Source organism: Drosophila subpulchrella, unplaced genomic scaffold (assembly GCF_014743375.2).
Source record: "Drosophila subpulchrella strain 33 F10 #4 breed RU33 unplaced genomic scaffold, RU_Dsub_v1.1 Primary Assembly Seq84, whole genome shotgun sequence".
NCBI classification, from domain to species: Eukaryota; Metazoa; Arthropoda; class Insecta; order Diptera; family Drosophilidae; genus Drosophila; species Drosophila subpulchrella.
This window is the reverse complement of record NW_023665719.1, coordinates 165,934-238,022: the sequence shown is the minus strand read 5'-3', so window position 1 is coordinate 238,022 and position 72,089 is coordinate 165,934.

The following is a 72,089-nucleotide window of genomic DNA, read 5'->3' as shown; positions in this document are numbered from 1 at the left end:
CTGTCCGTCTGTCCGTATGAACTCTGAGATCTCAGAAACTATAAAAGCTACAATACTGGGACTAGGCATGCAGATTCCTGATTCCCATGCAGAGTGCCACGCCCACTCTAACGCCCACAAACCGCTTAAAGCTGTGGCTCCTACAGTTTTGATGCTAAAATACAAATTTTAAATGAAATGCATTGTTCTCATCAATACCTATCGATTGACCCAAAAAAAGTTTTGCCACGCCCACTTTAACGCCCACAAACTGCCCACAAACTTCAAAAAATCGTTAATATGAACGTGGATATCTCGGAAACTATCAAAGATAGAGAATTGGGATTTCAGATTTAGATTCCGTAGCCTTGTACGCAGCGCATGCTTGTTACGCGAATATGCCACGCCCACTCTAACGCCCACAAACCGCCCGAACCTGTGGAGCCCACAATTTTAATGCTAGAATAAAAATTTCTTACTGAAATGTATTGTTCTCATCAATACCTATCGATTGAAACTTTACCACGCCCACTTTTACGCCCACAAATCGCCCACAAACTTCAAAAAATCGTAAATAAGAACGTGGATATCTCCGAAACCATCATTTTCATGCTGGATACAAATTTTTAACTCAACTGTATTGGTCTCGTCAATACCTATCGATTGACACAAAAAATAAATTTGCCACGCCCACTCTAACGCCCAAAAACCTTAAATCTGTCTACCGCCGATAGGTGGCGCATTTCAATCTCGCTTTGCTGCTTGCATATCTCCATTTCCCTTTGGTCCCTTAAGCTGAGTAACGGGTAACTGATAGTCAAGGTACTCGACTATAGCGTTCTTCCTTGTTATACCCGTTACTCGTGGAGTAAAAGGGTATACTAGATTCGTCGGAAAGTATGTAACAGGCAGAAGGAAGCGTTTCCGACCCCATAAAGTATATATATTCTTGATCAGGATCACTAGCCGAGTCGATCTAGCCATGTCCGTCTGTCCGTCTTTCCGTCTGTCCGTCTGTCTGTCTGTCTGTCCGTCCGGCTGAACGCTGTGATCTCGGAAACTATGAGAGCTAGGCAATTGAGATTTGGCGTGCAGATTCCTGAGCTTCTTACGCAGCGCAAGTTTGTTTCAGTAGAGTACCACGCCCATTCTAATGCCCACAAACCGCCCAAAACTGTGGCTCCTACAGTTTTGATGCTAGAATAAAAATTGTAACTGAAATGTATTGTTCTCATCAATACCTATCGATTGATAAAAAAAAGTTTGCCACGCCCACTTTTACGCCCACAAACCGCCCACAAACTTAAAAAAATCGTAAATATGAACGTGGATATCTCGGAAACCATCGAGGATAGAGAATTGGGATCTCAGACTTAGATTCCGTAGCCTTGTGCGCAGCTCAAGTTTGTTACGCAAATATGTCACGCCCACTCTAACGCCCACAAACCACCCAGGCCTGTGGCGCCCACAATTTTCATGCTGGATTCAAAATTCTAACTGAACTGTATTGGTCTCGTCAATACCTATCGATGGACCCAAAAAAAAATTTGACACGCCCACTCTAACGCCCATAACCCTTAAATCTGTCTACCGCCGATAAGTGGCGCATTTCAATCTCGCTTTGATGCTTGCATATCTCCATTTTTCTTTGGTCCCTTAAGCTGAGTAACGGGTAACTAATAGTCGAGGTACTCGACTATAGCTTTCTTCCTTGTTATACCCGTTAATCGTAGAGTAAAAGGGTATACTAGATTCGTCGGAAAGTATGTAACAGGCAGAAGGAAGCGTTTCCGACCCCATAAAGAATGTATATTCTTGATCAGGATCACTAGCCGAGTCGATCTAGCCATGTCCGTCTCTCCGTCTTTCCGTCTGTCCGTCTGTCTGTCCGTCCGGATGAACGCTGTGATCTCGGAAACTTTGAGAGCTAGGCTATTGAGATTTGGCGTGCAGATACGCTGCGCAAGTTTGTTTCAGTAGAGTGCCAAACCGCCCAAAACTGTGGTTCCTACAGTTTTGATGCTAGAATAAAAATTGTAACTGAAATGTATTGTTCTCATCAATACCTATCGATTGATAAAAAAAAGTTTGCCACGCCTTCTTTTACGCCCACAAACCGCCCACAAACTTCAAAAAATCGTAAATATGAACGTGGATATCTCGGAAACCATCAAGGATAGAGAATTGGGATCTCAGATTTAGATTCCGTAGCCTTGTGCGCAGCTCAAGTTTGTTACGCAAATATGCCACGCCCACTCTAACGCCCACAAACCGCCCAAGCCTGTGGCGCCCACAATTTTCATGCTAAGTACAAAATTTTAACTGAACTGTATTGGTCTCGTCAATACCTATCGATTGACCCAAAAAATTTGCCACGCCCACTTTAACGCCCATAACGCTTAAATTTAGCTGAGTAACGGGTATCTGATAGTCGAGGTACTCGACTATAGCGTTCTTCCTTGTTTTCTTTTAATTTTTTAAATATAATTATCGCTTAACATGACGTTGCCACTTGAGGCTTTACGGAAATTTATTGTTTTTTTTAGGGTTTACATAAGTTTGATTTCATTGATTTTCTTTTCACATTATTTCTTAGATTCGGTTTCTCAAAGCACGTTGGTTATATTACGGGGTCTCTCTTGCAGGTTAGGTTAGGTTAGGTTAGGGCGGCTGTCGGACACACTTAGACCACAATGGGTCCGTTGTGATACCGCATAATCTCGTTTCTTCCTTCTCTAGGGTCCCGTTTCTAGTAGTTTCAGCTTGTGTTAAGCTGATCAGCATGTCTTCCACCCGGAAGATTTAATAAAGGCACTGATGCTTTTGAGATTAATCTACGATATTTCGGTAAGATCGTCGATGAAGGGGCTTCCTAAGTGTTTCAGTCTGAGTCTGCATAGGGCTGGGCAGAAGCAGAGAAGGTGTTCTACCGTTTCCACTTCTTCCTCATCCCTACAGCTTCTGCAGAAATCATTTAGCGGGGCTTTTAACCTGCCGGCATGCGCGCCAACAAGCCAGTGGCCTGTAAGAGCTCGGATCAGCATGCCACACTCTGTGCGGCTGAGCTTGAGTAACTCCGAGGTTTTTTTGTTGTTTATCACAGGCCATGTCTGGTGAGAGATGCGACACTGTGGTGCGTTTTGCCAATGGGTGTTGGCTAGTGTGTTGAAGTGGTTTTTTATGTTTAGCTTGCAAGTAGCCATGGGCATACCGACATTTTCCTCTCCTGGTAGGAGAGGCTTGGTGGTGGTTAAACAGGTAAGTGCTTCTTTTATAGCGTGGACCTCCGCCTGAAAGCCGCTACAGTGGTCCGGGAGCCTGAATGACTTCCTGATATCTAATTGTTCGGAGTATACACCTCCGCCGACGTGTCCTTCTAATTTGGAGCCATCTGTATAGAAACAGATTGCGTCCGTCGTGCCCGGTCGGCCCTGTTCCCATTCCTCTCTATCAGGAATCAGGGCCTCAAAGGGTGTGTGACTATATTCAATAGATTTGCATAGATCCGTGATTTTCGGAATCGATTTATCATGCTGGAGTATTTTAGAATGGCCATATAATTGGGCTTTCCATTGCCCTGTGTCCCTCAGTCGAATAGCTGCCGATTTGGCCCTTTCCATGCCTGCTAAGTCCAGGCTAGGGAGGTTCAAGATCGCATTCAGCGCTTCATTCGGGGTGGTTCGAAGGGCTCCACTAATACACAAAGCCGCCATTCGCTGTACTTTGTTTAGAGGAGTCAGTATGCATTGTTTGTGTAGGGCGGTATACCACAGAGCCACTCCGTACAGTAGGATTGGCTTGACTACCGCTGTGTATATCCAGTTAACTATTCTTGGGGACATGCCCCATCTTAGCCCGATTGCTTTTTTACAGGAGTAAAGTGCAATGGTCGCTTTTTTGGTTCTCTCTTGGTTGTTTAAGCCCCATTTGAGGCGTTTATCTAGTACTAACCCCAAGTACCTGGCGTGATCGCTAAAGGATAGATTACAATTGTTTAAAATGGGTGGGTTAAGTTGTGGAATTTTGTACCTATTCGTAAATAGAACAAGTTCTGTTTTCGAGGGATTTACCCCGAGTCCGTTCGTTATCGTCCATTCCGATAGCATTTTAAGTTTAGCGGTCATAAGATCGCAAAGTGTTTGTGGATATTTTCCATTAAAGACGATGGCGACGTCGTCTGCGTATGCCACGACCTTACAACCTCCTCCCTCCAGAATCCGCAGTAGTTTATTTACTGCGATATTCCACAAGAGGGGTGATAGTACACCTCCTTGCGGGGTGCCTCTGTTCACTAGTCTAGTCTGGGTTGAGGTCCCTAGTGTGGCTGTGACCATTCTGCTTATCAGCAATTTATGGATTAGCCTCACCATTGGCTGCTCAACCCCTAGTTCTGTGAGAGATTTTGTTATAGCGGTGGGAAGCACGTTATTGAAGGCTCCCTCTATATCCAGGAAGGCGATCAGTGTGTATTCCTTTATGTTGAGTGATTTCTCGATGCTGTTTACCACCAAGTGTAGCGCTTATTCGGTTGACTTACCTTTGGTGTAAGCGTGTTGTGCTTCTGATATTTGTGTCGGGTTTACGGTGGCCCTTATGTGTAGGCTTATCATTCTTTCAAAGCTCTTAAGCAGGAATGATGTTAGGCTTATTGGCCTAAAATCCTTTGCTGTGGTGTGAGTGGCCTTCCCTGCCTTGGGAATGAAAACCACCTTTGTTTCTTGCCATGCTGTTGGTAGTTCTCCTACCGCCAGGATGGATTGGAAGATTTTTTTCAACCAGTTAATGGCTATTTGTCCTGCTTGCTGGATGTGAGCCGGTGTTATTCCGTCCGGTCCCGGTGATTTGTATGGCTTGAAACTATGAATGGACCATTTCATGTTGCGGTCTGATAGGAGTGGATCTATTTCGATTCCCTTTCCTGCTCCTCTTCCAGGTGGATGACCTGCTTGTTGGCTCCCCGGGAAGTGAGCGTCTAGGAGCAGGTCCAAGGACTCTTTACTGGAGTCTGACCATGATCCATCTGCTTTTTGAAGATAGCCCAAAGGCGCGGCTGTCTTAGAGAGTATTTTCCTGAGCCTTGCGGCATCAGTTGTTTTTTCTATGTCAGAGCAGAAGGTCTGCCATGCCGTTCGTTTTGCTCTTCTAATGGCCTTTTTGTAGGAGGCTAGTTCAAACTTGTAGTTCAGCCAGTTGGTGTCCTCATTTCCCGCCTTTGCTCTGTTAAACGGGCATCTGCAGTTGGTTCTGAGGATAGATAGTTGTTGGGGTCCACCAGGGGGGTTTTTCCTTCCTCTTGGTTTCTCTGTGGGGCATGCCACTTTGAAGGCAGTGTTGCATGCCTCTGTGAATTTGTATACTGTTTCGACCAGCTCATGTGGGTTTGTGATGCTTTCTGACGGTTCCATGGGGAGGATATTTGTCAGAACTTCTTTGTACCTGCGCCAGTCCGCTCGTCTGGGGTTGGCGAAGCTGACCGGCAAGGGCGAATCAAGGGACAATACGGTTTCTATGAATGTATGGTCCGAAATGGAGTGCTCGTTAGAGACTGCCCAGTTTTTGACTGCGCCTACGAGTGAATCTGATACCAAAGTTAGATCTATGATCGTTTGGCAAGCTTTAGTTATGAAAGTAGGGGCATTGCCCCTATTGCATAAGAATAGGTTCGAATTTAGAATAAAATCAAAAAGAGACTCACCTCTGTCGTTGTTGTTTGGGCAACCCCACTGGGTGTGATGGGCGTTGGCGTCACAGCCTATTACCAATCCGTTCTTGAGCTTTTCGCATTCCTCTGCTAGTCCTCTGACCAGCGCATCTGGTGGGTTTTCCTTCTCAAAGGCCAAATAGGCCGATAGAACCCTTATAGAGCCACTCTGCAGCTCCAGGCTTACTGCGGTGTTGTCTCCGTTGCTGTAATTGCGAAGTAGAAATATACTAAGATGCCTTTTGGCTAATATGCAGGTTCGAATTTTACCGTCTTTGGGGTCAAGCATAAGCTTGTATTCCTTTGTTCCTAGTCCAGCAACCTTGCCTCCTACAACCCAAGGTTCCTGTACGAGGACTAGGTCGGCTCCGCCTTCTGTCAGGCGAAGCAGAAGTGCAGCAGACGCTGCTTTACTGTGGTGAAGGTTTATTTGTAGAAGTCTTAATGACATCTACAGCTTCAACCTCCACCACAGTGACGTCGGCCTCCTCTGTGTCGCTGAGGTCCACGTCCTCGATTGCCGGTCCGAGCGCACGCATCTCTCTGCTTAGCGACGAATCAGTAGAGTAGCCGTCCTCCGGCCCACCAGGTGCCTCCAACTCCTCAGCAAGCACCTGCTCGGCTGGGTTGCCGGCAGAGCTGCTAGCGGCGTTGGAGTCGCCCTTATACACTTTGATGTGTATCGCACTGAACCCGAAGTTCAGCACTCCACGAGCAGTCTCGATCGGAGCTACTGACTCCTTGTTCAGGACCAAAACCGCCTGGTTGACATCCCCTTCAAGCTCCTCCACCTTGACGACTTTCCAGTCCTTCGTGGGGAGGTGCGGGTTGCATTCTTGCAACATGAAGAGGATGTCCTCCGGCGTCTTGATCGCTGCTGGAAGCCAGATCCTGGCTCGGGGTCTACTGGGGACATCGCACCAGTCAAGCGCAACGATGTTCGCCCCTTCGTAAACCTCGCCGAGCTTGCTTGTCGCCTCTTTGTACATATCAGCCGACCGCTGACTGTCGCATGCTACCACCTTGACGCTGCCCTGGTACCAGCCCGCGTCCATGCAGCAGGGCGAGCTGCCTGGCTTCTCCCGTACCATGCGCAGGCAAATGAGGGAAAGGTGGGACTCCACTGCCTTCCACTTGTTTCTGGGGATCCTGCCCTCCGGATTTCCCCTGTCAATCAGGCCAAGTAATACACGATTCTTCGTGATTTCGGCGAAAGAGACCGATGGCTGGATCTTAGATCTCTTCGCCGATGGCCCGGGTAGTTCGAGGGATCGCTGCCTTTTCGCCTGAGTCGCCTCTTGAGTGGGCTTTTCCTGCCCGTAGTTTGGGAGCACCTTCCTTGCCCACTCTACCTTCTTTAGCCATTCAGGCGAAGGCGTGGCAACGGTGCTCCTGGTGTGTGAGCGCAGAGTCTGGGCGGTAGTCCGCCTTTCTGCGTATGTATATTTAGCACCAGCGGGTGGCCCGAGCGCCTTGGCAGTGCCTACCGTTGCTTTCGGCGCAGATGCGCACGTAGCGGAGGCGTTTGCGGTTGGCTTTCTGCCACCCATCATCCCCAGTTTGGGATGCGGCCCTTTCTGGGCCGTGCTGGTATGGAAGGTGGGACCAGTGTTCGTCTTATCCATGGGTTTTTTAAGAGTACCCGTCTCTATGTTTTTTGTTTTTTTGTCTTCTGTTTTTTGATCCATAATTTGGTCCCACGAGTTGCGGAGAAGGGGAAAAGTCCGCCCGGGCAGAGATCCGCGATGCCCGGGTAAGGCGATAGTTAGAACAGGGGGTCGCCATGTCCCTGAGCACACCGTTTGAGACTGGGCTATTTTTGATCCGGGCCCCCAGCCAGGCTGACTCTTGGCACGGTCCGTATTACACCGTAGTCCGGCCTGGAGTGAGATGTTGTTCGGGAGCGGAGTTGGATAGGTGTTGTGTTGGGAGTGGGTTTGTGTAAAGCAACTATTTAGATGCGGCTGAACAACTCGCATCGTCGGTATTGCTTCGTTGCAAAATACCCGTTGGCTGTCCGGGACTGTTTATTTACTGGGGTTTCCGTCCACGGTACCGTGTTTGACTTATCCCACCAGCTTATTCACAGTTGACCTCAAGAGAGGTCGTCCGCTATCCGCAACCTGCGACCCGCTCGGTTGCCCCAGCTAGGCGACTTTGGAACCATCTCACAAGTTCCTCAGCCGAGCAGGTTAAAATAGGAAGAACGTAACCGGAATCAGATGGATACCGGCGCGGCTTTTGACGGAAATATATATCATATGACGACCGACAGGTGTCAACCTAGAACTTTCCAAAACCACCCTGGCTCAACTGTTCAAAATATCGAATAGTCGACTCAGGTGGCAACACTCGGTCAAGCTTTGGTTTAAGTGGGCCCTATATAGTAGGCTTTTAGGCTGAACCTATGTTCGCCAGTCGCTACAGGCGCCGTTACTAAAGTTACCTTAAATTTCAAGGAATTATTAGAAAAGATTTACCGAATGCACCTACAACTGATAATGATACCACTTTTGTTTTTAATAATTGTATGGCTTACTTTTTGGATGAAATTAAGTACGAAATAAATGGATGTGAGTTTGATAGAACACGATTTGTTGGTATGGCTACTAGTGGTGTAAACCTACCAATGTTAACCCCAAATTGGCGTATGGCAGACAACACAGCTGGAATGTGAAATTGTCGGCTAGCCGCGAAAAACCAATAATTGGATTTACACTAAATGGAAAACTTATAACAAGTTCACTTGAATTGTGAGTCATATCAGTAGTAGATTAATACGGGAGCTGGCTCACTAGGTAATAAATCATGTCAAAAAAGGAGGTGGGGGTGACCCTAATTAGTCACGCATGGTTGCACACAGGTGTTCTAATGACCTAATTAGCATAATTAAGTCAAAAAGGGGGGTGTTGCTGACCCTAGTTAGATGAGCATGGTTGCACACAGGTCACTTAATGAGGTTAGAAAGTGGTGTGTAGGAGTGTGAGAGAGTGGTGTTTTGATATGTCTTGTTTTGTCTTGTCTTTTTCTCACGCTAAAGGTGCGTGTGTGATAGGGGTGTTTTGTCATGCGTGGGATTTTGTGGAGTGCAATGGTTGCACACAGGTCACTATGTTGCTTCTAACTTGGGTTAGAACGCGTTATGCGTGGGCGTTTTGTTGAGTCAATTAGGGTTGTAGATGACACCTGGCTTGCGTGTGTGATAGGAGGTGTCTTGTCATGCGTGGGATTTTGTGGAGTGCAATGGTTGCACACAGGTCACTATGTTGCTTCTAACTTTGGTTAGAACGCGTTATGCGTGGGCGATTTGTTGAGTCAATTAGGGTTGTAGGTGAGACCTGGCTACGGTCTTGTGGTCAAAAGGTGTTGGTTTGAGGGATATTAGAGCGTGAGTTCGGTAACCTCCCCCTCTTTAGTGAGCATTAGATGGGAAAGTGAGCGTGGGAGTGTAACAAAAACGTTGTTTTGTTATGCGTGGGCGTTTTGTTGATTCAATTAGGGTTGTAGGTGACACCTGTTAGTGTAACCTGCCTACGGTCTTGTGGTCAAAATGGTAACGGTGGTGGTGGTGGTTCCTAACAGAACAAAACCAAATGAGATCGTTTATTTAGTCAAATACGTTTTTCTTTAATCATATTTGAAAATTTTTTCTCATGCGCTTACATGAGAGAGAAAACGGTTACCTTCTATGTTTTGAAAAAATGTATGTGTTAAGGAGAAATGTGGAAAGTAGTTCAGTTTTAGAAAACTATTCGTTTTACAAGGGGTGTTTTGTCATGCGTGAGATTTTGTGGAGTGCAATGGTTGCACACAGGTCACTATGTTGCTTCTAACTTGGGTTAGAACGCGTTATGCGTGGGCGTTTTGTTGAATCAATTAGGGTTGTAGGTGACACCTGGCTACGGTCTTGTGGTCAAAAGGTGTTGGTTTGAGAGATATTAGACCGCATACTTTTGTTGTTGTGTGAAACAAGCGTGAGTTCGGTAACCTCTCCCCTCTTTAGCGAGCATTAGATGGGAAAGTAAGCGTAGGAGTGTAAGAGGGATGGTGGTGGTGGCGGTGTTTGTGGTGGTGGTTCCTAACAGAAAATACACAAAAACAAATGAGATCGTTTGTTTGGTCAAATACGTTTTTCTTTAATCATATTTAAAAATTTATTCTCATGCGCTTATAGAAAGAGAAAACGGTTACCTTCTAAGTTTTCAAAAAATGTATGTGTTAAGGAGAAATGTGGAAAGTAGTTCAGTTTTAGAAAACTATTTGAGTTGAGCGAACCATCTAGAATCGTCGTGTGAACCCTCCGGTAATTCAAAGCTAAAGTAAAGTTGTGTTAACTTACGTTTCATCCGAATTCGATTTGTGCGAGATTATCAAATTGATAATAATTAAAATACTTTACCAAGTGTAAAGTAAAGTTGTGTGAACTGTGAACTACCCAGATTTGTGTTGTTTAAACTTATCAAATTGATAAAACATAAAATACTTTACAGTAAAAGTAAAGTATAACAAAGTGAAAAGTACAAGTAACAATACAATACTTCCAAAAAAAAGAAAAAAATCAAAACAAAAAAAAATGAATAAGTATTGTGGAAAGTGCAACATTACCCTATCGGGTAACATTTCGTGGGCTCATCATCTGCGAACGGAGCAACACAAGAAGAATGTTGTTGAACCAGTGGATTCAAGGATAAAAAAAATCAGTTCTGGATTTCAAGGAAGGATTGTTCACTACTTATATGAAAACACCAACAATGATGTAATTTATCCAACACAATTTATGGAGGAAGCAGGAGAAGCTTTTCTACCTCACTTGTATCCATTGTTGGAGAGTTATGCATCGGTGAAAATAAATTTTGAACTTTTTGGAGAGTACGGACTTTTGAAGGAAGAAATGGAATGTATTGAAATAAAGTCATTTCAAAGTAAGATGACAATAATTAGTGCATATTCGAACATTGAAAATGAATATAAGGAGCACATGGAAAAAATTTTGGCGAGGATGGAAGAATTCCAAGAAAGGGATAGTGGATGGACTTTGCTTCATCTCACTCGATTGGAGATGAATATTAATCAATATTCACCCTTAAGAGGATCATCTTACATAAAACTACCCTCGTGTTTAGAAGGAAAAAAAGCAATTATAAATGTGAAAAACACAAATGATGAATATTGTTTTAAATGGAGCTTAATCGCAGCATTAAGTAATCTAAATAAGAATGCAAACAGATGCACAACCTATAAAGTCAATATAAATGATGAAGTAATTCAAGTCAATGGGATCACACTAAATTTCACTGGATTGCAATTTCCACTAAAGCCTGCGGATATATCGAAATTTATGGAAATAAATAAAGACATAAATATTACACTTTTTGGATTCGACGATGGAGTTATATTCGGGCCCATATTTTACTCTCCTGAAGTGAGGAGAAATCATATAAATATGTTGATACTGGAGGAAGGATGCAAAGCACACTATACTTGGATAAAAAATCTCTCAAAGTAAGTTGTTTTATCATTTTATCATTATTATATCTTTTACCTGTTTTTGTTTTTAAATTTCATAATATTTATTAGCTTTCATACTTAAAAAAAAATTTTTTTTTCTTGTGTTTATCTTTTTTTAGTTTGGTTTCCTCTCAAGTTTCGAGAGACAAATCTAAAAAATGGTTCTGCCAAATTTGCTTAAATTATTCATTAAGTGAAGATGCTGCCAACCGGCATTCAGAAGTCTGTGGGAAGAAAGTCTCACGTTTACCCAACATGAAGGATGCCACTTTACGGTATACAAATGTTCAAAAGGAAGTGATGGTCCCATTCACAGTTTACGCTGACTTTGAATGCATCCTTCAACCAATCAATAAAAACGAAACATTAAATTTAAATATTATAAATATACATAGACCTGTTTCATATGCATACTATATAAAGTGTGCACATGATAACAGTTTAGATAAGTTTGTTTTAGAAACTGTACTTAACTCGGGAATGAATTTCCTGTTATCACTAATAGAAAATTTAACTTTTATATATGAAAACTATATTTCAAAATCTGTTTCTTTAATAATGTCAGATGTTGAAGAAGATGATTTCCAAAAATCTAATAATTGTCATATATGCAACACTCCTCTTTTATTAGACAGAGTTAGGGATCACTGTCACTTCACAGGAAAATTTAGGGGGGCAGCACATAATGAGTGTAATTTAAAATATACAGTTCCAAAATTTATTCTTGTTTTCTTCCACAATTTCACCAGGTATGATTGCCATCTATTTATTAAAGATTTGGCAGTCATACCTGGTGAAATAAAGGTAATTCCGTTAAATAAGGAACAATATATATCAATTTCAAAAATTATAACTTTAAGTAATGGTGATAACTTTGAAATCCGTTTTCTAGACTCGTTTCGATTTATGCCTTCTGCTTTAGATACATTAGCTTCAAATCTAGATAGTGAACAAATGTGTATAACAAGATCATTTTTCCCTACTGAAAATCATTTCAACTTAATGCGACGAAAGGGTGTATTTCCATATGAATATTTAGATTCAGTTGAGAAATTAAAAGAAAGTAAATTACCTCCTAGAGAAGCTTTCTATAGTTCCTTAACCGAAAATGAATGTTCAGTTGAAAATTATACTCACGCACAAAATGTATGGAATGAGTTTTCTTGTAATAATCTTAAAGATTATTTAGAATTATATTTGAAAACAGATGTTTTATTAATGTCTGATGTCTTTGAAAACTTTCGAAGACTTTGTACTAAAATTTATTCACTTGATCCAGCACATTTTTTCACTACACCAGGATTATCATGGGAAGCTATGTTAAAATGTACTAAAATTGAATTAGATTTATTAACTGACATAGATCAGTATAAATTTATTCAAAGTGGTATTCGTGGTGGCTTAGTTCAATGTACATGTAGATATGCTAAAGCAAATAATAAATATGTTGAGAATTTTGATAGTACTCAAAAATCATCATATTTGATTTATTTGGATGCAAATAATTTATATGGTTGGGCTATGTCACAATCTTTACCATATGGAGGTTTTGAATGGATTTCAAGGGGGGAACTTGATAGTATAAACATTGCTGAGATTGCAGATGATAGTGAATATGGATACATTTTTGAGGTAGATTTAAAATATCCTTTAAAATTGCACGATAAACATAATGACCTTCCATTTTGTTTTAATAATCAGTTACCAACAAAGTCAGACAAAATAAAAAAATTAATTGCTGATTTAAGGGATAAAGAAAAATATATAATTCATTATAAAAATCTTCAACAGTGTATAGAAAATGGGTTAATTCTAACAAAAATTCATAGAGGTCTTCGCTTCTTTCAGAAGCCTTGGTTAAAAACATATATTGATTTGAATACATTCCATAGAACTAATGCAAAAAATACATTTGAAAAAGATTTTTTTAAACTTTTAAAAAACGATGGAAAATGTCGATAAGCGCGTTAATATTAAATTAATTACTGAATGGGAAAGTGCTTCATCATCCGATTCTGCTGGTCCAAAAAGGCATTGTGGTAGATCTCTTATTTCAAAGTCAAACTTCCATAGTGTCAAACAGTTTTCAGAAAACTTCTTTGCCTTTCAAATGAAAAGATTAAATGTGTTGTACAACAAACCTTTATATTTAGGTTTTGCTGTATTAGATTTATCGAAATGGAAAATGTATGATTTTCATTATAATTATATCAAACCTAAATACAATGAAAATGTTCAATTAAATTATATGGATACAGATTCTTTTATATATACCATTAACACTGAAGATTTTTATAAAGATATTCAGAATGATGTTGAGATGAAGTTTGATACATCAGATTATTCTGATGAATTACTTAATCTCTATAATTTTCCTAAAGCTAATAAAAAAAGGTTGGGTTTTTTTAAAGATGAACTCAATGGAAGACCTATGACTGAATTTGTTGGTTTGAGATCAAAAATGTATGCCTTTAAAACATCTAATAGTAATGACAGCTCTGAAAAAACAGTGAAAAAATCAAAGGGTGTTAAAAGAAGTGCAATAGATCAATTAACTTTTAATAGTTTTAAAAAATGTTTGTTTTCGGAAGAGGAAGTGGTAGGCTCTATGTCAATGATTAGATCTAAAAATCATCTTTTATCAACAATTAAATGTAAAAAAGTAGTTCTCAGTCATAAAGACACAAAGGTTCTTATACAAGACAATAAAATTAATACACTACAATATGGCCATTATAAAATAGATGAAAAAAGATTAGAAAATAAACTTAATGAAATGGATTCAAATATTTATGTTTATGAACAAAGAATAAAAGAAATAGAGAATTGTCCTAATAGAAATAATTATCAAGAGAATGAAATAGAAAAATATCACAAAAATATATATGAATGTGAATTTGAAATGTTTTGTACAGAATTAGAATTAAGTTTACTAAATGATAAAAAAAATGAATAAATGTACTCTATAATTGTAAATAAGACAGAACAAACAACGCTTTTTTATTTAAAGGGTAAAATGTAAGGTAATGTATAAACCAAATATTACAATTCACAATATTATTATTATTATAAAATTTTTTATTGAACAGAACAAACATCGCTTTTACTTACAGGGTAATGTTAAAAAATTTATGAGAATTAACAGAACATGAAAATTTGAATTTAACAGAAGAATTACAATATTTTCTTTGAATTACATTCAATTTGCTTACTTTCTTCTATATTTAGTGGTACAGTTTGTTTATAGTTATCTATACCACCCTGTAATCTATATACTTTATTCTCATCATTACTTAAAGGAATTGATTTAATGTATTTATCATTATCTTCATCTAAATTAAACGGTATAGTTTGAATATAGTTATCTATACCACCCTCAACAAGAATAGTTTCATCCTCACTAGATGATCTTGGAATACATGGTTCCGGATTTTCATCATCATAAAGGATTGTATCATGGTCATCATCATCATCATCATCATCATCACCATACAAATTATGAGAAAATTTACCATCCTCTTTTTTATTAATGTTTTGGAGTTCTGAAAATATATATATATATATTAGTATATAAATAAAATTATATATATATATATATATATATTAAACTCACCTTTTTTTAATTTACTCGAATTATTATTTTCATCTTCTATTTTTATATTCTGTAAGAACAAACATATTTCCCTACTCAATCAGATTATGATATAATATCACTATTAGTTATTTTGAAATCGTTAATATCGTTAATTGGTATTTTATCTGTGCTTATCTGACTTTCTTTTTTATTTAAATATTCAACCATCATTTGAGCTGCTAAATTTCTCTTTCTTAAATATATTCCATTAATTCTTTCTGCTTCATCTATTTCAATTTCATGGATTTGTGGACCATCACTAAGATAACCTGTTTCTTCTTCTTCTATCTCTTCTCTTTTACTCTCTTGTTTGGAGAGAAGATCAGCATCCTTTGATATTTTTTCATAGACAATCCTATCTTTTCGTCTATCTGCATTAATTACTGTTTGGTATAAAACTTCTGCAAATTCAAAACAATTTATTCTTAAAGTTGCTAAGGGGGTATTAGTATTGCGTTTAGATTTTTGGTGGCGGTGGCGATTAGATAAATATTTTAAATTCATACGCTTAGATTTACTTAGACTTCGCCTAGAATGTGTTCTTCTATATATATTATTGTAATGACATTTAACTCCTACTGAAGCAGTTTTGTATTGGATGGTAAAGAATCTGTTTAGACCCCTTCTTCCCAAATCCATATGCCCTCCTATTCTCCTTTCATTTTCAACTAATTTTTGCTTAAAATTCTCAATTATACCTCTCTTTGTGAATTCGATTTGAGAGTTGTGTATGTTTTCAGTGCTTTTTAATTTATGAGTAGTGTTCCTTTTTATTGAAACCCGACTTACACTTTCAAATTCTGTATCACTATCACTGATCCCCAACACTAATTCTTGTGACGTATTACTAAATGTTGGTGCTCGACTTACGTTTTCAAATTCTCTCTCACTATCAATTATACCCATATCAATTTTTTCTGATTTTTCTTCTCCTATGGTTTTATTTTCTATGTGATCAACACTTTCATTTTCGCTATTAAAATCAAATAGATTGGTTGGGGTTGTAGTTGTTGATGTAGCTGCTTTTGTTGTATCTTTTTCCAGAAGTTCTTTTTTTAATGTAGTGGCTGCTGATGTAGTTGTTGTTTCTTCCTTCTCCTCCTCCTCCTCCAGAATTCCCCTTCTCATTGTAGGTGTAGTTGCACTTGTTGTAGTTGAGGTAGATGTAGTTGTAGTAGATGTTGATGTAGATATTTCTTCTTCTTCAACTGTACTTGCACTTGTTCTTGTTGTTAAGTCTTTTTCATTAATGCTACCATTAATAGCATTAAATATTTTTGTATCGAGTTCACTTTTTAAGTTTGGTATCTCACTTTCATCACTTGTCTTGTTTATGAGATCCATAAAAATATGACTGTCCTCTGGGATCACAAATTTTAAGTCAATTTTAATGATTTTTTTTAGTTTTGGAACATTGATAAATAACCCAATCGAATTATTGGAAGTCGATGGGTTTTCAATTAAAGTCATTTCATTGGGGAGTGGTACCATTTTCACCATCGGATTAAAGAGGGAAAGTATCACAAAAAATATTATAAAAACCGTCATTTTAATTTTGATTTTGTTTTTTTTGACAATCGAACAAACGAACGAATGAATGAATAAGCAAACGATTCGAAATTGAGTTGCGTGAACGAATAGATGGAAACTGAACACTTTTTGAAATTCTTCCGCCTTTATACCCTCCAGATTTGTATATATAAATATGTAACGTTCTGTTCAAATTCTTATCTGTACATGCTTTTCTTCACACTTTATAAATAGGAATTGCGTGATTGTGAAGAAACATAATTTATTTCACGCATTGACGTCAATGTCTACATTTTTATTGTTCTTTATAGAATTTCGTTTTTATGAATCCAACTATCTTCTGATTTTGAAAGGCCTACCCAACGCACAAGCACATAATCAAGTTCCACCCAAAATTCTTATCTGTATATACTCTTTTAGTCTAGCCAACGCACAAGCTCATAATCAAGTTCCATTCCGTTTATAAATAGGAATTGCGTGCTTGTGAAGAAGAAACACAATTTATTTTCACGCATTGACGTCAATGCCTACATTTTAATTGTTCTATGCTTCCACTTGTTCTTTATCGAATTTCGTTTTTATGAATCCAACTATCTTCTGATTTTGAAAAGCCTAGCCAATGCACAAGCACATAATCACCTTTTTGTTTCACAATCTTTTCAACAAGATAAGTATTAGGGAATTTTGTTTTTTTAATTTCTTGTTTATAGAAACCACCTTGTACTGGATCACCCTTCAAGTCCTCAAGTAAATATGTGGTGGGGGATGTATTTTGTACTTTCCGAATTCGAAAAATTTCCGTTGTCCAGTTTGGGGTATAGCCTTTTTCAAAGACATGCTTATATTTACTTATTCGTACATGATCCCCCTCTTTAAAGTCCCCATTTGTAAATATTTTTAGATGATTGTATGATCTCATCAAAATCTGTTTTTCATTTTTAGCATTGACGTCAATAGGCTTCATTTTAATCGTTCTATGCTTCCTGTTATTATAATTATTAATCAACTCTTTGTATATTTGAAGCCAAGTATATTTTCCATTAAAACTAAACTCACGCCACATAAGTTCTTTTATTGTTCTATTAAAACGTTCCACAATAGATGCTTTAAGAGTACTAAATGTTGAGTAATGATTAATTTCATATCTTTTCATCAATTCTCTAAATTGTTTATTATAGAATTCATTTCCATTATCTGTTTGTAAATTCTTTGGTACTCCACGACCAGATTTCATTATTTTTTCCATTGCTTTTGTAACTTCTTCTGCATTTTTTGATTTTATTGCTTCACCCCATCCATATTTAGAAAATGTATCTATTACTGTTAACAAATACCTATACCCCTTATTTGATGATGCATATGCCCCCATTTCAACCAAATCAGCCTGCCATAAATCATTTATACCCTTTACTATAACTCTACGTCTTGGGAAATTCTTGAATGATGGGCGATGTAACTCATTTACAATATCTCGTTTACTCATAGCTTTATTTTATCTGGTATAAATGGTTTCTTCTCTAAAGATTCAGTTTCACCTTTTAAAACTGAGGTTGGTGCAATTATATAATTGAAAATGTTACTTTCTATTTCATTTATATCCTCCACTACCTTATTAAAAGTTTTCATGAGAAATTCCAATTTTTTAGAAATTTCACTCACTTTTCCCTCAATATTATTGATTCGAGGTCTTAATCTAAAGATTTGTTGTTTCTGCGGTTGCTTAGAAATTTCATTAGATGTATTCTGTACTACTTTACTTATTTCATCATCAATATAAATCTTTGTTGCAATATCATTTTCATGAATGGGGGGTAGGGAATTTTTAAATCGTTTCCTCTGAACATTTAAATGTCCATCATAATCATTAAGTATACTTTGAAATTTTTCTAGACCTTTTGTTATATCTCTTGAGTACTCTTTCTCATTTAGAAAACAACCAAACTTATCAACTGACATTTTAATTATAAAATAAATAATGAAAGAGTGGTATATTTATGTATGATCCACATTAATTGTTAAAACTTCTTCTTCTTCGTTTACACGATGCGCAAATGGACTTTTCCGAAGTATTATTCCATCTATTTGTGTCTGATCAGAACGAATGATTGGTGGAGGTTTTTTTTAAATGTTGGCTTATGAATTTTTAAGACTTTCCAATTTATCTAGAAGCTCTTTTATTGAATTATGTATATACTCCATTTGAGTTATCATTTTTATTACTTTACTTTCCAGCTCTGATACTCTTTTATTTCGTAGTTGAAATGATTTAGTTATAGTTTCCATTTGATGTGATTTCGCTTCATTAATTTTATCATCAACATAAAATTTAATAGCCAAATCATTTCCATTTATTGGTTTTGAAGAGTTTTTAATTCTTTTTTTCTGAACATTTATGTGACCATCAGTGTCTAGATATATACCTGTAAGACTCTCAACTTCCCTTTTGAAAAGCGAGGAAAAATCTCTATCATTTGAAAAGTGACCAAACTTGTCAATAGACATTTTACTATTAAACAAAATGAGAAAATGTTTTCTATTTTATTAATATATTATTTTTGCTTCCCGCAATTCTTCTATTATTGAAAGAATTTCATTAGTATGGTTATTATTACCAGCAGCTCTCGATGCCATTAAGAGTTGCAATCTTTCAACAAGTTCATTAACATTATCCCAATATACATAGTTTGGTGGTATTTTTTGTAGTCTCATATACCCAGAACCAGTAAATTCTTCATTTACTGAAGATGATATTAATGGTTTAATAATTGAAGAATATTTTTTAGAACGATTCCCCTTAACTTGACCATCTGGTTGATAGTTTCTTTTGTGAGCACTTGTTTCAATTAAAATGTTTTTATATGATTCTAAATCATTCTTAGTATAATCCTTAGGACTATTATGAAAAATTAAAGAGTATAGACCTGGTGATAGAGTCCATAAATTTACACTTCCTAATTTCATTAAATTTTTTTTAATTTTAAGTGTTGTATTACCCAACATTAAAATATTATTTTCTTCTCTTGGCCCATAACTATTGTCTAAAATCTTTTCTTGCTTTAACTGATTAATGTTGAGATTGTACTTCACCCCGGTTTCTTCATACACACTTTCATTTAAATCATCTGTGTGAGGCTGTTGTGAAACATCGGATTCATCTATAAGAGACTGTTGTGAAACATCAGATTCATCTATAAGAGACTGTCGTGAAAAAGCATCAACATAAGCATCACTCTCACTATCACTTTCGATTACTCTCTCGTGTACCCTTTTTTCTTTTTTACTTTTAGGTACTTTTATTTTCTCTTTCTTGAACTTAGTCTTAATATCATGTGTATCATTAATATATTCTTTTTTATTCAAATTTTTATTTTCAGTGAGTAATTCATGTAAAGGTTCTGTAATAGGTTTAAAAGTTTCCTCCAAATTTGATACGTTCTCATTTTTTATTTGTTTCAAATCATCAAATTTTCTTTTTAATGAATTTCTACTTTTCGTCAACTGTTCTAAAAGTTTACGCTTCATTGTTGTCGTTTTCTCTGATACTCATGTGATACTGGGAAAAATGTTGTATAATTTAAATATTTATAACAAAGGGTTTGAGTTTGAGTTTTATAAAACTTTATTTTTATTTTTATTTATCAAAATAGATACATTAATAATATTAAAAATGAAAACATTTTAAGCTTTATTTAATTCTAAATAGAGATTGTTATCATTCTTTTTAATAATACAAAAAAGATTATCTTTTATATAATCAATTGTTGAATCCTCTAAAGTTGAGTATCGTTCCGGCAAGTACAGCATATACTCTTCAAGTTCAAGAGTGAGGGCCATCCCAAAGCTGGTTTTCTTACGTTGAGCACGTCGAATAGGGTAGCACACCTCCGATTCCATCTTCGTCTTTGTTAAGAGAGGTTTTGGTGCGTTACCATTAAACTCCTTGAGTACTTTCATCATTCCCGGATTGACCATTTGTAGTTGTTTCTTCTTGTAGTTGTTTTCGTTGTTTTTGTTGCTTTTACCTGTTTTTGTTGTTGATTTTAGTTGTTATTTTAGCAGTTGTAGCTGTTTTTGTTGTTGAATTTACCTGTTTTTAGCAGTTGTATCTGTTTTTGTTGTTAATTTTAGTTGTTTTTTAGCAGATGTAGCTGTTTTGTTGTTGTTTTCAGCTGTTTTTAGCAGTTGTATCTGTTTTAATTGTTGTTCTTGTCTTACTGTTTTAACTGTTTTTTATGTTGTTCTTATTGTTGTTGATTTTGATGATTGCAAGATTTTTTAGGTTGAAACTTTAGGTTGAGAACGTTTTAGCTTGAAACTTTTAGGTTGAGACTGTTTGCAGGTGGTTTTTAAATGTGTGTTAGAATAACTTTTGATCGAGTTTTTATACCTTGAGGTAAACTAACCCTCCCTGTTCTCTCTCATTCTTGATTTAGCATCGACCAATCACAGCAGTGAATAGCATGTAAATAGGGTGGGTTTCAAGAATCATAGAGAAATTACTTGATCATAGTGTAAAAGTTAGGGTGGGATAGAGAGAGTAAGAATTGGAGGGACAGGTGTCCACAGTTGGTACTATTAAAGTCTTGTTTTCTCTCATAGTTATAGTTAATGTTATTCCCCAAGTATTTCACAATTTCTTTTGGGGGTTGTAAATTTCCAAAACTATCAAAGTAATGTATACTTTTTTTATTTTTGTTATAAGCTACCCAGTGTGTACCATTTGATGAACTATCATCTAGGTTTATAATTCCTGACTCTTCTCTCCAAGGAGATTTGGGGAGTGATTCTCTCATAAACACACCTCGGAAATGTGGAATGTACTTTTGAGCAAAATTCAAAATTTCGAAATTTGAAAGATGTTTTTTAGGTAGCTTAGTAATTAGTTTTTTGGATTTCCTCTAAATGGATTAAGATATAATCCATAACCTTTTCTATAAGGTTTAAGAAACATACCTTCACCCACCTTAATACTTTCCATTTTCTTATTATGTTGTTTACTCTCTTCTAATTGTTTTTTCCCCATATTTGCATTATTAATAGTTTTAGCAATAGCTGCACTACCAGAGGCGAGACTACCTAATGCACTTAGTGCAGTCAAAATGGGTACAATAGGTAAAAAACCACCAATTTTCGGTACATTAATAATACGAGGAATCTTAATTTTTTTTTTATTTCTGCCAATTGATTTATTGACTGCTTTACGTGCAACCTTAATCGCACTCATTAGATCTAGTGGCTTCTGAGTTTTCAATGCCCGCATTCCTGTTTGGATAACATTTGAAAAACTCTTTACCTTTGATTTCCTTTTCTTACACTTTCTCTTTGTTCCCTTTTTCACACCCATTCCGAATTTCTTTTTTGTTTTCATAATATTTGTAATCAAGTATGCTGCTGTTTTCTCTGCAATACTACTATCTTTTGAACCAACACGTTCCCACGCTTTATTTATTAGTACTGCGTCAGCCTTATGTCGATCAGCTAGATCCTTATATTGTGAATATGCAATATCATGTACTCTACAAGCTTCATCCAATTGATTTATCCCACGATCACCGCGCTCCAACCTTTGTTTTAGCTTTGTTCCAGGTCCACAAAAATTATAACCAGGAATATGTACTTCAAATGGAAGTGTGTTAATTATTTTGTTGATAATACCACTACCTCGTTTCAAGTTTGAACTCTGACTGCAACAATTATAAAAACTTTTACCCATTTTATATAATGTTTAATCAAGGAGCATTTCTCATCGAATGAAGTACATTACACACGTGAATATGCGTTTAATACGTCAAAAACAAGAAATCTGTGTTAGAAATATCGAGGGTGGTGATCATTCATTAACAAATTCAGTTCCACGACATAGTTCTTTATTACCCAATACAATAAGAGCATTGGTTGTCGGTCCCTCAAACTGTGGAAAAACAAATGTTATGCTCAGCCTTATTGAAAGTCCAAACGGGCTAAAATTTGAGAATTTGAGAATAACTAAAATAACTCTTTTCAAAGAGTTTATATCAACCAAAGTATGAGTATTTAGAGAAACTAATTAAACCGATAAAGGGAATGGGATATTATACGTTCTCACAAAATGATGAAGTTTTACCACCCGCTAAGGCTAAAGAAAACTCTATTATGATTTTTGATGATGTTGCTTGTGAAAAACAAAACAACATTCGTTCATATTTCTGTATGGGACGTCATAAAAATATAGATTCTTTTTACCTATGTCAAACATATACTCATATTCCAAAACATCTAATACGTGATAACGCGAATATGATTATAATGTTTAAACAAGATGATTTAAATATGCGTCATATATATCGTGATCATGTAAATACTGATATGTCCTATGATTCATTTATGAAAATTTGTCAAAAGTGTTGGAGTGATAAATACGGATTCCTCATAATAAGTAAAGATAACGATATGGAAAAGGGAAGATACAGGAAGGGTTTTAATGAATTTATAATTATTTGAGAATATAAGTTTCATTCTGTAAGCTATATTTTCACAGTACATTATTAGACCCCAAAATGAGTAGATCATTCACTCTTACATTAAATGGTAATGAACCCATTACAAACATTTCTTATTTCCCACCCATTGAACTGACAAATGGTGAATATGAGTGTGCACTCATTGACTTTCATATGTACAACTCTATACCCAATGTTGATATAAATAATAATCTATTTCATATTGGTGATAAAGTAATTCAACTTCCAATCGGGTCATATGAACTCAATGATACTTATGACTTTCTAAAAAATAAACTAAAAGATTATGATCTTGAGAAAACATTTCAAATGGAGAGTAATAATAACACACTTCAAGTTCATATTACAACTACCAAGGAACCTATTTATTTTAATAGAAACAACTCCATTGGACAATTGCTTGGTTTCAATAAAAAAAATAATTTACCCCGACTTGAAAAAAACATATATATCTGATCAACCTGTCAACATTTTAAAAATAAACACAATACGCTTAGTATGTAATATTGTAAGCGGGTCATATATTGATAGTAGACAAGATCATTCATTATACGAATTTGGAATTAATGTTCCACCAGGCTATAAAATGAATATCACACCACACAATCTTATTTACTTACCAGTCAACACTAGAGAAATAAGTACACTCTCTATACACATAACTGATCAGAACGGTGAATTAATAAATTTACGCGGTGAAAACTATACAATTCGCTTACACTTAAGATTAATACAATGATTATATACAATAAAAGAGGTGATACCTACCATCATCAGCACACTTTAAAACATAAAGTTATAGGAAGAGGATCGAAACCAAAAAAATACACACTTACATTAAAAAATAAGTTAATTCTTAAATCATTGGGCTTCAAAGTGCGAGTTTAACTAAAGTCATGGGGTTGAATGAAATATTGGCAGTACGGGAAAAACCTTTCTCTGATGAAAGTATATCAAAGAAGGAATATCACAGCTATCAACCCTATCAACAATCATTTAAACCAAATGATGAGATAAGAATTACAATCCAAAATCAAGATTTATATGTACTCCCCCATGAGAGTCTTCTAAATTTTCAAGGAGATATTACCCTAATTAAGGAAGGGGGAGCGGTAGAAACTCAAAATGTTATTGCGAGAATGAGAAATAATTGTATGGCATACTTTTTAGATGAAATACGCTATGAAATCAATGGTGTTGAAATAGATAGAACAAGATTTAGTGGTATTACTTCTACAATAAAAAACTTTTTTTCTTTAAATCAATTTGAAAGCAAGAGACTTTACAATTCTGGATGGAGCGGAGGACCCGATTTCAATTTAACCCCCCACTTCAACTTTTCAATACCCCTTAAAAATCTACTTGGATTTGCTGAAGATTTCAAAAAAGTATTATTAAATTGTAAACATGAACTAGTACTATTAATATCAAAAAATTTTAATGATGTACTTGAGCAAGATAAATTTGAGAGTGCACAATTAGTCGGAAAGTATCATCTCAATATGACTAATATTACATGGAAAATTCCTCATATAACACCCAGCGATTCAACGAAAATTAAAATGTATGATATTATAAAAAGTGGAACCAATCTACCGATTGCATTCCGTAGTTGGGATACATACATTAATCCTAAACTAAGTAATGGAACAAATCATGTTTGGAATGTTAAATTAGCTGCTAACCGAGAACGTCCACGATTTGCTTTAATTGGATTTAAAGATAACCACCATCTGATTACAAACAATTTAAGAAATCTAAAGGTCTACTTAAACTCTGAAACATATCCCTACGATGACTTAAACTTGGACTTTGAAAAAGATCGATTTGCACACCTATATGAAATGTATTGCAAGTTTCAATCTAGCTACTATAACCGAAGTGAATCTCCTTTACTATCACCTACAGAGTTTAAAACTAAAGCTCCTATTATCGTAATTGACTTATCATATCAAAATGAAATGGTTAAATCGGGACCCATTGATGTTAGGATTTCAATTGAACTTACCAAGCCCACTATCGAAAATGTTCAAGTATATTGCGTGCTCATACATGATCGTTTAGTTGAATATAACCCGTTGAATGGTCTAGTTCAGCGGATTGTCTAACAATTAATCAATCAATCATGAGTGAAGATATTGTTGCAATTGATGTTCAAGGATTTCTTGGGAACAACAATAAATTTATTCTAAAGGAAATTGGAGTCGTATTCAAAAACGAGACAATCTTGAATTCTAATTTTATCATACACTCTCCACATGATTTTATTGAATTGAATAAGAAATGTAGAAAAACAGCTACTTGGCTAACAAAAAAACATCACAAAATTTATTGGAATGATGGAGTATACTTTTTCAAAGAAACACAAATGTATTTAAGAGAAATAATTAGAAAACAGGAAATAATTTGTAAGGGATATCAAAAAAGGTTATTCCTACAAAAATTTTTAAAAATTGATAATGTAATTAACATTGATGAAATTGGTTGTCCCTCTCTAAAAATAATGGATGGAAATCACTTTCCATATTGTTCATTACATGCTCGGGATGGTGTCTGCTCTCTGAACAATGCTCATAAAATCTTAAACTTTTACACAAACGAAAACTCCTAAACACCTTTTAAACAATTCATTCACATTTTGAGAGTCGGGAAAATAAGTTTACGAAATGACTGATTCTAATAACAATCTTAATATACCGACTTATTCATCTTTAATAAATAAAATTAATTTTTTTATTAATACATTTGGAAATATGATTTCAAAAGAGGACTTGAAATTACTACTGGAGACAAGGAACATGTTCATGGGTACTGACGTAAACGAGTTTATAAAAACAACATTTGGAGAACATTTAAATTTATGTACATTTTCTAATGATAATATAGAAACTTGTGCTTGTTTTCATTTTGTAATTCAACAATATAGAGTTAGAAAATTAATTTCATCATATATTGAAAATTTTAAATAAAGAGAAAACCAAAAAAAAAAATTTCTATTGTTTTGAATTTGTTTTTGAGGGTGGGTCTATTATCAGCTGTTGCATTTTTTAACATCTGTTTTCTAAGTATAATACAACGAGTTATCTCTACCAAACTTTAGTTTAAGATAAACATTCAGACTATTACGTTGAAAGAAAAAATGATTTCCTCAAAAATTGAAGAGTTCTTAAGGGAGCATGGAAGTGAGATCTTCAAGGAACATGCTACGAAATTGAAATCATTTCATACATTTTTTAAAGATGTAGAAGCCACCCCACTAATTCATTCAAAGTATGGAGAACACCTATCATCCTGTGCATGGGCATATGATGATTGTAAAGTTGGACCTGAAACTTGCAGGTGTATGCATGTTGAAAAGAGAGAAGAAGACGCCTTAAAATTGATGGAAAGATACATTCATTTATTTAAAAGACTCAATGTAAACTAATTTAAGACGAATATATAGAAATAAAAACGTATTTGACCAAACAAACGATCTCATTTGTTTTTGTGTATTTTCTGTTAGGAACCACCACCACAAGCACCGCCACCACCACCATCCCTCTTACACTCCTACGCTTACTTTCCCATCTAATGCTCGCTAAAGAGGGGAGAGGTTACCGAACTCACGCTTGTTTCACACAACAAAAGTATGCGGTCTAATATCCCTCAAACCAATACCTTTTGACCACAAGACCGTAGCCAGGTGTCACCTACAACCCTAATTGACTCAACAAAACGCCCACGCATAACGCGTTCTAACCCAAGTTAGAAGCAACACAGTGACCTGTGTGCAACCATTGCACTCCACAAAATCTCACGCATGACAAAACACCCCTTGTAAAACGAATAGTTTTCTAAAACTGAACTACTTTCCACATTTCTCCTTAACACATACATTTTTTGAAAACATAGAAGGTAACCGTTTTCTCTCTCATGTAAGCGCATGAGAAAAAATTTTCAAATATGATTAAAGAAAAACGTATTTGACTAAATTAACGATCTCATTTGGTTTTGTTCTGTTAGGAACCACCACCACAAGCACCATTTTGACCACAAGACCGTAGGCAGGTTACACTAACAGGTGTCACCTACAACCCTAATTGAATCAACAAAACGCCCACGCATAACAAAACAACGTTTTTGTTACACTCCCACGCTCACTTTCCCATCTAATGCTCGCTAAAGAGGGGGAGGTTACCGAACTCACGCTTGTTTTACACCACAAAAGTATGCGCTCTAATATCCCTCAAACCAACACCTTTTGACCACAAGACCGTAGCCAGGTGTCACCTACAACCCTAATTGACTCAACAAATCGCCCACGCATAACGCGTTCTAACCAAAGTTAGAAGCAACATAGTGACCTGTGTGCAACCATTGCACTCCACGAAATCCCACGCATGACAAGACACCTCCTATCACACACGCAAGCCAGGTGTCATCTACAACCCTAATTGACTCAACAAAACGCCCACGCATAACGCGTTCTAACCCAAGTTAGAAGCAACATAGTGACCTGTGTGCAACCATTGCACTCCACAAAATCCCACGCATGACAAAACACCCCTATCACACACGCAAGCCAGGTGTCATCTACAACCCTAATTGACTCAACAAACCGCCCACGCATAACGCGTTCTAACCCAAGTTAGAAGCAACATAGTGACCTGTGTGCAACCATTGCACTCCACAAAATCCCACGCATGACAAAACACCCCTATCACACACGCACCTTTAGCGTGAGAAAAAGACAAGACAAAACAAGACATATCAAAACACCACTCTCTCACACTCCTACACACCACTTTCTAACCCCATTAAGTGACCTGTGTGCAACCATGCTCATCTAACTAGGGTCAGCAACGCCCCCCTTTTTGACTTAATTATGCTAATTAGGTCATTAGAACACCTGTGTGCAACCATGCGTGACTAATTAGGGTCACCCCCACCTCCTTTTTTGACATGATTAATTACCTAGTGAGCCAGCTCCCGTATTAATCTACTACTCATATCCATATGATAATCTGAATATCGATTTTAGTAAGAATCAGTATGCTCACCTTTATGAAATGTATACAAGATTTCAGTCTAGTTACTATAATCGTGACCGTTTTTGACCCCAAATGAATTTAAATAGAATTAATATGGGTTATATAAACGAATCAGTGAAAACTGGTCCTATTGATGTGAGAATTTTAATAGAATTGAAGGCACCAAGTATATAACCGATTGGATCGGACTAGTACAACGAGTTGTTTAACATTAGAAAAATGTTGAAAGATACTGTTTCGATTGACGTTCAAGCTTTTTTTGATAATAATAATAATTTTATTCTAAAGAATATTGTATTCGAAAATGATCCAAACTTGAATAAAAGTTTTTTAATAGAACCGCCATATAATTTAACTTTGCTAATTACAAAATCTCGAAAGACTGTAATTTGGTTAGCCAATACACATCATACAATTTTTTGGAACGATGCACAAAGGGCCAGAAAGTTAATTTTTTGGCCAAAAATCTGTAATTTCTTTCCTGGGATAGTTAGAAGGATGCAGTTTTTTGCGTTTTTCTCCTGAAAGATTAAACTTTTCAACGAACTAAAAGTAAAATTTTTTGGAATTTTATATGGTATAGATAATCCAAGCCGAAATCGGAAAATTTTACGTACTTTGCGGTTTTTTTTAAAAAAAAAAAATAACTAGAAGACCCACTAAATCCATTTTCATACACGATTAAGTGTGAGAGAAAACAAATTAAAAAAAATTAAATCCACTATAAAATATTATGTCGTTTAAGATTTATGAACCGTTAAAAATTGCTACTTCGGAGACTCCCACTTCAACGTTTATTTAATAATCGACCTAACAAAATTTTCTATTTTTTTCATCTTGTTATCTCTTTAGATTCTTATAGTCAAATTTTTAGATACAAATTATTTGTAAAATATTGGTTTTTAATTTGTTTAATGTTAATTTGACATATTCTGAAGTCATCACAAAAGTATGCTTCATTTATTTTTTTTTCTTATCTAAGTTCATAGTAAAGTTTACAAAACTAATACTAACATAGGGGGTAGTGCTAGCTACCCTGCAAGCATTTTCTATCGCGGAAGTGCCTTCCGCGATCCGAATGCGATATCGCCGAAGTAACTTCTGGAAGTGTCGCCGTAGTCACTTATGGAAGTCACTCAAAAATGTGACTTTATAAAGTATATGTATACATATGCTTGTAGAAGATACCTAGAAGAGTCTTTCCCCATCGGAAAATCTTGAATAAAAACATTTTTTTTTAACTTTTAATATTTTGCATTTATTTTTTGTATACGTGCTTTGTCCGCTTGTATACTCGGTCCCTGGCATATAGGAATTTTTCTATCGTCCATAAGTGACTTGGAAGTTACTTCTACGCGATATAGGTATATTTTGTTCTTGTAAAATGTGTTCAATCGCGTTTTTATCGCGCAGAAGTTACTAAGTGACTTCTGGACGACAGGCGATAGAAATATCGCCCTTTGCTTGCAGGGTACGAGGCCTTCGACTACGTATTTATGTAAGCTACATTTATATTTGTATAATATATTTTAGTTCTCATCCGAAGGAAGTGCAAGAAATGCAGCATACCTTTATGCATACTTAAGTCCTCCCTTATGAATGACAGAAATTGTGAATATTTTTTAGAGACGAGCCAAAAAAGTTAATGTTTCTCTTTTCGAAATATCGATATTTCATTCGACTGTTTAGTTTTAGAAATAAATGTAGCGGGAATGAATGAAAAAAGTAGATTTTAGATGTTAGGCAAACTAAAATCAAATATTGGCGCGCAAAACGTACATTAAAACCTGAAGGAACAAAAAACGGCATACCTTTGGGCATTCTAAGTAAAGCTCATCAAAATGGTTCGACTTCATATTAAGCCTTCAATTAAAACTAAAATTACTAACAACTAAGGCAAAACCGCATCGAGTCGGCGATGAGCGATATTAATAAATTAATCAAAGAATTTATTTTTAATGTAATGACTCCATTTGGGGATGGCACTCAAAAGCACTCGAAAAGCAAAGTACTCATTTGCTAAAAAAAAGCAGTAAAAATCAACGAAAATGTTTATTTTAGGAAACAAGTAAGACATACAAGCTTTTTTATATTTTTTACTTGCTAAAAATAATGACTTCTAAAAGTTTTGTTAAGAAGTCGATCAGCTACATCAGCATCTTTGACTTCTAGATTTTTTTTCATTTCTATCAATATTTGATGAAGTTTTTACTTTAAAAATACGGTAAGAGAAAACTACTTGCCCGTATTCCTTGAAATTTTGGCATAAATTAGTTTCATGTACAATAAAAAGGACTCCATACTCGGTCTGGTCATTTTCTTTAAAAAAAAGTATTTTTGGCCAAAAATCGGATCGGCTGGCGCAGTGTGCGATGGAGAAAACAGTTTTCCACAAACTCGAAAGTATCTAAGGACAATTACAAGCGGAAAACAAATTATTAGTAAAGGTGTGGAAAAGAAACGATTTCTTCAGACGTTTTTTGGGAATCGTCAGCTCATTAATATCGAGGAAATGGGCTGTCCGTCATTAAACACGTTTCCCTATTGTGAGACACTCCTTAAGGGCGGGGTTTGTGCTTTTAAAATGTGCACACATTATTTTGACATTTTTTAAAAGTAGTTCCAAAACAACAAAATAATTTTTATACATCATTTTAAATTTAAGCCTAGATGTGTAAGGACCTACAAGAAAACAAAATTAACAAAATTAAATTTCATAAGGAAATTGACCAATTTATTGAACAATTTAAAGGACAGATAATTGGTGAACATTTTCAACACCTTCTTAACAAAAAAACAAGAAAGAACGCTATAGTCAAGTACCTCGACTATCACATAACCGTTACTCAGCTAAAGGGACCAATAGGAAATGGAGATATGCAAGCAGCAAAGCGAGATTGAAATGCGCCACCTACCGGCCGTAGACAGACTTAAGCGTTATGGGCGTTGGAGTGGGCGTGGCAAACTTTTTTTTTTGATCAATCTATAGGTATTGACGACAAATACATTTTAGTTAAAATTTTTTATGAAGCATGAAAATTGTGGGCGCCACAGGCTTGGGCGCTTTGTGGGCGTTTGAGTGGGCGTGGTATATTTCCGTAACAAACTTGCGCTGCGCTGAAGGCTACGGAATCTAAATCTGAAATCTCTATCTTTGATATTTTGCGAGATATCCGCGTTCAAGGCTACGGAATCTAAATCTGAAATCCCAATTCTCTATATTTGATATTTTGCGAGATATCCAGGTTCCTACTTACGATTTTTTGAAGTTTGTGTGCGGTTTGTGGGCGTTAAAGTGAGCGTGGCAAATTTTTTTTTTAGTCAATCGATAGATATTGATAAGAACAATACATTTCAGTTAAAATTTTTGCTCTAGCATCAAAACTGTAGGAGCCACTGTTTAGGGCGGCTTGTGGGCTTATAGTGGGCGTGGCACGCTGCTGAAATTGCTCTGCGTTAGAAGCTCAGGAATCTGCATGCCAAATCTCAATAGCCTAGCTCTTATAGTTTCCGAGATCTCAGCGTTCATCCGGACGGACGGACAGACGGACAGACGGAGATGGCTATATATATACATATATATATATACTTTATGGGGTCGGAAACGCTTCCTTCTGTCTGTTTCATACTTTCCGACGAATCTAGTATACCCTTTTACTCTACGAGTAAGGGGGATAAATATGTTCATGAATCGAGGTGGACATGATCTCATAGCTACGAATTGGGGTGAACACTTTACATTTTGTAATCCTGAATTAACATCGGAAACCTGCGCCAGCCTCTTCTATGCAAGCCGCCGGAACGAAGCCAGAAAATTAATTTCAATACATAAAACAAGGAAGAACGCTATAGTCAAGTACCTCGACTATAAGATACCGGTTACTCAGCTAAAGGGACCAGAGGGAAATGTACATATGCAAGCATCTAAGCGAGATTGAAATGCGTCACCTACCGGCGGTAGACAGACTTAAGCGTTATGGGCGTTTTTTTGTATCAATCTATAGGTATTGACGAGACCAATACATTTCAGTAAAAATTTTTTATCTAGCATGAAAGTTGTGGGCGCCACAGGCTTGAGCGGATTGTGGGCGATAGAGTGGGCGTGGCATATTCGCGTAACAAACTTGCGCTGCGTATAAGGCTACGAAATCTAAATCTGAGATCCCAATTCTCTATATTTGATAGTTTCCGAGATATCCACGTTCATACTAACGATTTTTTGAAGTTTGTGGGCGGTTTATGGGCTTTAAAGTGGGCGTTGCAAACTTTTTTTTGGGTCAATGGTATTGATGAGAACAATACATATCAGTTCAAATTTTTATTCTAGCATCAAAACTGTAGGAGACACAGTTTTGGGCGGTTTGTGGTCGTTAGAGTGGGCGTGGCACGCTGCTGAAACAAACTTGCGCTGCGTAAGAAGCTCAGGAATCTGCGCGCCATATCTCAATAGCCTAGCTCTCATAGTTTCCGAGATCTCCGTGTTCATACGAACGGACGGATAGACGGACATGGCTAGATCGACTCGACTAGTGATCCTGATCAAGAATATACATACTTTATGGGGTCGGAAACGCTTCATTCTGCCTGTTACATACTTTCCGACGAATCTAGTATACCCTTTTACTCTACGAGGTATAACAACATGTTCGCAATACCAAAATAAATTAATAAATGTATTATTATGCTACAAAATAAACTTCTGACTTTTTATATGTAGCTAAAATTACAGGTACGGAGAATGGAAAATGTTTTCTTGACTGAGATATGTCGGCTACTTGCGAGTTGTTGCGCGGTCGTGATTTCAACCCCTACTATGGGACGATCTAAGCTGTAGCGATATCTCTCGCTATGTGGAATGTAAAGGAAAACAAGGGAGAACGCTATAGTCGAGTACCTCGACTATCAAATACCCGTTACTCAGCTTAAGGGACCAAAGGGAAATGGAGATATGCAAGCAGCAAAGCGAGACTTAAATGCGCCACCTAACGGCGGAAGACAGATTTAAGCGTTATGGGCGTTAGAGTGGGCGTGGCAAATTTTTTTTGGGTCAATCGATAGGTATTAACGAGACCAATGCAGTTCAGTTGAAATATTGTATCTAGCATGAAAATTGTGGGCGCCACAGGCTTGGGCGGTTTGTGGGTGTTAGAGTGGGCGTGGCATGCTTACGTAACAAACTTGCGCTGCGCACAAGGCTACGGATCTGAGATCCCAATTCTCTATCCTTGATAGTTTCCGAGATATCCACGTTCATATTTACGATTTTTTGAATTTTGTGGGCGGTTTGTGGGCGTTAAAGTGGGCGTGGCACTCTACTGAAACAAACTTGCGCTGCGTAAGAAGCTCAGGAATCTGCACGCCAAGTCTCAACAGCCTAGCTCTCATAGTTTCCGAGATCTCAGCGTTCATCCGGGCAGACAGACGGACAGACGGACAAACGGACATGGCTAGATCGACTCGGCTAGTGATCCTGATCAAGAATATATCTACTTTATGGGGTCGGAAACGCATCCTTCTGCCTGTTACATACTCTCTACGAGTAACGGGTATAAATACACTTTACTAAAATAAACGTTGTAACCAGTACCGAATACATCGCACTTCCTTGAATGCTTTACAATAACACATTTTTCCACTTAGCTTCTCGGCTTGCATTATCTCTTTTAACCCGATCGACTTGCTATTTTCTTTTAATTTGTTAAATTATAAGCGAAATAATTTGTTAACTATCGCTTAACATGGCGTTGCCACTTGAGGCTTTACGGAAAATTATTTGTTTTTTTAGGGTTTACATAAGTTTGATTTCATTGATTTTCTCTTCATATTATCTCTTAGATTCGGTTTCTCAAAGCACGTTGGTTATATTACGGGGTTAGGACTGATCTAATACGAGGCAGAGTTTTTTATCTCAATTAATGTTAAACCCAATTAGCCAGTGTGTCAAGCTTGATCAAGACCGTTCACACACGCTGCGCTTGTACAACGTAAACGGGTTTAAGTCCCTGAATCTGCGGCAGTGATATTCCACTCGGAAATCTCCCAGACGAATACGCGCACCCCTTAAAACTTGGCTGGTGTACGGATGCGCGGCGTGTTGGGCATCGGAAAAGGTGATATAGTTGAATTAAACTGCCATCTGGTCTTTAGGGCCGCTCTACTGAACCACACTCCGGGTACGATACACTTGGCCAGTAGACAGGGGTATTTCCGGGGGCTAATATCTCCAAATCATCTCTCGCGGGCCAACCTGACGATTCCGCATTTAAATAAATTACAGGTATGGCAAAATGTGGGTCTCAAAAAAACAATACCTGACGATTGTGCCCCGCGATCTGATTTCGGCCTTCGTGAGGTGGTAAATCCTCCAGTAAATTGGCCGAATCAAAAGGCTGCGCCTTTGGCGACAACTTGTGGAAGGACTGACAGTGGTTTCACCAGGAATTTTATGATACCGGTAGTGAAATTTTGTTGGAGGTTAAACACGCACCAATTTCTAGCCAAATGCAATTGTACTTACTTTAAAATTTCTTCGATGGCTGGCTTTTTTTATGGCAGAATCCTGCATGTCACTCAAAAATATATATTTCGGGCTTTTAGCTTTTTAATACCTTGAAATTTTGAGCTGCTGGCACGTCCGTCTCTCTTGCAGGTTAAAACAAGAAGAACGTAACCGGAATCAGATGGATACCGGCGAGGCTTTTTCTTTCTTTATTGGACGTTGATGCACTATGGTCAGTACAAACAAATTGCCCTTACGACACCAAGCAATGTTTGTTACGCGCGGAGCCCTAAACCGATTTGGGCAAGTAAACTAAATCGCGGTCATGGAAAAGACGACATAACAATAGACAGTTTAAAATACAAGCTCACATAGAATGGTTAGAAACATAGAAATTTACACATTATTGGTAGATAGAAAATACATAAGTTTGTCGTAATTAGTTGCATTGTGGCTATTAAACAGTGAGACGTAACACAGTGCATTGTAATCGTCACAAAGAACACGAAAAGGATCATGAAGGGCATAATTGGATCTACAAAATGGCAGGGACAACTGACGAAAACGACGAACTGTTCTACAGGTGTATCAGGATGAAGTTCACAAACGGTTTTTAGTTTTAGGTCTTCTTTATTCGCACTCTCGGTTAGAACTCACTCGCTGCTCGCAGGCAACTCCCTTTTCAACCCCGTTTTCAGGTTCTCTCGAGAGAGCATCTCCTCTCTCGAGGATCGAATAGTGTGACCAGAGCAGATTCATATACTCTGCCCTGTTCCTATAACTTTAAGTATAACAAACTTAGAACTAGTGTATTGCATATAAACTAGCACACCTATTACACTATATAATAGCCAGCCTGTTACAACTCGGCCGTCCTGACATTGAGATATCCCACTATCTCTGATATTTTATAATTTACTTTTTACAATTGAAACATTTGGTTATCTATTGCTTACAATCTAGTTCATATATATATGTATACAATTCATTATTATATTATACTACTATTTTTTCATCCAATGTCAAATGTTATTAACACTCCAAACACCCTGATATGGGTTTCGAGATAACTGAAACCCATCAATATCTTTGATCAAATATCTGTCATTTTTCAAGATCTTCTCAATTACATAAGGTCCCTTGTTCTTTGGAATAAGTTTTCTCGCTACACCCGCCATACTATCAAAGTTCTTCACCATGACATAATCACCTTCTCTAAATTCGGTTGCGTTTTTTCTTCTCGCATTGTAGTATGCTTCATTTTTCCTCTGCGAATGTGCTTGTGTTTCTTCAGCTTCTTTCCTAATATCTTCTAACGATTTCCTAACCCCTATTTCATAACAACTCTCCTCTAATCTTTCTTTGAACTCATCACAAACTTTTCCCCTTTGAGTTATGCCAAACAGCGTTTCACTAGGCCTCTGCTTAATACTATTGTGAATTGTATTATTCATAGAATACTCTACTTTTTCAATGACATTATCCCAATGTAAACCATTCTCTGGTTCCGCTAACTTCGCTATCATAGGTCCTAAGCTTCTATTGATTCGCTCAACTTGGCCGTTGGCCTGTGGCGATCCCGTTGCAATTTTAATGTGCTTTATGTTATTTTCCTCCATAAATTTAGCAAAATCTGTCGAAGTAAAGCAGCTTCCGCGATCTGAAATAACACATTTAGGCCTGCTATAAGCTCGAAAGTAATCTGTAAATGCATTTACTGCCTCTTTCGTATTGGTTGTTTTGGTCGTATACAGCCTAACAAATTTTGTGAACGCATCTACAACAGCTAATATGTGCTGTTTCGATCTACTATTATCCACAGGTCCATAATGATCTATGTGAATGATTTCGAAAGCCTTATTGACCTTTGGGATACTGTGCAAGTATCCATCACCTTTGCCTACCTTTGGAGAATATGCTATACACTTCAAACAATTTTGAACATGATCAGAAACTTTACTCTTCATGTTTGGAAACCAGTAGCTTTTGCCAATTGCTTCTATCATTTTGTCCCTTCCTATGTGGTCTAAGTCGCCATGATACTTATATAAAACATGATCCTCCATCCGATTCGGCATATAAAATAAAATCCTCTTGTCATTACTTTTCCTGTATATAACACCATTCCTCATTTCAAACCATTTGTGCTCACTATTTTCTAAAATTTTCCTAATCTCTTGTATTTTATCATCCTTTGATTGGCAAATTATTAAATTAGTTTCAAATGTGTTCGATTCTATTACCATTATGTTATTGCAACGACTCAGTGCATCCACGTGTTGCATTTGACTACCTGCCCTATGCTTTAAGTCGTAATCAAACTCCTGAAGCTCTAAAGCCCACCTTGCTATTCTTGGATTGAAATCAATTTTATTAAGCGTTAACGTAAGGGAGTTGCAGTCCGTTACAATTTTGAACCGCTTTCCCTGTAAGTATATCCTAAATCTTCTTAATGCGTAAATAATGGCTAAGGTTTCCAGCTCAAAGCTGTGGTATTTCGCTTCTGAAGTTGTTGACCTTCTTGAAAAATAGAATATAGGATGCAACTTCTTGTCTGCTTTTCGTTGAAGAAGTACCGCCCCAAACCCTAAAGCACTGGCATCGCAGTGTAACTCAACTTCGTCTCTGTGATCGTATATAGCTAAAACTGGCGCTTCCATCAATTTCGCTTTCAAATGTGAAAAACAATTTAATTCATCTTCCTCAAACTTAAATACCCTATCTGTTTTCACTAAATCGTATAAAGGTTTCGCTATTATTATTATTATTATTGAAAAGTCTTTAATAAATCGGCGGAAATAAGAGCAGAGTCCCAAAAAACTTTGGACTGCTTGTACTTTAGTCGGAATTGGAAAATTTTGTATGGCTTCTAAGCCCCTCTCATCAGCTTTGATTCCATCACCTGAAATCAAAAACCCTAAATATTTGACCTTGTCTTGTAAAAATTTGCACTTGTCCATTCTCAATTCTAACTTATTTTCCACTAACCTCTTAAATACTTCTGCTAATATTTTGAAGTGTTCTTCTATATTCCTACTGGCGACCAAAATGTCGTCCATATACACAACAACCTTATCCTGTCTTATCATATCCGAAAATATATCGTTGACGAATCTTTGAAATACTTGTGGAGAAGTCTTAAGCCCCATCGGCATACGTAAAAACTCAAATTGCCCCAACGGCGTAGTAAACGATGTGTATCTTACCGACTCTTTGTTAACAAACACATGAAAGTAACCATTTTTAAGATCTAAATACTGATTTTCCCACTAATTTATCTAACAGGTCATCAATTAAGGGAATCGGATAATTATCCTTGGCCATGATCTTATTTAAGCGTCTAAAATCTATGCACAGTCTAAGGTCTCCCGACTTCTTTTTAACTTATACAATCGGAGAGGCATACTCCGATCTATTAGCTGGAATAATGCCATCCTTAATATATTCATCTAACATTTTCTGCAACACTTCCTTTTCACTGTACGAAAGTCTTCTAGGTACACAACTAAATGGCTTAGAGTTTTCCAACACGATGTTCATTTCACATTTAATATTTGGATTTTCAGGTCGCTTTACCTGGACATACCTTTTTTCCACTAATTCAATTAATTTCTTTTGGTCTATATAGCTAACTTGTTCACCAATATTATAGACACTTTCCTTTTCCGATTCTTCTACTATATCTATTTCCATCATCTGTTGTTCAAAACTATCAAAAATTGTTTCCTTTTCTACTTTTAAAATTTTACTTTCTAAAGTTTCTTCTAAAATTTCACTTTCTAATTTTTCACCACCTACCATTTCATACCCTAACATCTCATTTCCTAACTTTTCACTTCCTAATATTTCACTACCCAATATTTTATCCTCTAAAATCTCATTCCCTAACTTTTCATTTCCTAATATTTCACTACCTAACATTTTATTCTCTAACATCTCATTCCCTAACTTTTCATTTCCTAATATTTCACTATCTAAAATTTTATCCTCTAAGATCTCATTTTCTAACTTTTCATTTCGTTCACACTTCAAATCTTTTCTTAAATTGCAAGGCACCTTATAAATTGACCCAATTTTTCTATTATCTTGGGTCTCAGTACTCTCTACAGTTATTATATTTAAAGTTTCTAAATTAATTTCCAAATCGCAGGCTTTCATAAAATCTCTTCATCAGCCACAACAATTAAATTAAAAAAAGTCTTATTTCTTTTTTCATTATAAAACATAATATTTTTCCTTCGCTTTTCAATAAGCTTTTGTTTAATCCGAAGTAAGTCTCATTTTGTGGATCTAATTTAATATTTCTCGGCACAACCGAATGTTTGATTAGTGACGCTGGGCTTCCTGAATCTTTTAGGCATTCTGTAATAATTGGCTGGTTAGGGTTTTCAAAACAAAAAGTTTTAAACAACCTTACATAGTTATTGACATCTTGATTCTTATTTTGAGGACATCCGTTGATGAAATGATCAGTAGCTCCACATCCGTAGCACGTCCCTGGTGTTCTCTTTGGTTTGGCGCACTCTCTAGCCCAATGCCCCTTTCCGTTGCAGTTGTAGCAACGCGTCTCCTTGCTCGCCGGATCGGTTTTCGAAGACTGCATCTTGTTGCTCCCAGCAGCCCTTGTTGGCAGCATTATGTCAGCGAAAGCTCTAAGCATCCTTCCAGGATTCTCAAAACACTGTAACTTGGCCTGCGTGCGTAAGTTAATCGTCGGTATGCCAACAATAAGTCCATCCAGTAGCACGTCCTCCTCCATGTTGACATCTCGAGCCAGCCTGCTCTTCTCCTCAAAGTACATTGCGAAGTTTTCATTCGGTTGCCACAGACGCGGTTCAAATTTACGCCTTATGTCTGCCTTCGACTCATTACCACCAAAAGTAAGTTGTAATTGCTGCAGCAACTCACTCGTTGGTTTAACAAAACGAGAAGGATCCGCATGCATCCACTCCAAAGCGCTGCCTTTTAGTTTGCTGATCAGCAACACTCTTCGCTGGATGTCCGATAGGTCATACAACGTGGATATGTTGTCCCATTTGGAGATCCAGGATCGTACAGGAATCTTCTCGGCAAAGTCCATCAAAATTTCCTTGGCTAGATTAAATCCAGCTGACGAAAACTCAGCCCTTCCAACGGGGCGCTGTGTCGCGATTTCGTCAGAAGTTCGATGCGCATCTCTGCCGTTGTTGCCACCGTCATCTGCGCAGCCAAGTTGTTGCAAGTTCTCGAAATTTCCTTGTACAATGTTCGTAGAACCGCTGCTTCGCTCGCCAGCTCGCTCTCGCCTATTCTCGGAATTCTCCGAACTGTTGGTTGCCAGCCAACTCGTTCTTGCCCGTTCTCGGAATTCTCCGAACCGCTGCTTGCCTTGCCATCTCGTTCATGCCCGTTCTTGGAATTCTCCGAGCTCTTGCTTGCGCCGCCGTCCGACTTCGCAAAATTCTGCGAATTGTGGCTTTTGGCGCCACTGGCTGAACTAACGCTGTCGACTCGCCTATGCAGAAATTCTAGAAATTTCTGGGCCTTCTCGATTTCCAAGCGCAACTTGTCCATGGTTTCTAAGCCACAAATCGGCTCCATCGGACCTTGTGACTCGATATTTTCGTCTTCCGAGTCTGTAGTCCCCGTGTCCACAATTTCTCCGACTTCCTGATCGACTTGCGGGACGACTCCCCGATTTTCCGGCGGAACACTGCTAAGTCGCGAAAAAAAATAGGCCTTGGATCCAGTTGTCGGCAAATTATCCATTTCACTGTTTAAGTTTTTATAGATTTTTTTTTTTCGGTATCCCACTTCTGAGATTGTATCAGGATGAAGTTCACAAACGGTTTTTAGTTTTAGGTCTTCTTTATTCGCACTCTCGGTTAGAACTCACTCGCTGCTCGCAGGCAACTCTCTTTTCAACCCCGTTTTCAGGTTCTCTCGAGAGAGCATCTCCTCTCTCGAGGATCGAATAGTGTGACCAGAGCAGATTCATATACTCTGCCCTGTTCCTATAACTTTATAACTTAGAACTAGTGTATTGCATATAAACTAGCACACCTGTTACACTATATAATAGCCAGCCTGTTACACAGGGTACATTCTAGTGGAGGGAACTAAGAAGGAAGGGAGATAAGTCCAGAGGTAGGTAAGTCCAGAAGGCGCAACCTCGCATGATAACAGGGCAATCGACTTCCTGTGTGCCAGTTTAAACCTCTCAAAGCAAATAAAAGGAATTGTTTTTGAAAGGACTCCAGCATATTTTGGTAACAGCTAATTTGAGGTGACCATATACACGAACAATATTCCATAGTCGGACGAACAAAAGAAACATACAAAAGCTTTGTTTTGTATGGATCATCAAACTCCCTTGACCAACGCTTCATAAACACCAGGAAAGTTCTGGCTTTGTCAGCTATAGTAGATATATGGCTTTTAAAAATAAGTTTATGGTCAAATAAAACGCCCAGATCCTGAACAGAAAAAATACGTTCAAGGACAAGGAATACAGAGATGGATAACGATAAAAGGTCATAAAGTTACTTTTAGAACAGTTCAAATCTAACATGTTTATTATGCACAACGTATAAAAACAATCAAGATCTAATTAAAGGTCATTACATGAATTAGGTAAACACATGGACAAACATAGCTTGACATCATCTGCATACATTAAAACAGTTGATGATTTTATGACATAAGGCACTCCAGAAGTAACATTAATTATTTTGGAAATTTTATTATTAAAACAAACCATTTGAGTTATATTACAAAGGTAGGAAAATATCCACTCTAGTAGGTTGCGAGGAAAACCTAAAAGGGACAATTTATAAATAAGAAGCCAATGGTTCACTGAATCGAAAGCTTTAGAGACATCGGTATAAGTCACATCGGTTTGATGATGTGTCAGAAAACCTCCAGTAATTAAAGACGTAAATTCAAGTAGGTTTGTAGAAGTAGAGCGACATCTAGTGAAACTATGCTGACAAGGTGAAATAATAGACCGGCAATGATGCTGCAACTGACAGGTAATGTTCCGTCAATAAAATCATGTTGCATCCTAGGAATCATTGCCAATGAGTCCTTTCTCTCCAACCAAGAAATATTGGGAAGATTAAAATCACCAAGCACAATAAGTTGGTCAGTTTCAGCAATCACAAGGAGATAGAATGTATGGCGAACAGGTGCAATAGATACACGTTCAATACAGAGCCAGGGGATATATAGGTTAAGGTTAGAAAAATGTTACTTTTTGGGAAAGATAATTTTACGAAAAATAAATTCAATACCTGATGATTCAGAAATATCAAAAAACTCAGAAGTTAAATTGGATTTGACTCCAATAAGAACTCCTCCCCCTCGACGTGTCTGACGATCCTTCCGATAAACAAAAAAGTTATTAGACAAAATCTCACTTTCGAGTACGGATGGGTTAAGCCAGGTCTCAGTAAGTACAATAACATTGGCTTCAAAAATGGAACTATTTTAATAAAGCGTAGAGAGTTTACTAAGAAGCCCCCGAACATTCTGATAGTGAATAAGGAAATTTAGTTTTTTCAATTTAAATCAGAGCTGGGCGCCGACAAAGAAGTCATGGAGAGGGTGCTATTTTTTCACATATTCATGCACAATTATATCAGCAGGCCAAAAATTAAATTAAATTTGGTGATGTCAATACTATTTTGATTGGGAAGGGAGAGGTTTGTGACAATATGATGCATCACGTCACTTACTGTTAGTGCTGCATTCAACCTAGACACAAAAATAGATTTCCTAGGTACCATGACAGTAAGTGGTACCGGACTTGGTCCAAGGAACTTGTGAGATGGTTCCGAGGACGCCTAGCTGGAGGCGACCAAGCGGGTCGCAGGTTGCGGATAGCGAACGGCCTATAAGGCCAGCTGTGAATATCAGTAGGCTAGGTCAAACGGATTCCGCCAGACCAAAACCTCTGTAATAAACAGCCCCGGACAGCCAGGGGGTATCTGTCGCTGTTTAGCGGCAGTACCGTCGATGCGAATTGTTCAGCCGCATTTAAATAGTTGCTCTACACAACCCTTTTTCCCCAAACGCACAACCTACCTCCTTCCTATCCCACACAACATCTCACCTCGGGCCGGACTAAGGTGTAAATCGGACCGTGCCGAGAGTCAGCCTGGCTGAGGGCCCGGGTTAAAAACTAGCTCAGTCTCTAACGGTGGGCTCAGGGAGATGGCGGCCCCCTGCTCTATTTATCGCCTTACCCGGGCATCGCGGATCTCTGCCCGGGTGGACCTTCCCTTTCTCCGCAACTCGTGGGAATCAATTATGAATACCAACAAAAATAAAAATAAAAACACAATGGAGCCGGGCACTCCTAAGAAACCCGTGACGGAGGAGAAGGTGGGTGCGACAGGATCTGCGAGCGTTGGCTCCGCCTGTGCTGGCACCAGCTCGGGGGCTATCCCAAAAGGGCCCCACCCCAAACTGGGGGTGATAGGTGGAAGACAGTCGGCCGCCAGCACCTCTGCAAAGTGCGCGCCGGCGCCAAAAACTGCAGGAGGTATGACGAAGACGGTCGCTCCAACCACCGAGCAAAACAAACACACTTATGCGGAGAAGCGGACTGCCGCGCAGACACTCCGCTCACATAACAGGAGCAAGATTGCCAACCCCTCAGCTGAATGGCTGAAGAAGGTGAAATGGGCGAAGACGGTGCTCCCCAACTACGGGCAAGAGAAGCCTAATGCTGTAAGTACACAGCCAAAGAGACAACGATCTCTAGAGTTGCCTGGACCTGTGGCAAAGAGAACTAGGGTCCAACAGAACCTGTCATTTGCGGAGATAGCGCGGGACAAGGTTCTGATTGGACTGGTTGACAAGGGAAACCCTGGAGGCCGGATCCCAAGAAACCAGTGGAAGGCGGTCGAGGAGCAGCTAGCGGTCATCTGCATGGCTTTGCTCCGGGACTTCCCCCAACCGACGCCATGTTGCAAGGACGCAGGCTGGTTCCAGGGCAGCGTCAAGGTGGTGTCTTGCGACAGCCGGAGATCAGCTGACCTCTACAAGAAGGCGACGGAGAGGTGTATCCTGGGGCGAAAATCGTTGCACTAGATTGGTGCGACGTCCCCAGCAGACCACGAGCGAGGATATGGCTGCCGTCGTCCATCAAAGCACAAGCACAAGAGGACATCCTCTTTATGTTGCAAAGGTGCACCCCAAATTTGCCCACGCACGACTGGAAAGTCGTAAAGGTGGAACCTCACGAGGGGCCGATCAGCCAGGCCATCGTGGTACTGAATAAGGAGTCAGTATCCCCAATAGAGGCCGCTCACGGGGAGCTGAACTTCGGATTCAGTGCCATCCGCATCAAAGTCTACAAGAGAGACTCTAACTCGAAGGAGGACCCGACCGGCAACCCAGCCGAGCAGGTCTTTCCCGAGGAGATAGAGGCTCCTGGAGATGATGAACCGGAAGATGGCTACTCAACCGACGCGTCGCTAAGCAGAGGGATGCAGGCGATAAACCCGGCGGACGAAGACGACGGCGACCTCAGCGGCAGCGAGGAAGCGGACGTCACAGTGGTGGAGGGGAACTCGGCAGATGTCGCTAAGACTACTGCAAGTGAACCTCCATCACAGTAAAGCAGCGTCGGCTGCCCTCCTGCTCCGCCTGGCTGACGGCGGGGCAGACCTAGTACTCATACAGGAGCCTTGGGTGGTAGGAGGCAAGGTTGCTGGACTGGGTACCAAACATTTCAAGCTGCTGCTTGATCCAAAAGAAGGTAAAATTCGAACCTGAATTTTAGCCAAAAGGCACCTTAGCATATTTCTGATTCATAATTACAGCAACGGAGACAACACCGTAGCAAGTCTGGAACTTCCAGCGGCTACAATCAGGGTGGCTTCAGCTTACATGGCCTTCGAGAAGGAAGACCCCCCAGACGAGCTTGTCCGGACACTGGTCAAAGATAGCGAGGCGCTCAAAATAGGACTGGTAATCGGCTGCGACGCAAACGCTCACCACACTCAGTGGGGAAGCCCAACAAGCAACAACAGGGGTGAGTCTCTTTTTAACTTCAACCTTGGCTCAAATCTATTTCTATGCAACAGGGGTAATACCCCCACCTTTATCACAAAAAATAGCCAAACAGTCATTGACCTTACCATGGTGTCAGGTAATCTGCTAGAAGCAGTCAGAAACTGGGAAGTCTTAAACGAACACTCTTTCTCTGACCATAGATTTATAGAAACCATTTTATCACTAGACCCTCCTACTCCAGCTGAATTCGTCAACCTTAGACGTACCAACTGGCGCGCTTATAGGGAAGCCCTACTAAACATTCTTCCAATAGAACCCCCAAGTGACAACAGTGATATACTCAGTCTTGATAACATAGTAGGGATGTTCACGAATGCCTGCAACTCGGCTTTCGAAGCAGCCCACCCTAAACGCAAACCGAGAGGAACCAGAAAGCCTCCTTGGTGGACACAGAAACTTTCAGAACTCAGATCCAGTTTCCTGCAAAAGCAGGAAATGAGGATCTAAAATGGCAACAGTACAAGTTAGAACTAGCCTCCTACAAGAAGGCCATAAGGAAAGAAAAAAGATCAGCTTGGCAGACCTTCTGCTTAAACATAGAGGAAACAGCCGATGCAGCTCGGCTTAGGAAGATCCTCTCCAAAACAACCCCCTCCTTGGGGTACCTTTAAAAACCAGTGAGGAGTCCCTAAGCCTACTTCAGCCTACAGCTTCAAACCCTTCAAATCACCAGGACCCGATCATCTCTCACCTGCCCACATCCAACACGCAGGTCAACTTGCCATCAACTGGCTAAAGACAATTTTCCGTACCATTCTTAGGATAGGAACGTTGCCATCAACATGGAGGGAAACAAAGGTAGTCTTTATACCTGTAGGGGTATGATATATTCCCCCAAAGTTAAACACCAACACACATATATATGTACTTCTAGTCTTTATTTTATAATTTCGTCTGTTCAGGATCACGGTCGGCGTTCAACTGCCCTCGCTCTCAGCTCACGATCCGCATCAACCCCCGACTCATTGGGAGAGTGTGAGAGCGATGAGAGAGATAGAGAACAGTGAGCGGCATCGTACAACAACAACAACTTATTCTTAGAACTTACACGAATGATCTAGAAGGAATACATTAACATACACATACATACATACTACGACGTAGCAATCCTGCTACAATTCGGCCGTCCTGACATTTTAAGATCCCCTGATCTTGTGTTAATTTACAATTGATTTCGGCTTATATTTATCTTAGTTTCTATAATTTAGTTTTGTATTTACAAATTCTTAGATATATTTACAACTTTATTTTCGTTTTCCAATCCAATGCTTAATATTTTGGCTACTCCAGACACCTTGATAAGGGCAACGCGATAATTGAAAACCTTCAACATCTTTTATCAAGTATCTATCATTTCTCAAAACTTTATCTATAACATAAGGACCCTTGTGTTTAGGTATTAGCTTTCTTGCAACTCCTACTGAGCTATCAAAATTTTTTACCATAATATAGTCTCCAACTTTGTACTCCGAACTCTTTGTCCTTTTTTCATTGTATCTCTGTTCGTTGTCTTTTTGTAATTTTCTTTGCGCTTCTGAACCATCTTTTCTAGTTTTGTCTAAATCTCTAACATCACTAACATTATCTAATTCTTCTAACTTTTGTCTCAATTCATCAATAACTTTTCCTTTCTGCTCGATTCCAAACAACATTTTACTTGGCATTTGTGCTATGCTTCTTTGCTTCGTGTTGTTTAATGAAAACTCAACATCTTCCACAACTGTGTCCCAATGCATTTTCTGTTCTGGATCTGCTAATTTAGCTATCATTGGTCCCACAATTCTATTAATTCTTTCTACTTGTCCATTGGCTTGAGGTGACCCAGTCGCAATTTTGACATGTTTAATGTTACATTCTTCCATAAATTTTCCAAAATCTTCCGACGTAAAACAGCTTCCCCTATCCGAAACTATACAAGTTGGTCTGCTGTAAGACCTAAAGTAGTCTTTCAATGCTATAATTACTTCCTTTGTGTTCGTCGTTTTTGTTGCATATAGCCTAACAAATTTAGTAAATCCATCTATAACCACAAAGAGATGTTTCTTTGCTCTTCCATTATCAACCGGTCCATAATGATCAATATGTATAATTTCGAATGGCACATTTCCTTTAGGAATACTGTGCAGCAGTCCTTCCCCTTTCCCTGACTTTGGCGAGTATGCTACACATCTTATACAATTTTCAATATGTCTAACCACTTTCTCTTTCATATTCGAAAACCAATACGTCCTAACAATAGCATCCATAACTTTATCTCTTCCTAAATGACCTAATTCATTGTGATATTTGTATAATGTCTTTTCCTCCATTTCTTCTGGAACACAAAATAATAACTTTCCATCATTCGACTTTCTATATATAACTCCATTCCTCATCTCAAACATTTTATCTTCCTCAATTTCTAACTTTTTTCTAACATCTTTTAATTTTTCATCTTTCGCTTGACAAATAATTAAATTATCTTCAAAGCTATTCGTTTCTACTACCATTATGTTTGTATTTCTACTTAACGCGTCAACATGTTGCATAAGTTTTCCCGATTTATGAACTAATTCAAAGTCATATTCTAGCAATTCTAATGCCCACCGTGCAATACGGGGGTTTAACTCAATTCTATTTAACGTCAACGTCAGTGAGTTACAATCTGTGACTATTCTAAATCGTCTACCCTGCACATAAATTCTAAATCTTCTAAGAGCGTAAATTATTGCTAACGTTTCCAGTTCAAAACTATGATACTTTGCTTCGTCTTTTGTTGTTGCTTTCGAAAAATAAAATATTGGATGAAGCTTTTTATCCTCTTTTCTTTGCAGCAAAACTGCTCCAAAACCTTGTGCACTGGCGTCTGTATGCAATTCTACCTCGTCCTTGTAATAATATAATCCTAACACTGGAGCTTTCACCAACTTTTTCTTAAGCATTTCAAAACATTGCAATTCCTTTTCTTCAAATACAAATTCTTTATCCTTTTTTAACAATTCATATAGAGGTTTAGCGATCATCGAAAAATCTTTAATGAACCTTCTAAAATACGAACACAAACCCAGAAAGCTTCTAACACCGTGTACTTTGTCTGGAACGGGAAAATCTCGAACAGCTTCTATTCCTTTGTCATTAGCCTGTATTCCTTTGCTAGTTACCAAAAATCCTAAGTATTGTACACTTGCTTGTAGAAACTCACACTTGTCCATTCTTAATTCTAGTTTGTTCCTTGCTAATCGATCAAAAACTTCTCTAAGAACACTTAAATGTTCTTGCATTTCTTTACTCGCAATCATGATATCGTCCATGTATATAACCACCTTACCATCTCTTATCATGTCTGCAAAAATCTTATTGATAAATCGTTGAAACACCGCTGGTGCATTCTTCAGCCCCATTGGCATCCGCATAAACTCAAATTGTCCTAAAGGCGTCATAAATGAGGTATATTTTATCGATTCACTATCCACAAACACATGAAAGTAGCCATGCTTTAAATCTAATTTCGAAAATATTGTTTTATTTACTAATGTATCTAATAAATCGTCAATCAAAGGTAACGGATAATTATCTTTCACCATAGTCTTGTTAAGCTTTCGGTAATCTACACATAGTCGCAAGTCGCCTGACTTCTTTTTAACTAACACTATTGGAGATGCATACTCAGATTCACTTGGCCTTATAATTCCTTCACTTAAGTATTCGTCTAATATCACCTGTAATTTTTCTTTCTCTGTGTAAGCTAAACGTCTGGGCGAACAACTGAAAGGTTTTGAGTCCTCTAATCTTAATTTCATTTCGCATCTAACCTCCGGTTCCTTTGGCCTTTCTTTATTTACATAACAACTTTCTATCATCCTAACAAACTGACACCTAACATTATAATTCACATGATCACCAACTTTGTATTCTACACTTTCATCCGTTAAATTTATATTAAATAATTCCTTTTCCACAAGATTAATTTCCGGCTCAACATAATTTTTATTCATAACTTCTTCTTCATCTCTGATTTTACTAAAAATTTCTTTAATTGTTTCCCTGCTGTCCCTACTTCCATGATTAACATCGCTAAAAGTTGTATTTTTATCCCTAACATTACTAACAACATCGCTAATTATTTGCTTTTCATCACTAACATCATCGCTAACTATCTGTTTTTCATCACTAACATCATCGCTAACTATCTGCTTTTCATCACTAACATCATCGCTAACTATCTGCTTTTCATCACTAACATCATCGCTAACTATCAGCTTTTCATCACTAACATCATCACTAACTATATGCTTTTCATCACTAACATCAGAAGGATTTTCAATATTCTCAACTGTAACCATTTTCAAAGTGTCAAGGCTTAAATTTAGATTACAAGCATCCATAAAATCTCGTCCCAAGATTACATCATGACTCATAGATTCGTTGGCCACAATAACTAAATTAAAATGTATTTTATCTAAATTTTTCATAACATAACATAATACTTTTCCATGCGTTTTTAGGTAACTTTTGTTTAAACCGTAATATGAACTTAAAACTGGTAATTTTGAAATGTCTTTGGGTACTTTGGATATTTTGATAAATGAAATCGGACTTCCTGTATCTATGAGGCATTCTGCAATTAACCTGGTATTTGATTCATCTACAAAATTAATTTCAACATATCTTACATAATTATTTTCGCCCTCGTTCATGTTTTTATTGTTAAAGCATTTCGCAACAAAATGTCCCCTCTTACCGCACGCATAGCACGATCCTTTCTCCCGCTTCGACTTCCTGCACTCGTATGCCCAATGCCCTTTTGCATTGCAATTGAAACAGCGAGTCTTCTTGCTATCCTTGGGACCCGTTGATGTCGTCGGCCTGCCAACTCCATATGATTTTGGCAAGCTTACATCCGCAAACGCTCTCTTAATGTGCCCAATATCCACAAAGCATTGAATATGCGCCTGATTACGTAGCCCTTGATTGGGAATTCCTTCGATGATGCAGCTCAACATTTCATCAGCATCAATATTAATACCTTGAGCAAGCATTATCTTGTCGTCGACATAACTTCCAAAAGTTTCGCTTTGTTTCCATTTGCGACCTTCGAATTTGCGTCTTATCTCCAACTTCGATGATTTTCCGCCAAACGTTGAAATCAGCTCTGCAGTCAAGCCATCCAACGGTAGCAACACGCGGTCTGAATTTGCGTGCAGCCACTCATAAGCTTTTCCTTTAATTTTGCTCACCATTAGCATTTTCTCGAATTTTCCACCTATTCCATAAATCTTCGCGATATTATGCATTTGAGTAGTCCATTTGCAGGCACACGACTCGCCAGCAAACTCTCTCAACACCTGTGTTGCCATACTCAACGAGACGCCGATGCTCTCGTTAAAGTTTTCCACCACCGCAACGTTGCCGTTTTTCACCTTACGTTCGCTGCTCTTTGCGTTCCTAGAATTCTCTCCAGCCTGGTTGTGCATGTCGTCTTCTGTATAGTTTTCGTTCCGTTTGCTTCTAATTCTGAGAATGCTGCCAGCAATTTCGTCATTCCTTTCACCATCTTCGCCGTTAATTTCGCCGTCTTCTTCGTCGTAATTCTCAATGCTGCCGTCTTCGCCGTTACTTTTGTCACCGTCTTCTTCGTCGTAACTCTGGATGCCGCCGTCTTTGCCGTTACTTTTGTCGCAGTCTTCTTCGTCGTAACTCTGGATGCCGCCGTCTTTGTCGTTACTTTTGTCGCCGTCTTCTTCGTTGTAACTCTGGATGCCGTCGTCTTTGCCGTTACTTTCGTCTCCGTCTTTGCTGTTACTTTTGTCGCCGCCTTCTTTCTGGATAGTTCCGCCGCCGTCTTCGAAATTCTCGTCGCCGCTGTCTTCGCCTTTACTTTTGTCGCCGTCTTTGTCTCCTTTTTGTCTCGCCATTTCGTCAAACTTTTCCCGAATTTCCTTCGGTATATTATTTAATCGCAAGATCAATTGTCTCTTTGTTCCGGTTGTTGATAACTTCAATACACTCAACCACCTTTTTAATTGTTCAATCGACTCGTTGTTTAAATCCATTTTGATTTTCTTTGTACTAACGATTTAATTACTTGGCTCGTGATCGGCCCACTTCTGATTTTGTAGGGGTATGATATATTCCCCCAAAGTTAAACACCAACACACATATATATGTACTTCTAGTCTTTATTTTATAATTTCGTCTGTTCAGGATCACGGTCGGCGTTCAACTGCCCTCGCTCTTAGCTCACGATCCGCATCAACCCCCGACTCATTGGGAGAGTGTGAGAGCGATGAGAGAGATAGAGAACAGTGAGCGGCATCGTACAACAACAACAACTTATTCTTAGAACTTACACGAATGATCTAGAAGGAATACATTAACATACACATACATACATACTACGACGTAGCAATCCTGCTACATACCCAAAGCGGGCAAAGCCTCGCACACGACGACGAAAGATTTTAGGCCCATAAGTCTGACATCCTTTCTCCTTAAGAACTTCGAGCGACTGATTGGACGGCACAACAGGTCAGTCATGGACTCGAAACAGTTATCAGCAGCGCAGCATGCATATTCAAAAGGCAAGTCCACCGAATCAGCTCTACACGCGGTAGTCAGCCAAATCGAAAAGTCACTCAATCACAAGGAATACGCACTTGCTGCATTCCTGGACATAGAGGGCGCTTTCAACAATGTTCTCCCTACAGCCATAACCGAATCCCTCACCGACCTGGGTGTTGAGATCCAAGTCGTGGAGTTAATCCATAAATTTCTGATGAGCAGAATGGTAACCTCCACGCTAGGAATCTCAACACAAACAAGGTTCATGAACAGGGGAACCCCTCAGGGTGGTGTACTCTCCCCCCTGCTATGGAACATCGCAGTAAATAAGCTGTTGTGCTACATGGAAGGGGGTGGATGCAAGAATGTGGCATATGCGGACGGTGTAGCCATTATTTTCTCAGGAAAATTTCCTCAGACACTATGCGATCTAATGACCGCCAAACTTAAAATACTCTCTGACTGGACAACAGAAAGAGGTCTAGGGGTAAACTCCTCGAAAACGGAACTGGTGCTGCTTACAAAAAGATACAAGATTCCTCAACTAAACCCACCAATATTAAATAACTGCTCTCTCTCCTTCAGTGACAACGCCAGGTATTTGGGGTTAATATTAGATAAGCGTCTGACATGGAGACTAAACAGCCAAGAGAGAACGAGGAAGGCAACAATTGCCCTCTACTCCTGCAAAAAGGCCATCGGAACGAAATGGGGCATGTCCCCAAAAATCGTCAACTGGATACACACAGCGATAGTTATGCCTATTCTGCTCTACGGAGTGTCAATATGGTGGCCCGCGCTAATGAAGCAGACAACCACAACAAACCTAAACAAGGTACAACGAATGTCATCCTTATGCATAAGCGGAGCCCTTCGCACCACCCCCAACGAGGCGCTAAATGCTATTCTGAACCTTCCAAGTCTGGACTTAGCCGGCATGGAACGAGCTAAGATAGCTGCGGTTCGGATGAGGGACTTAGGGCAGTGGAAACCCCAAATATACGGTCATGCCAGGATACTCCAGCAAGACACAATGATCCCACCCAGTACAGATCTATGTAAACCTATTGAATACATCCACACCCCCTTTGAAGCATTGCTCCCAACCATAGAAGACTGGGAACAAGGCCAGCCGGGCCCTACAGAGGCAGTCAATTTCTACACTGACGGCTCAAAATTAAATAATCAAGTCGGAGGAGGTATATACTCCGAACAACTTAATATCAGGAAATCCTTCAGACTTCCGGATCACTGTAGCGTCTTCCAGGCGGAAGTATTTGCCATAAATGAAGCTTTGATGCTTCTGAACGATGCAAACTGTCAGAATAAACTGATAACATCTATAGTGATAGTCAAGCGGCTATCAGGTCGATTATCTCGACCAATACAAACTCCCACACCATATCAAACTGCCGCAAATCTCTGCACGAGATGGCTCTGCAGTTTAAAATTTACCTGATATGGGTCCCGGGTCACCGGAACATTACAGGCAATTGTATTGCAGATGAGCTGGCCAGGCATGGCACTACCGTTCCTCTCCTTCCGGACAAGGAGAACATTGGTATGCCGATGGCCACCTGCAAGCTTAACATTAGAAATCAATATAAGAAACTTGCGAGCCTAGCATGGACACATGTTAAGCACTGTCGCATCTCTCGCCAGACATGGCCAATCATCGACGTGAAGAGAACTTTGGAACTATTAAGACTAAACCGTACCGAGTGCGGAATGGTAATACGAGTGTTAACAGGCCACTGGTTGGTTGGCACACACGCAAGCAGATTGGGCGCGCCCCAAAACGATTTCTGCAGAAGCTGCAGGGACGAGGAGGAAGAGGAAACGGTGGAACACCTGTTCTGTTCCTGCCCGGCCCTGAGCAGATCTAGACTGTACCACTTAGGGAATCCCTTCATGAGAAGTCTATCTGAACTGGCGAACATAAGCCTAAACCGAATAATAAAATTCATTAAAGCAACCGGATGGGAATTATGCTAAGCCAGCTGCAATAATGACAGCAGATTTTTAAGAAAGGGGATACAGATCCACGCGGTACCACAATGGACCTTTTAAGGACTAAGTGTGTCAATGATTTGGCAGCCGCTCTAACCTAACCTAACCTAAGTGGTACCGGAGAAGAGAGAGCTGGGCTATGGGTGTTCTTCCTAGGGATCATGCTAGTAAGTGGAATAGGAGGAGGTGCAAGGGTATTATCTAAGGGCAGAACAAGGTGCGGCAGAGCCCCCGAAGTGGCAACAGCCGTTGAACGGTTAGTAAGCCTTAATGACTCAGGCAAAATTACAGTCCCCGAATTTGGTAGCGATTGCACCGTGGCGTCATTCGTTGATGACTCGATCCCATTGGGATCATCCTCATCGCACGACACATAGCTTGCGGTGGGGCTGGGAGGAGAGAGGTTGGTCGAGAGATCATGTAAAGAGACATTAGGCAGTGTAGGACTACGATTTATATTTAATGATGATTGACTTAGAAGAACCCGAGCTTTAAAGTTGTTTAAGTTTTTTAAAGTTACAGCGACTTAATAAGTCCGTTAATCCAGCACGTAAAGCCTGGAGCTCCAGCTCTGTTTGCCTCATAAATGCTGTAATATCAATTTTGATTTGTAGGCATTAGCATTAGCATTACATCTAGTGCGATCAGCAATTTGTGCCGCACTATGCCCAAAGTCTGCACGTTTAGCGTGCGCAATATTCTTACACAACCAGCAATTAACAATTTGTTGTAGAGAAGTGATTTTGCCAACAAATTGGCAACCAACAACACAACAGGCAGACATTGTTTACAAGTTGAAGTAAGTTGAATGTAGAATGTATAAAAAGTTCATAGGAAGCTTTAGATGAGTGTCAACAAACAGCTATGTAGCTTTGCAAAACGCAGAGGAAGAAAAGAAAAGAGCTCGATAAGACCAATTCAGCAAAGACCCGTTAACTCGAAAATTTTCTTCGAGCTCGGGCTTTTACAAACGATGGACCAAAAGATGGCGTTATGGCGTTATATTTGCTTGAAATTGCGTAGAAATACCTTTTGCCCTTCAGCGTAGGAACATCTCTTGAGCGCAAATTATAAAGTTTTTCGTTCCGATCGTGAGCTTTCTGCATTTGCTTAGTCGCTTCCTGTCGGATTATCTCAAACGAATCTTGCCTCTTAAACATCAAAGAACGATCATCTAGCATGTTCAGTCTCCTTAGCAAGGAAAAAGTAGAACCGGAAGTTACCATATGCTGGCCGAAAGCCATATAGGACGGCGTTGTACCGATACTAGCATGGATCGAGGATCTCAGGGCACAACATATCCTATTCAAATACTCATCCCAGTCTTTGTGATCTGGACGAAGGTAAGTTCGAATCTCTGAAATTACAGAGCGATTGACTCGCTCAGAGGCGTTATCTTGAGGCGAATGAACAGCCGTCAGCACGTGTGAAACCTCATACGTCTTCATGAGTTTCTGAAACGCTTCAGAACGAAACTGGGATCCGTCGTCTGATACGACAGTTTCTGGGACACCGAAAGTCATGAAGAGCTCGCCCTACAGGTACTTAATAACAACACTAGCATTAATATTCTGCACAGGTTTTAGAAATTCAAACTTAGAAAAATGATCTAGGACTATGAAAATCCCGATATTCCCGCTTATCGAACGTGGGTAAGATCCAAGAAAATCGATGAAAATTCGTTGAAAGAGTCACACGGTTTCTAGCGCTTCTCCTAGCGGTGGTCTGAGAACATGATTCGGTGGTTTAGTCGACTTAGATGTCTCACAGGTATTAACGTATGCTTTCACGTCAGACACGAGGAGAGGCCAAAAATAATACCTCCTAACGCGCTCGACTTGTTCTCCAGGTTAATATTCTGCTTTTCTAACCAAATACCCGTCCTCCGTTTTAAGATCAGGGAAATATTCTTTCTTCCCTTCAACCTTGGCTACTATATCTTTGTAAGCAGGATATTTAAAGTGGTTTGAATTCATATCGTCTAAGAAACCTTCCCACAAATCTACTGCCGCGACTTCGTCCTCGTTAACGCGGGACAAGGAATCAGGAACCACGTTTATTGTACCCTTACGATGCTCAATTCTAAATCGATATCCTTGCAAGGCTATCGCCCATCGAGCTAAATGAGAACTAAGATCATGGTTAGACATAAGCCATTTATGCAAGACGTGGTCAGTTATGATCGTGATATCATGTCCTTCCACGTAAGCTCTAAAATTCTTCAAGGCTACTATTGCCGCCAGACACTCCTGCTCGGTCACGGTATAGTTTCTTTGAGATCGATTTAGTTTTTCGAGATAAAGGATAAAGGGCGTTCATCTCCTTCCGGAGATACATGTACTTACAAAGCACCGACACTAGACTTGCTAGCTTCGCAATGGATAGCAAATGGTTTAGAAAAATCCGGGCTACATAACACCGGAGCTTCGCTAAGACGAGCTTTCAAGATTACAAAGGCTTGCAGTGCTTCTGGAGTTAGACCAAACCTTCGTTTGGTTGTCCTTAAATCAGTTAAAGGAGAAGCGCGTGATGCAAAATTCGGAACGAATTAGCGGTACCAGCAACATAAGCCCATAAAACTCCTCAAGCCTCGCAGGGTTTTTGGGACGAGAAACTCGGTGATTGCTTTCACCATGCACTTTCCGACTCTTCAATAACCCCTAATTGCAATTCTGTCTATTTCTGCGTACATACTCTTCTCAACGGTAGGTGAGACGGGGAAATGACGCTGTTTAACTGGCTTAGCACTGCCCGCGCCAATAGAATGTGTAATTAAACTAGTCTGCCTAAGACCTTCCTGAGCGAATGAAGGAAACGCATTGATAACATTGACTAATTTTAACTTTTCTGCTCAGACAAGTCGTGTTGATCTACCTCGTCCCCGCCGCTGACTTTGCTAGACTCTTTAGATTCTAGGTCGGATATATGCAGACTTTTGAGTTTTTGCACACTTCGCACAATTCGTCTTGTAAGTGTTTTCTGCTCCACAGCCGAAACAAAAAAGTCTTTTATCGGCTAAACAATCCTGGTAAATGTGGCCATATTTGCGGCAATTCCAGCATTTTAAGGTAAACGCGTCTACTTCTAACTCGTTTTTCGATTCAGAACCTTTTTGAGATTCAAATTCTGGAATCAGTTCTGATATTTCGCGTCTAAATGGGCTACCTTTATTATAACCGTGAGCGCGGTTTACGTCGTCGAGAAAAGCCTCGCGTCGACGACAGTTTTCTCTTAACTCTGAGACTGTTGAAGTATCGACATTCAATAGCTCATGTCGTATTTCAGGCCTCAGATTACTCTTGAGAACTCAGACAAGTTTTCTCGAGTTCCATGGTATCTCTAGTTGATCGACCAAAATGTTTACCCTATCGTAAAAGCTATCGAAGGTTTCACTAGGCTTCTGCTAACTATTTTGGATCAACTCATCGATGTCAATATCATCCCTTTTCTGAAGAAATTGCATTCGTAAGGCAGAACATAACCTATCCCAGCGGACTTCAGTTATCGACTTATGGTAACGCCAATAAAATTCGTTGGCCTTGCTCTCAAAGAGAACGCTGTCGTTCCTACAAAGGACTGAGAAATTCCCATATAACGTTTGATGCGTTAGCGCCTTAACACTATAAATGAAGTTGTATACTGAAACACCTGATCCCGAAAACTTAATTTCCATCCGTTTAAAATATGAACGAACTTGTCGGGTCTAGTTTGGATGTCGGACATGTTACTTCGGTGAGAACCAGGCGAACCTATGTTAGGCAGGACCCGATGTCTGTTTTGACAACTGGCTCGCTGTATTCCCCGTCTACTGGTGGAGGAGTGGCTGATCTTTCCTCGCCACTCACAGCGCAATTTGGCGGAGTTCTGATCAGTCTCTGTACACTTTCTTCTACTGAAGTCTGGATTAAATCGGTCATTTTCTCTGAAGGAAGCGAGAATAGCCTTCGCTCTATGGACACCATTGTGAATGTTTTTATTGTTTCCAAATGGGCCCGGGGTATTATCGCTAATTCCTTGTTAGCGACCTTTATATTGAGACCGAATTTGTAAACACTTTTCGACCACTGGCCTGCAGGAAACTTTGCATACTGGACACAAGTCGCTTTTCTTGAAATGCGCATCAACGCACTTCTTCGAGACGGCATATAGTTTCAAACAGTTCAGAGGCTGATTCAATTTCGGACTTGTATATAGGAAAAATTGGCTTGGTGGCTTCTTGCGAACCTTTTCCTGGGGATCGGTCTAACCCTATTTTTAGAATAGTTTAGAAATAATTAAATTTTAAGAAATACAAAAACCAAAGAGTATCCACCGTAGTAGATACAAAACTAAATTCTTCTCGATATATAAACCAATAAAATTAGTAAAACTGAACTTATTGCTTGATGTTCCCCGTATGGAAGGATAACTAAATTATTTTTTTTTCACGGTGAAACTTTTTCGGAAAAATAATAAGAGACAGATTAAGTGGACTTCTCGTTTTCTCTAGTAAAACTAAATACATGTAGGGAGGCGGTTAGATTTTCTAAAATGTATTTCGGACAGAGTATAGTTCGAGAACTTATGCTGTTGTATTCCTGCTTCACTTATAAAAAATGTAATCGCTCTAAGGCTAAACGAAATTAAAATTTCAATAGGTCTTTCGTGGATAGTGTAACACTTGAAGTTGTACCTATTTTCCAAAACGCTTGAGTCTATAGAAACCTTTTAATTTACAGAGTGTGGTCAAGGCAATGATGTAGTAAATCAGAAAGGGTCAGAAGATCTACTGTAGCTTGATACTTTCTGCATTTTCCTCTCACTAAGTTTTCTAAACATCACTAACTAAGTAAAGGAAAAGCCTACCTCTGATTATTATTTTGGACAGAAAGAAAACTAATGTTCTTTGACTCTGTTTTCCAAAAGAATTAACGATCCAAGAAAGGTATTTTTTATAGTAAAGAAAGTAAAAGTTGAAGTTAAAGAAGTATAGAAAAGAATTCGAATTTAATGAGTTACTACTGTACTCACTAAAGGCCAACACGTTGGGCGCCACTTTTCTTATAAATAATAATGAATTATCTCTGTAGCGTATAACGACTGGATGCGGTAGAAGAAATCGAGAATCTGCAGTTGCGAGGCACGCTATAGGGTCCAGCTCTCGCTCGTCGGCTTTGGGGCGGAGGTCTTGCGCCTACAGATTCGCGTACGGACTGCACATTATTATCGCTAAGATAAGAATTAAGCGTGCTAGCGACAGTGAGGATAGTTAACTAAATCCGGAAGAGAACGATAAATAAACTCAGGAATAAGTATTACAGGCTACAAGCTAATAAATTTTCCGTAGATAGTGATACAAGCCACTCCTAATATTTTAAAAAAAAACTTAGGGTATTTAGACAATAAGGTATAGGAAGATAGTATTCATATTATAACAAAGTGTATTCACTCGACAAAAATTTTAACTTAAAGAAATAGTTTTGCAATAGTTCTAGGTTTCCTGTATTATATTTGCTCTTAATACTTCTTCAAGGGACATTCTCTAAATGTATCAATTTGCGGATTCATTCAATTAGAGACTTTAAGAGTCAACAATCGGCGATTGTATTCTTATACCCGTTACTCGTAGAGTAAAAGGGTATACTAGATTCGTCGGAAAGTATATAACAGGCAGAAGGAAGCGTTTCCGACCCCATAAAGTATATATATTCTTGATCAGGATCACTAGCCAAGTCGATCTAGCCATGTTCGTCTGTCCGTCGGTTCTTCTGTCCGTCTGTCCGTCCGTCCGGATGAACGCTGAGATCTCGGAAACTATAAGAGCTAGGCTATTAAGATTTTGCGTGCAGATTCCTGAGCTTCTTACGCAGCGCAAGTTTGTTTCAGCAGCGTGCCACGCCCACTGTAACGTCCACAAACCGCCAAAAACTGTGGCTCATTCAGTTTTGATGGTAGAATAAAAATTTTTAAATTTTGCTCTTATCAATACCTATCGATTGACCCAAGAAAAAGTTTACCACGCCCACAAAAATTTTAACTTAAAGAAATAGTTTTGCAATAGTTCTAGGTTTCCTGTATTATATTTGCTCTTAATACTTCTTCAAGGGACATTCTCTAAATTTATCAATTCGCGAATTCATTCAATTAGAGACTTTAAGAGTCAACAATCGGCGATTGTAACATTATACCCGTTACTCGTAGAGTAAAAGGGTATACTAGATTCGTCGGAAAGTATGTAACAGGCAGAAGGAAGCGTTTCCGACCCCATAAAGTATATATATTCTTGATCAGGAGCACTAGCCAAGTTGATATAGCCATGTCCGTCTGTCCGTCCGTTCTTCTGTCCGTCTGTCCGTCCGTCTGGATGAACGCTGAGATTTCGGAAACTATAAGAGCTAGGCTAATACGATGTTGCGTGCAGATTCCTGAGCTTCTTACGCAGCGCAAGTTTGTTTCAGCAGCGTGCCACGCCCACTGTAACGTCCACAAACCGCCAAAAACTGTGGCTCATTCAGTTTTGATGCTAGAATAAAAATTTTAAAATTTTGCTCCTATCAATACCTATCGATTGACCCAAAATAAAATTTTACCACGCCCACTTTAACGCCGATAAACTTAAAAAAATCGTAGGTGTGAACGTGGATATCTCGGAAACTATCAAAGATAGAGAATTGGGATCTCAGATTTAGATTTCTTAGCCTAAAACGCAGCGCAAGTTTGTTACGCGAATTCTCCACGCCCACTCTAACGCCCATAACGCTTATAGGTGACGCATTTCAATCTCACTTTGCTGCTTACATATCTCCCTTTAGCTGAGTAACGGGTATCTGATAGTCGAGGTACTCGACAATAGCGTTCTTCCTTGTTTTTAATATCAAACGAGCCGGCGTAGTCCATCCCTGTGTACGCGAACGGACGGGAAAAAGACACTCGCTCTTTCGGAAAACTTCCCATCATCTGGACTTGCAATCTCTTTTTGTGAATAATGCAGACCTTGCAGGAGTTAACCACTGCCTTCACCAAGTTATTTATTCTCGGAACCCAGTATCTGGACCGGCTGAGACGCACCACTAACTGATTACCACCATGTAATGAAATGAGAAGCGTGAATTTTACCAGAAGCCGCAAGAGTGCCCATTCGTACGGTAGGATTATAGGATGTCGTTCATCATACCGCAAACTGTCGGAGGCCGTTACGCGGCCGCATACCCTGATTAGCCCTTTCTTGTCTAGAAAGGGGTTCAAGGAGAGAAGCGAACTTGCCGCGGGCACAGGAAGCTTCTTCCTCAAGCAGCGGTATTCTTCAGAAAAGTATTGTCATGAGCTGTTCCGCGGCGGCAACGTCCTGGGCCTCTAGACGGACCCCGGAAAGCGGTGATTGTCTTCGACATCGCTGGACAAATCGATGGCCATACGCGAGGACCCGCAATGCTCTATCTAATTAGGAAAAGCGATCCAGGAAATCTTCTGTCGGCACGCTTTTCGATCTCGGTCACCGGAGGCAATGATGTAGTAAATCAGAAAGGGTCAGAAGATCTACTGTAGCTTGATACTTTCTGCATTTTCCTCTCACTAAGTTTTCTAAACATCACTAACTAAGTAAAGGAAAAGCCTACCTCTGATTATTATTTTGGACAGAAAGAAAACTAATGTTCTTTGACTCTGTTTTCCAAAAGAATTAACGATCCAAGAAATGTATTTTTTATAGTAAAGAAAGTAAAAGTTGAAATTAAAGAAGTATAGAAAAGAATTCGAATTTAATGAGTTACTGTACTCACTAAAGGCCAACACGTTGGGCGCCACCTTTCTTATAAATAATAATGAATTATCTCTGTAGCGTGTAACGACTGGATGCGGTAGAAGAAATCGAGAATCTGCAGTTGCGAGGCACGCTATAGGGTCCAGCTCTCGCTCGTCGGCTTTGGGGCGGAGGTCTTGCGCCTACAGATTCGCGTACGGACTGCACATTATTATCGCTAAGATAAGAATTAAGCGTGCTAGCGACAGTGAGGATAGTTAACTAAATCCGGAAGAGAACGATAAATAAACTCAGGAATAAGTATTACAGGCTACAAGCTAATAAATTTTCCGTAGATAGTGATACAAGCCACTCCTAATATTTTAAAAAAAAACTTAGGGTATTTAGACAATAAGGTATAGGAAGATAGTATTCATATTATAACAAAGTGTATTCACTCGACAAAAATTTTAACTTAAAGAAATAGTTTTGCAATAGTTCTAGGTTTCCTGTATTATATTTGCTCTTAATACTTCTTCAAGGGACATTCTCTAAATGTATCAATTCGCGTATTCATTCAATTAGAGACTTTAAGAGTCAACAATCGGCGATTGTATTCTTATACCCGTTACTCGTAGAGTAAAAGGGTATACTAGATTCGTCGGAAAGTATATAACAGGCAGAAGGAAGCGTTTCCGACCCCATAAAGTATATATATTCTTGATCAGGATCACTAGCCAAGTCGATCTAGCCATGTTCGTCTGTCCGTCGGTTCTTCTGTCCGTCTGTCCGTCCGTCCGGATGAACGCTGAGATCTCGGAAACTATAAGAGCTAGGCTATTAAGATTTTGCGTGCAGATTCCTGAGCTTCTTACGCAGCGCAAGTTTGTTTCAGCAGCGTGCCACGCCCACTGTAACGTCCACAAACCGCCAAAAACTGTGGCTCATTCAGTTTTGATGGTAGAATAAAAATTTTTAAATTTTGCTCTTATCAATACCTATCGATTGACCCAAGAAAAAGTTTACCACGCCCACAAAAATTTTAACTTAAAGAAATAGTTTTGCAATAGTTCTAGGTTTCCTGTATTATATTTGCTCTTAATACTTCTTCAAGGGACATTCTCTAAATTTATCAATTCGCGAATTCATTCAATTAGAGACTTTAAGAGTCAACAATCGGCGATTGTAACATTATACCCGTTACTCGTAGAGTAAAAGGGTATACTAGATTCGTCGGAAAGTATGTAACAGGCAGAAGGAAGCGTTTCCGACCCCATAAAGTATATATATTCTTGATCAGGAGCACTAGCCAAGTTGATATAGCCATGTCCGTCTGTCCGTCCGTTCTTCTGTCCGTCTGTCCGTCCGTCTGGATGAACGCTGAGATTTCGGAAACTATAAGAGCTAGGCTAATACGATGTTGCGTGCAGATTCCTGAGCTTCTTACGCAGCGCAAGTTTGTTTCAGCAGCGTGCCACGCCCACTGTAACGTCCACAAACTGCCAAAAACTGTGGCTCATTCAGTTTTGATGCTAGAATAAAAATTTTAAAATTTTGCTCCTATCAATACCTATCGATTGACCCAAAATAAAATTTTACCACGCCCACTTTAACGCCGATAAACTTAAAAAAATCGTAGGTGTGAACGTGGATATCTCGGAAACTATCAAAGATAGAGAATTGGGATCTCAGATTTAGATTTCTTAGCCTAAAACGCAGCGCAAGTTTGTTACGCGAATTCTCCACGCCCACTCTAACGCCCATAACGCTTATAGGTGACGCATTTCAATCTCACTTTGCTGCTTACATATCTCCCTTTAGCTGAGTAACGGGTATCTGATAGTCGAGGTACTCGACAATAGCGTTCTTCCTTGTTTTTAATATCAAACGAGCCGGCGTAGTCCATCCCTGTGTACGCGAACGGACGGGAAAAAGACACTCGCTCCTTCGGAAAACTTCCCATCATCTGGACTTGCAATCTCTTTTTGTGAATAATGCAGACCTTGCAGGAGTTAACCACTGCCTTCACCAAGTTATTTATTCTCGGAACCCAGTATCTGGACCGGCTGAGACGCACCACTAACTGATTACCACCATGTAATGAAATGAGAAGCGTGAATTTTACCAGAAGCCGCAAGAGTGCCCATTCGTACGGTAGGATTATAGGATGTCGTTCATCATACCGCAAACTGTCGGAGGCCGTTACGCGGCCGCATACCCTGATTAGCCCTTTCTTGTCTAGAAAGGGGTTCAAGGAGAGAAGCGAACTTGCCGCGGGCACAGGAAGCTTCTTCCTCAAGCAGCGGTATTCTTCAGAAAAGTATTGTCATGAGCTGTTCCGCGGCGGCAACGTCCTGGGCCTCTAGACGGACCCCGGAAAGCGGTGATTGTCTTCGACATCGCTGGACAAATCGATGGCCATACGCGAGGACCCGCAATGCTCTATCTAATTAGGAAAAGCGATCCAGGAAATCTTCTGTCGGCACGCTTTTCGATCTCGGTCACCGGAGGCAATGATGTAGTAAATCAGAAAGGGTCAGAAGATCTACTGTAGCTTGATACTTTCTGCATTTTCCTCTCACTAAGTTTTCTAAACATCACTAACTAAGTAAAGGAAAAGCCTACCTCTGATTATTATTTTGGACAGAAAGAAAACTAATGTTCTTTGACTCTGTTTTCCAAAAGAATTAACGATCCAAGAAATGTATTTTTTATAGTAAAGAAAGTAAAAGTTGAAATTAAAGAAGTATAGAAAAGAATTCGAATTTAATGAGTTACTACTGTACTCACTAAAGGCCAACACGTTGGGCGCCACCTTTCTTATAAATAATAATGAATTATCTCTGTAGCGTGTAACGACTGGATGCGGTAGAAGAAATCGAGAATCTGCAGTTGCGAGGCACGCTATAGGGTCCAGCTCTCGCTCGTCGGCTTTGGGGCGGAGGTCTTGCGCCTACAGATTCGCGTACGGACTGCACGTTATTATCGCTAAGATAAGAATTAAGCGTGCTAGCGACAGTGAGGATAGTTAACTAAATCCGGAAGAGAACGATAAATAAACTCAGGAATAAGTATTACAGGCTACAAGCTAATAAATTTTCCGTAGATAGTGATACAAGCCACTCCTAATATTTTAAAAAAAAACTTAGGGTATTTAGACAATAAGGTATAGGAAGATAGTATTCATATTATAACAAAGTGTATTCACTCGACAAAAATTTTAACTTAAAGAAATAGTTTTGCAATAGTTCTAGGTTTCCTGTATTATATTTGCTCTTAATACTTCTTCAAGGGACATTCTCTAAATGTATCAATTCGCGTATTCATTCAATTAGAGACTTTAAGAGTCAACAATCGGCGATTGTATTCTTATACCCGTTACTCGTAGAGTAAAAGGGTATACTAGATTCGTCGGAAAGTATATAACAGGCAGAAGGAAGCGTTTCCGACCCCATAAAGTATATATATTCTTGATCAGGATCACTAGCCAAGTCGATCTAGCCATGTCCGTCTGTCCGTCGGTTCTTCTGTCCGTCTGTCCGTCCGTCCGGATGAACGCTGAGATCTCGGAAACTATAAGAGCTAGGCTATTAAGATTTTGCGTGCAGATTCCTGAGCTTCTTACGCAGCGCAAGTTTGTTTCAGCAGCGTGCCACGCCCACTGTAACGTCCACAAACCGCCAAAAACTGTGGCTCATTCAGTTTTGATGGTAGAATAAAAATTTTTAAATTTTGCTCTTATCAATACCTATCGATTGACCCAAGAAAAAGTTTACCACGCCCACAAAAATTTTAACTTAAAGAAATAGTTTTGCAATAGTTCTAGGTTTCCTGTATTATATTTGCTCTTAATACTTCTTCAAGGGACATTCTCTAAATTTATCAATTCGCGAATTCATTCAATTAGAGACTTTAAGAGTCAACAATCGGCGATTGTAACATTATACCCGTTACTCGTAGAGTAAAAGGGTATACTAGATTCGTCGGAAAGTATGTAACAGGCAGAATGAAGCGTTTCCGACCCCATAAAGTATATATATTCTTGATCAGGAGCACTAGCCAAGTTGATATAGCCATGTCCGTCTGTCCGTCCGTTCTTCTGTCCGTCTGTCCGTCCGTCTGGATGAACGCTGAGATTTCGGAAACTATAAGAGCTAGGCTAATACGATGTTGCGTGCAGATTCCTGAGCTTCTTACGCAGCGCAAGTTTGTTTCAGCAGCGTGCCACGCCCACTGTAACGTCCACAAACCGCCAAAAACTGTGGCTCATTCAGTTTTGATGCTAGAATAAAAATTTTAAAATTTTGCTCCTATCAATACCTATCGATTGACCCAAAATAAAATTTTACCACGCCCACTTTAACGCCGATAAACTTAAAAAAATCGTAGGTGTGAACGTGGATATCTCGGAAACTATCAAAGATAGAGAATTGGGATCTCAGATTTAGATTTCTTAGCCTAAAACGCAGCGCAAGTTTGTTACGCGAATTCTCCACGCCCACTCTAACGCCCATAACGCTTATAGGTGGCGCATTTCAATCTCACTTTGCTGCTTGCATATCTCCCTTTAGCTGAGTAACGGGTATCTGATAGTCGAGGTACTCGACAATAGCGTTCTTCCTTGTTTTTAATATCAAACGAGCCGGCGTAGTCCATCCCTGTGTACGCGAACGGACGGGAAAAAGACACTCGCTCTTTCGGAAAACTTCCCATCATCTGGACTTGCAATCTCTTTTTGTGAATAATGCAGACCTTGCAGGAGTTAACCACTGCCTTCACCAAGTTATTTATTCTCGGAACCCAGTATCTGGACCGGCTGAGACGCACCACTAACTGATTACCACCATGTAATGAAATGAGAAGCGTGAATTTTACCAGAAGCCGCAAGAGTGCCCATTCGTACGGTAGGATTATAGGATGTCGTTCATCATACCGCAAACTGTCGGAGGCCGTTACGCGGCCGCATACCCTGATTAGCCCTTTCTTGTCTAGAAAGGGGTTCAAGGAGAGAAGCGAACTTGCCGCGGGCACAGGAAGCTTCTTCCTCAAGCAGCGGTATTCTTCAGAAAAGTATTGTCATGAGCTGTTCCTCGGCGGCAACGTCCTGGGCCTCTAGACGGACCCCGGAAAGCGGTGATTGTCTTCGACATCGCTGGACAAATCGATGGCCATACGCGAGGACCCGCAATGCTCTATCTAATTAGGAAAAGCGATCCAGGAAATCTTCTGTCGGCACGCTTTTCGATCTCGGTCACCGGAGGGTCGGTTCCCTGGCTGGGCCTATTATCGCGTGGACGTTGCAGCCAAGTGGGTCCATGCCGCCAAAGCCGGTTTTCTTGAAGGGGAAATCCTCGACTAGCCAAATCAGCTGGAATATGTTCGGATTGAACGTGTGACCAATTAGCTGCCTCTGTGGACTCGGTGATCTTCGTCACCCTGTTTTCAACGAACGTGGTCCAATGGCACGCTGGTTTGGCTACCATGCTAGCACAATCGTGGAATCGGTCCAACAATGGAGTTTTGAGGTCAGCCTCGGCATATTATGAAGAATGGCTTCAGCCATATCGGACAAATGGAGAGCCCCACATAACTCCAGCCTGGGAAGGGACACCGTTTTGACTGGCGCCACTTGGGTCTTGGCCGTGATTTATTTCTACGCGCACAAAAATCGCAGCTCCGTATGCCTTTTGCGAGGCATCACAGAATCCGTGATGCTCTACGCTGAACTCTGGACGGAAGGAAACCCATCTGGGTATTCTGACCTGGTCTAGGACCGAATAGCTCTGGAGAAAGCTGTTCCACCTTTGGCACAGCTCAATTGGAAGTTTATCGTTCCAACTTAGATCCTGAAGCCAAATATCTTGCATAAAGATTTTGGCAGACACAACAAATGGAGCGAGCCAGCCTGCTGGATCAAACAGCTTGGCAATTTGGGAAAGGACTTGGCGTTTCGTTGGGGAGATTTCCGTTGCTAAGTCTGGTGGGACGAAAAAGAACTCGTCGGACGTCGCCTTCCATCGTACGCCGAGAGGTTTGGCTGTGCTCTCAGTGTCGATCTCGAGGAAGTTTGTTGTCAGAAGATGATCGCTTTGGATATATGAGCTAATATTTCTTTGTGGTTGGAGGTCCATTTTCTCAATGGAGAGCCCGCGGAATCTAGAGCACTTTGTAGCTCGCGAACAATGAGCTTAGCGTCCTCGGCGGAGTCAGTTCCCGAAAGGACATCGTACATCATCATCATACATATGATTTCAAATGACGTTACTCGCTGTTGGATGGCTGAGCTGCACGTCAGTTGCCAGCTGTTGCAGAACTCGAATGGCCAGGAATAGCGCGCAATTGACTCCAAAAGTTACCGTCTGTAATTCGAAATCTCGAATGTGCCCCTCGCAGTTGCGGAACAAGATGCGCTGGAACGGGGAATGCTTCGGATCTCCCATATCTGTCAATATATTTTCTCGATATCGACACTGTAGACGTATCGGAAATATCGCCACTTCAGGATCTGGATAGTTAGATCGGACTGTAAGACTGGGCCAGCATGAAGGATATCATTTAAACTGACCCCATTCTCTGAAGGGCTGGAGGCATTGAAAACCACACGCAGCTTGGTGGTTGTACTTTCCGGCTTGAGCACGGTATGATGCGGAAGGTAAAAACTGGCAGAATTATGGGTAGGATCGACATCTTTCATGTGATAGAGGTCGAGATACTCTTGAATCACGGAGTCGTATTTGGTTTTCAGTTGAGTGTCCCTCTTTATGCGTTGCTCGGCAAAAAAACGGAGGATCTGGAGTGACCAAGGGCGGATTTTACGTTTTCGGGATCACGAAACGGAAGACTTACGTCATACCTGCCGTTATCGTCTCTCGTAGTCGTCCGGAGAAAATTTTCCTCACAGGTCAAATCGGAAGATTTTCTCACTTGTACTGCCAGATCCTCCACCTCCCAAAATTTGGTGAGAAGTCTATCCAGGGACGTGTCAACCGTGTGGGATATTCGCGCGGCAAAAACGGAAATCTGATTTTCCCTTGGAGCAGGAACGGGTCCTGTTAGCATCCACCCGAAAATGGTTTCTTGACCGAGGAGAGAGCCACAAATGTTCGGCCGGGTGTCGCTTAGGAGAATGAATGGCAGTACGGCGGCCCCGACCAGAATATCTATCTGTGCGCTCTCGTAGAACTTTGGATCCGCTAGTGGCAGTTCGGGAAGATCCCGAAGAAACTGTTGCGGAATTGGACAAGATGGGAGATTTCCAGCTAATTGAGGAAGAACATAGGCCGTCGTGTGTATTTGCAAGCCAGGCCTCGTCGGAGAACGGATGGTAAACTGACAGAGCCTTTTAGATTCAGCGGATACTGTCTGGTTTATGCCTGATACTTGGGCTCGGATTACTTGGTGAGGCAATTTAATTAATTTGAACAGCCGCTCAGAAATAGAGGTTGCCTCTGATCCTGAATCTATCATTGCACGAGCTTTAAAATTCGACCCCAGGTGACCTATGCCAATTATGGCGGTGCCCAGCAAGACGGACCTATAACCCGTCGCAAAGTAATTACTCTACGAGTAACGGGGTATACAAGATTGGTCGAAAAGTATGTAACAGGCAGAAGGATGCGTTTCCGACCCCATAAAGTATATATATTCTTGATCAGGATCACTAGCCGAGTCGATCTAGCCATGTCCGTCTGTCCGTATGAACTCTGAGATCTCGGAAACTATAAAAACTACAATACTGGGACTAGGCATGCAGATTCCTGATTCCCATGCAGAGTGCCACGCCCACTCTAACGCCCACAAACCGCCCAAAACTGTGGCTCCTACAGTTTTGATGCTAGAATAAAAATTTTAACTGAAATGTATTGTTCTCATCAATACCTATCGATTGACCCAAAAAAAGGTTTGCCACGCCCACTTTAACGCCCACAAACTGCCCACAAACTTAAAAAAATCGTTAATATAAACGTGGATATCTCGGAAACTATCAAAGATAGAGAATTGACTTAGATTCCGTAGCCTTGTACGCAGCGCAAGTTTGTTACGCGAATATGCCACGCCCACAAACCGCCCGAACCTGTGGAGCCCACAATTTTAATGCTAGAATAAAAATGTTAACTGAAATGTATTTTTCTCATCACTACCTATCGATTGATAAAAAAAAAAGTTTGCCACGCCCACAAATCGCCCACAAACTTCAAAAAATCGTAAATATGAACGTGGATATCTCGGAAACCATCAAGGATAGAGAATTGGGATCTCAGATTTAGATTTCGTAGCCTTGTGCGCAGCGCAAGTTACTTACGCAAATATGCCACGCCCACTCTAACGCCCACAAACCGCCCAGGCGTGTGGCGCCCACAATTTTCATGCTAGATACAAATTTTTAACTGAACTGTATTGGTCTCGTCAATACCTATCGATTGACCCAAAAAAAAATTTGCCACGCCCACTCTAACGCCCATAACGCTTAAGTCTGTCTACCGCCGATAGGTGGCGCATTTCAATCTCGCTTTGCTGCTTGCATATCTCCATTTCTCTTTGCTCCCTTAAGCTGAGTAACGGGTAACTGATAGTCGAGGTACTCGACTATAGCGTTTTTCCTCGTTTTCTTTTAATTTGTTACATATAATTATCGCTTAACATGACGTTGCCACTTGAGGCTTTACGGAAAACTATTGTTTTTTTAGGGTTTACATAAGTTTGATTTCATTGATTTTCTTTTCACATTATATCTTAGATTCGGTTTCTCAAAGCACGTTGGTTATATTACGGGGTTAGGACTGATCTAATACGAGGCAGAGTTTTTTATCTAAATTAAGGTTAAACCCAATTGGCCAGTGTGCCAAGCTTGATCAAGACCGTTCACACACGCTGCGCTTGTACAACGTAAACGGGTTTAAGTCCTTGAATCTGCGCACCCCTTAAAACTTGGCTGGTGTACGGAGGCGCGGCGTGTTGGGCATCGGAACAGGTGATATAGTTGAATTAAACTGCCATCTGGTCTTTATGGCCGCTCTACAAAACTGCACTCCGGGTACGATACACTTGGCCAGTAGACAGGGGGCTAATCTCTCCAAAGCATCTCTCGCGGGCCAACCTGACGATTTCGCATTTAAATAAATACAGGTATGGCAAAATGTGGGTCTCAAACAGAACCATACCTGACGATTGTGCCCCGCGATTTGATTTTGGCCTTCGTGAGGTGGTAAATCCTCCAGTAAATTGGCTGAATCAATAATTTGTGCCTTTGGCGGCAACTTGTGGAAGGACTGACAGTTGTTTCCACCAGGAATTTTAAGATACCTGTAGTGAAATTTTTTTTTTTATGGCTGGCTGCTGCACCGATTGCTGAATACCACTCAGAATGCTGGATGCCACTCAAAAATATATATTTCGGGCTTTAATTCCTTGAAATTTTGAGATGCTGGCACGTCCGTCTCTCTTGCAGGTTAAAATAAGAAGAACGTAACCGGAAGCAGATGGATACCGGCGCGGCTTTTGACGGAAATATATATCATATGACGACCGACAGGTGTCAACCTAGAACTTTCCAAAACCACCCTGGCTCAGCTGTTCAAAATATCGAATAGTCGACTCAGGTGGCAACACTTGGTCAAGCTTTGGTTTTAGGCTTTTAGGCTGAACCTATGTTCGCCAGTCGCTACAGGCGCCGTTACAAAAGTTACCTTAAATTTCAAGGAATTATTAGAAAAGATTTACCGAATGCACCTAAAACTGATAATGATAGCACTTTTTTTTTTAATAATTGTATGGCTTACTTTTTGGATGAAATTAAGTACGAAATAAATGGATGTGAGTTTGATAGAACACGATTTGTTGGTATGGCTACTAGTGGTGTAAACCTACCAATATTAACCCAAAATTGGGGTATGGCAGACAACACAGCTGGAATGTGAAATTGTCGGCTAACCGCGAAAAACCAAAATTTGCAATAATTGGATTTACACTAAATGGAAAACTTATAACAATTTTACTTGAATTCTGAGTCATATCCATGTGATAATCTGAATATCGATTTTAGTAAGAATCAGTATGCTCACCTTTATGAAATGTATACAAGATTTCAATCTAGTTACTATAATCGTGAGTGACAACCGTTTTTGACCCCAAATGAATTTAAATAGAATTAATAGGGGTTATATAAACGAATCAGTGAAAACTGGTCCTATTGATGTGAGAATTTTAATAGAATTGAAGGCACCAAGTATATAACCGATTGGATCGGACTAATACAACGAGTTGTTTAACATTAGAAAAATGTTGAAAGATACTGTTTCAATTGATGTTAAAGCTTTTTTTGATAATAATAATAATTTTATTCTAAAGAATATTGTATTCGAAAATGATCCAAGCTTGAATAAAAGTTTTTTAATAGAACCACCATATAATTTAACTTTGCTAAATACAAAATCTCGAAAGACTGTAATTTGGTTAGCCAATACACTGGGCCAGAAAGTTAATTTTTTGGCCAAAAATCTGTAATTTCTTTCCGGGGATAGTTAGAAGGATACAGTTTTTTGCGTTTTCCTCCTGAAAGATTGAACTTTTCAACGAACTAAAAGTAAAATTTATTGGAATTTTATATGGTATAGATAATCCAAGCCAAAATCGGAAAATTTTACGTACTTTTCGGTTTTTTACTTAAAAAAAAAATAACTTGAAGACCCACTAAATCCATTTTCATACACGATTAAGTGTGAGAGAAAACAAATTAAAAAAAATTAAATCCACTATAAAATATTATGTCGTTTAAGATTTATGAACCGTTAAAAATTGCTACTTCGGAGACTCCCACTTCAACGTTTATTTAATAATCGACCTAACAAAATTTTCTATTTTTTTCATCTTGTTATCTCTTTAGATTCTTATAGTCAAATTTTTAGATACAAATTATTTGTAAAATATTGGTTTTTAATTTGTTTAATGTTAATTTGACATATTCTGAAGTCATCACAAAAGTATGCTTCATTTATTTTTTTTTCTTATCTAAGTTCATAGTAAAGTTTACAAAACTAATACTAACATAGGGGGTAGTGCTAGCTACCCTGCAAGCATTTTCTATCGCGGAAGTGCCTTCCGCGATCCGAATGCGATATCGCCGAAGTAACTTCTGGAAGTGTCGCCGTAGTCACTTATGGAAGTCACTCAAAAATGTGACTTTATAAAGTATATGTATACATATGCTTGTAGAAGATACCTAGAAGAGTCTTTCCCCATCGGAAAATCTTGAATAAAAACATTTTTTTTTAACTTTTAATATTTTGCATTCATTTTTTTTATACGTGCTTTGTCCGCTTGTATACTCGGTCCCTGGCATGTAGGAATTTTTCTATCGTCCATAAGTGACTTGGAAGT